General features: G+C 41.1%; 1 protein-coding gene and 2 pseudogenes across 3 annotated transcripts; 2 read left to right on the forward strand and 1 right to left on the reverse strand.

Moving 5' to 3' along the window:
• The first annotated feature begins 16,708 nt into the window (after positions 1-16,708).
• LOC308423737 (aspartate--tRNA ligase, cytoplasmic-like) lies at positions 16,709-18,087 on the forward strand (annotated as a pseudogene). Its single transcript has one exon. The product of its transcript is annotated as an aspartate--tRNA ligase, cytoplasmic-like (transcript).
• Positions 18,088-24,884: 6,797 nt separating this feature from the next.
• Positions 24,885-25,930, reverse strand: LOC308423060 (selenoprotein P-like; annotated as a pseudogene). The gene has a single exon. The product of its transcript is annotated as a selenoprotein P-like (transcript).
• A 543-nt stretch (positions 25,931-26,473) lies between these two features.
• On the forward strand, positions 26,474-54,820 carry DSG3 (desmoglein 3; the record flags this gene model as incomplete). The annotated part of the gene is made up of 17 exons (XM_080919679.1): positions 26,474-26,521; positions 34,860-34,895; positions 35,501-35,632; positions 36,492-36,647; positions 37,072-37,216; positions 37,835-38,001; positions 38,803-38,931; positions 39,366-39,551; positions 42,155-42,426; positions 43,240-43,379; positions 45,263-45,490; positions 47,668-47,922; positions 49,729-49,871; positions 50,150-50,213; positions 52,769-52,980; positions 54,008-54,309; positions 54,460-54,820. The coding sequence occupies 17 exons, from the start codon at positions 26,474-26,476 to the stop codon at positions 54,818-54,820; spliced, it is 2,976 nt and encodes a 991-aa protein (XP_080775805.1).
• Positions 54,821-68,929: the final 14,109 nt, after the last annotated feature.

The following is a 68,929-nucleotide window of genomic DNA, read 5'->3' on the forward strand; positions in this document are numbered from 1 at the left end:
CACCCCCACCAAAGAAATTAGCCTTGTATTTTTTTAATTCATCATGGCAAAATTGTCAGGGCAAGGGAAAGGCCAAATATCACAAGAACCGGGTCTCTCTCACTTGCCAGTGTTGCATCCTTGTGAATTCTCTTGAGGGCTGGACCTCAGCACCAGGATATTCCAACGTCCTACTTGGATGGCCCATTAAGTTCTGCTTACAGTGTTCGACCATTTTTTTTTTTTTTTTGGCCCAAAGTTCCCAAATCTTCTACATTGCTCAAAAATTATAAATAAATAAAACAGCATGGTCAAACCTATCACAGCATTAACCCATTTCCTGGTACCAACTTCTCTATTAGTTACTTCTCCAGCTCTGACAAAACATCTTGACAATGGCAACTCATCAAAGAAAAGTGTTCCATGGGCTTATGTTCTCGAAGCCTTAGAGTTCGTGATGCAGGAGCCAGGCACTGCTAAGAGCTCAGGCTGTGGTCTGTTCGCAGCTCTCAAAGAAAAGGAAGGCAAAAGTTCCAGGCCACACCTCCCCGTGCAAAGTGAGACTGTGAAGCTCCAAGGTGTGGCTGACAGGAAGGTTTAATTATAGATAGAAGGGAGAGAACAGCCCAGAGGCGTCTGGAAGAGTTCAAAGCAGGAAGAGAATGTACTAGACTGAATATGACTGTGAGAAGAAAGGAAGCAGGAAGACAGGAAGGGAGAAAAAGAGAGGAGAGAGAGAGAGAGAGAGAGAGAGAGAGAGAGAGAGAGAGAGAGAGAGAGAGAACCAAGAGAAGGGGGCAAGGCAGATGGGCTGGGGACAAAAGTCACACCACCAACCATGGGCTGAAGAAGTTTAGGGAAGGGTGAGAAAAGCCAGGATACCATCATGGGCTCTGCCTCAGGTATATGTGATCCAGGCCAGCATGTGCCTTGGTGTGCTAATAAGCACCACAGTTAGCAATTTGTCCTGACTTTCTTTTGAAGCTGACAGGTTTGGGGACCAAGTATCCGAATATAAGAGCCTTGGAGGGCATTCTTATTCAAACTACCACAGAAGTTAAGAGAAGACCCTGTTGAGATGTTGGGCTATTTTCCTCTCTGGCAATTGTTATTCTACTGGCACAACAGATGCTTACTATACATATTCTTCCATACATATGCTTATTAAAGAAAGCTGAGAAACTTAAGGAGAAAGTGGACATCATTGGGTAGCATCAAGAAATGTCTAAGTGCTTAAGAGAGCTTTCTCAGCTAATGCCAGCACAGTTCCGCCCCCTTCAGAAAACACGTAGTCCCTTATAAAATGCAACTTTGTCACTACATGTAATATGCACTTCACTGTGCTTTTTAAACTGGGATTCATGTATACAATCTCACTTACCTATTACATTAGCCTCTTTTGTAAAAAGCATTGTAAGATGTAGGCAATAAGGCTTCCCCAGCTCTTGCATATTATAATAATAATGACTGTTGCTTTCATATATACAGTTCCTATGTGGTTTACATTGTTTCTGTCAGAGCTAAATTTTCAACAACAAGGAATGCATCATCTATAACACATCTGCCTTACAATGTGAACATAACAAGACAGTCCCAGACGTTGTCCATAGCAGCTTACAGGCAGGCAGGAATGAGCTATGATTGTGGCATCGATGAATCAGAAATCCAAGTTTCCTTTTCGGTTCTAGACCAAGTCTGTGAGTTCAGTCTCATTCAGGGACCTTCCTACTGCATTTCTTGCTATGGGGAGCTCATTGAATGGACAACCCTGTATCAAGTCTGAGGCTGGTCCAGGCTGTATTGGCAGATGCAAAATTTACTCTGATGCTTGGTGAAGTTGACGCACAACCTGGGGCCCTGGATTCCATTCCCTGTACTGAGAAAAGACAGAGAGACCAGAGTATGGCTTGGTCTTCAAGTCCTGTTAGATCCCCAGAGTCAGTGGCACCCAGGTCACTGCTGAAGAGGAGTTGATGATTAGCCATTGGTGCACACAGATAGCAGCCATCAGAAAACACTTGCGAATCTTACCAGCTTGCCATATTTGTGTGATGAGGTTGGCTGTGGTTGTAATGAAAGTGATGGGTGTCTAGTCACATGTTCGAGCCTTCCATCTTCTTTATTAAGGGGTAAAACTTAACATTTAATGGCAGCTCTTCAGTCTTCCTGTCACGGCTGCTTTTCTCCTGCTGATGTGCTGGAGCAGAAGAGACAAAGAATTCAAGTGTCCAAAGGAAGGAGATGGAAATGACAGAGGATCAGATAGACCTGGGTAAGTTAACCAGGATCTGTTTGAACATGACATCCACAAGCTATGACAACCCTGTCTCAACATGCTGTAGTACAGATTAAGGATGAGGATGAGCAGAGCTAACATGGGATATAGTAAGGCTAACATGATCACGTCAGATTACATCCACCACCGCTAAGAATTTCACCCCATAAAGATCACCTTTAAATCCAAGGAACTTTAGCAAAAGGGGTTGTGACCCATGGGTTGAGAAACACTGCTTCTCCCTTCATAGTTTCTGATGGGAGTCCAGAAGCTGTGTTCTGCAAAGAAGTAGCGAGAGAGATATGGACAAGCGTGAGACCCAATGTTATGTTTTAGGTTTTCATTACTGTGCCTGAGAGATCAAAACACAAACAAACAAAAATGCCCAAAGACAGAAACTTCCTGAAATGCTGGAGGCTGTTGTTCTGGGAGATAGAGGCACATGGGCAAAAAATACATCAAGATGTTTACTGGCTCCTGATTGGATGGGGAAGGAGATACGCAGGCAGGAAATATATCAGGATACATGCTTGCCCCTGATTGGACTTAATGGGAAATAGGTGGCCATGGGGGATTACCTTTTTAAGTCTTTCAGAGCTATTTTCTGGAGACCCAGAGATGAATTTGGCCAGAGTCCATCAACCTGGCCAATAGTTAATTAAAGTTTGCTTCAAATTTGCTTGCTTTTAAATTGGAGTAGTGGTCTTATTCTCTTCCAGGGGCATTAACATAAAGAGTTTCTGCCAAAAAAAAAAAAAAAAAAGAAAAAGAAAAAGAAAAACAAGAACCTTATTCTTCTTGTTTCTCTTTATGATGGCTCCCGCAGGCTACCCCACACGTGATGCGGTACTCCAAAAGCCCAGGGATGAAGAAGAAACCAGCTTTCAGGTTCTTCTGCCTTCCTGAGGGAGGGCAAAGGGGGAGGAAGGTAGAAAAGTACGACCAGAAAATCCTGCTGGTTTAGGAAATGTGGTTTCTGTGGGTAAAGAGAAATATCCTCTTTCTGAAGGCCAGGGTGTGTTCACTTCACTGCAAGTCTCAGCAGAGTGCTTTTGAGGCACCCTTGTCTACAACAGAAGAGCGCAGAGACCACTGAGTTTCATGACAGACACACAGATCCACTGATGCACAGAGAGCTGGAAGAGAAAACAGCCTTCATTTTGTCAGCTAGAAAATATCTTATAAAAATAAGGAAGTGCTTTGTAGTAAGCCTGAAGCTGGGTTGAGCTGGTAATTTTGAGGTGGGATTGCATAACGAGTTCCCCTCTGTCCTTGTGTATCTAACACACCCAGATGCAAGGTTGTGACAAGGTCTCTGCCCTTGTATCTTTCGGTACAAGCTGTGTCCATGCCTTGAGATATTTGGAATGTTCTTGTGGAGTGAGTGTTTGATGGTTGAATTGGATTTCTGTAAGCAATTCTCAGTATTAAAGTTTTTTCTCTAAAAGAGAATACATGAAAATACATCCTATCAGGGATGAGGGAAGAGACCCCGAGATTGAAGTCCTGCCTGTACACTTTGAAGCTCTGGGAAACTGGGTGAAGAGTTCACACATGAATACAATTCTCCAGGAAGTCACTAGTGTTCCCCTGATTGTTTCTTTATGAAATTAAAGAGCTGCATGAAGTCATGGCATTCACACAGGTAAGATCATTGCAGAGAATTCCTCTTCCCAGGAAGCACTGGGGAAATTAAAAAGTACTAAACCCTGAGCTGCAAGAGAAGAATTTATAAAAATGAGTTTTCTGGGATCTGCATCCACCAGAGGCCTACAGTAATTGTTCCTCAGGAAAATGTTCATTTGCATGGAGAAGAGGCCATGAGCTGGAGGTACATATTTCTTCATCAATTTATATTCACACACACACACACACACACACACACACACACACACACACACACACACTTTTTTAGGCAAGATCTCACTACATAGCTTTGATCGACCTGGAGATCAGTATCTCCTCCTCTTGGCCTCCACGGTGCTGGGATTACAAGCATGGATGGACACAAGTTTACTTTGATTCCGTCATCTTCAGCTTCCTTTAGTATAAAGCACACTGCATTCTGTAAAGATGAAAGCTTAGTCCCATTATCCAGTGTCACACTGTCATCAGAATCTCCAAACCTAGGAGTGGGATTCTGGCCCCAGGTCAGCCCACAATGAGAAACTCAATGGTCAAGTAGTCTAGTATCTGGACTTCATACTCCTTGCCTGCAAAAATGTGTTTCTCCAACAACAGAGTCTCTAGGTATGAGATTGTTCAGTGCTAGGTTGTGGGAGGAGTGGGGGTGTGCATGTTTGTGGGTACGTGCACACTTGTGCTTGTGCATGTATAAATCAAAGAATAACCTTGACAGAGTCTTCCAAAGATACCAGCCACGTTTTATTTTTGGAGACATGGTCTCCCATTGGTCTGGAGCCCATGTTAATCCCATCAGTCAAGAATGAGACCAGTGCCTCAATTTTGATCCAAATTTGAAGCAAGCCTTAATTAAATACTGGTCAGAATAGACTCTGGCCAGGTCTATTTCTGAGTTCCAGACAATGGCAATGTCACATTTTGCAGAGCTGCATTTGCCATTGGGTACAATTAGGGCCAAGCATATATCCTAACTACCTCCCACCTACATGTGTTCAAGCACATCCCATGCAGTTGAATCAAACAAACTTGTTTAGAGGAGGCACAACATGTGACTTGTAATCTCCCACAAACAACAGCCTTCAGTATTTTAAGAAATATCTATCCTTGGGCAAGGAGCTTGCAAATTTGAGGCATTTGGGTTTTATGGTTCTCTTAGACACAGGAATGAAAAGGTAAAACCTAATTTTGTTTTTCACTCTCACCAATCTGTCTAGGATAATTGGCCATCAGCTGTCTCTGTCTCCCCAGTAAACATCATTATGTGTTTTTGTTGGAACTCATTCCCACCCAACCACACACAAACACACACACAGAGACATACACACACATATACATACATACACACACATAGACACATACATATACATACACACATATAGACATGTACACACACATACACACACATACATACACATACTTAGACACATACATATACACCCACACATTCACACATACACACACACACACATAAACATATAAACACACACCATTGGCTTTCTGAGGCTTGGACTCAAATCCTCACGCTCATGTGGCAAGGATTTCAGCAACTGAGCTATCTTCCCAGCCCCCATTCTGTTCTGTCTGGGAATGCAGTATGTTTTCTGTCACAAGTGATTGGAGTATCCCAGGCATTATATTTCAAAATAAGCCTATTCTGACAGACCACCCATGGTCCCCAGGATGTTGTGTCAGATAAAGTATGGAATGATGTTCTGAAAAGGCAAGGAACTGCTGACCCTTAAGGGTAACTTTTCTGGAAGGCTGTGGAATTTTTTGATGGGTGGGTGCTGTATTCCTTTCCCGGTCTGACACTTTTAAAAGAGATAGATCGCTTCAGCTCCTACTGAGGTCAGGCACAAAGTACCCCAACCTGCTCACACCCCTATCTCCAACAGCTTGTAAGTTTTAGTAGTTTATAAATGAGAGTCCAGGGTTGTAACTAACTGGTCTCTCAGAGATGGAGGTGGGGGAGAATTACTGAGGGCAATTATCTTTTCAAGGAAAAGCACAAAAGGCAAATTTTCCTCTGATCTATAGATGAATACAGATTTCAGATCTACCATGCTCCCAGTAAAAAATAATAAAAACAGAAAGAGAGAAAGGAAGGAGAGGAAGGAAGGGGAGAATGAAGCATCAGAAAGGATAAGAAGGAGGAATGACCCAGGAGAGACTCACCTACCTCAGAGTCACGCTTGAGGGTGTGGCTCACCTCCAGGCTCACTTCCCTGCTGGGGAGCCAAGCACACCCAGTTCTGCCCAGCCTTCTCCAGCTGTGCTGGGAAGCAAGCCACGCCCAGTTCTCAGCATGGGTGAAGTCCCTGTACTGAGAAAGTGGTTTCCTGCTTCGGAGTTTGAAGTCCTAATGGCTGCCTGCTCTGATTCCTGATAGAGTGCTCCTAATTTTTACTCCACAGTTCCAACAGGTTTGCGCACTTGTTTTTCTCTAGCTATTCTTAACGTCGTAATGCTCGACTTTTCTTTCTTTCAGGTTCCAAAGGCTGACCTGACAGAAGCTCTCAGACTCTGAACTTGGCCACATCTTTCAGTCTGACCTGGGGTCTCTCACGCTGATTTTAGATTAGCTCCCAAGACTCCAGACGTATAAATTCAAGTCATTCAGAGCTATGAGCCCTGGCCCATGTTTTGTGCAAGGTTTGCTGCTGTCCAACAAGTATTGATTGAAAGGCACTGAGACAGGCACCGAAGGTACAGACAGGAACAAAGTAAGGCTCTTACCACTGGGGAATACAGACTCGTAAAGAAATCGTCTTACTTTGTTTGTTTGTTTGTTTGTTTGTTTGTTTGTTTGTTTAAATTAGGATTTTACTATGTAGTCCTGGCTGCCAGGACATGGGTTGACTTCAAAGACATAGGTAGAACTTGCCTCGCCTCTGCCTCTCAAGTGTTAGGGCTTAAGAAATCAACTCTTAAGCAAACATTTTTGTATATCATTGAAGGAAGTTCTCCCAGAAGCTCTGGGCATGCAAACACCTGAAGAAGTTACATCTTGAGCTTAGTCTCTGGGGAGCAGCCAGCAAAGTAGTGGGAAGTACTAACTAGCTTCCGAGCCTGACCCATCTCTGGCCCATCTGAACCTAAGAAACACATTCAAGTCTCTGTATCACTTCTTCTCACCCAGTCTTCTGCTCATGTACTTAAAAACTCAATAGGTACACACTGAAAGGCAAGCAGGGACAGATGAGAGATCCAGACCCTTACCTTTCAGAGTTCGTGTTATGGCATTTGGAAAAGTCCTGCTCATTTGAACTGCATGGTGTTTCACATTCCATACTTTGTTCAAGACAACCTTCTTTTTAAAAGTAGTGACATGACTCAAGCCAGCACCTAGAATCCTTATCAGTCTCTCAGATTAGACCCAGCCGAGGCAGATGCTGGTACACTCCTCAGTAGACTTTCCACAGGCATCACCTTGAATTGATGATGAGGACAGCTGCCAACCATGTTCCCCTCTTGAGATCCACCCTTTAAACTGAGCTGTGTCCCCATCTCCAGATCCGGGATCTTCCTCCTCCTCCTTTTTTGTTTTTGGTAATGCCAAGAAATGAGCCCAGGATTTTAGCATGCTAAAGTGAGCACTCTGCCACAGAGCGGACATCTCAACCCTGGAAACCCCTTTTCAGATCTTTTGCACCCCTAGTCTCAGAATAACTATCAATGTTATATTTTATAAACGCCCATCCCCAGAACTGCAAGGCTTTTATCCTCCACAATAAGAATGTCAGTTCCGAATAATAAAAGATGCTACTTGGGTTTTTACTTCTGGCCACAAGTTAAAAGGCTATTCTTCCTCAGGCCCACTCCTGTCTCTCTCTTCAAAGTGCTCTGTCAGCCATAATAGGAGTCGGTCTGACAACACCTTCAACACAATGTGTGTAGCTGATGCCTGTCTCCAGACAACATTTTTATTCTCAATGAAAGATAAACATGTAGTTCAAAGAAACTGAATAGTTCAATTCAGTATGGTATGTTTTTATGAGCAGGTAAAGCCATAACATAACAATTATGTATAACTTTTTATATTAAGGCCAAGTTCCTTTTTTCCAGATGACTTTGAAAAGTAAAAATACATTTTAATCAAAGTATTTTATTTTTCAGACGCATATGTTACATACATAGGTGGATGAATGTGATGGGTTAGCACAGAAATTAAAACAGTAACATAAGAATAAAATAGTAATAAGAGGTCCCAGTGTATTCCTTTTTCATTTCATTTTTAGTCGAATGACACCCCTCATGGGTGACATTATTTTATGTAAAAACTCATCCTAAAAGCTTAGTATTTATTTTTTCATGCTTTCTTTGTATTCAAGCAATTGTTTGCAGCCATATAAATCATAAACAAATATAGTCACATACTAACAAATGTTAAGATATGTACTATTTTATACCTTGATCTTCTTATGCAAAAGAATAAAGAATGACATCACAGGAAGTCCACTGTGATATCTTGAGTTAATCCTTTTGAATGTCTGCACAGAACTCTACTTTCTGCACTGTGCTTATCTTATTTATGTACTTGCAGAGCAGTGCCACCCTCGCTGCGTGTTGGTGCACTAATAGTTTTCACCTATACATGGTGGGAGCAATTGTGGAACGATCAAAGGAGCAGACAAAAATAGTACTGTATGTAACCTCAGTGGTGACTGAGGTGGGTAACACAGGCAAACACAAGGTTCACTCCCATCTCAGAATATGACTTACCAAGTCATAGGTAACTCTCACTAGCTCTCCCAGTGTATAGCATGTGCCCTACTGAACTAACAGCCAGAATAAGCCTTAAATGTCCATCAGTATAGCTCCCTAAAGAAAGCCCTACATGGGAAACTGTAGAGACAAGGTTATGGTGGCTGAACCAGACAGGCTTGATACCATCTCCCAAGATTACAACCAGACAATTTCTTCTTCTACCCATAACAGAAACAACGGATTAGCAGCAAATTCAGCCTTGCTGTAGCCAAATTCTTCCTAGAGAGCCCTGAGTAAAGAAGAAATGATTCTTTAAAAAAAAAAAAAAAAGAATTGTTTTTATTTTCAATCGTGTGCATGTATGAGAGACAGGTGCTCATGAATACAGGTGCCTGTAGAGGCAGAGCATTCTCCTGAGGCTGGGGTTACAGGTAATCGTGAGCTGCCCACCGTAGATGGTAGGAATCAAACTCAGCACCACTCTACTGCCGAGCCATCTTTCTAGGCCTCTGGAAGCAAAAGCTCTATCTAATGGTTGCTTTGGGGATAACAGAGGCCCTAGTGTAAATTTCGATGCCTGATAAAGCGAGGCCCTTCAATAACCTTTTCAATTATGCTTTTGTTATTATTGGGTTTCCATAGGCAGAATGTGTAAAGGGTGAAGGCAGGACTTGGCACGTGGTAACTTCACACTCCACCACTCAGTATGATGGCAGCCTCAGTGGCCTTTATGAGCATTTTGGAACAATTTTTTCTTTCTTCCTTATGGTCTTCTAGGTCCCTAACTTTATACTCTGCCTACACTCCAAGTCAATCCTGAAAAAGGCATGTAGCTTTTTTTTAAAGAGTTGTTGCTTTGCAGAAGCAATTTGTTTCATCCATAAACATAATATCTTACTAGTCTTGCATTTTATATCCTTTTTTAGTGGTCTTCTGTGCATCTTAAAAAAATTACTTCCAAATATTTGATCATTCTTAACTAAGGTTCTAAATGAATTATTTTTTTCATGTCACTATCTAAATTCCATTACTGAAGAAAAGTTACTTGGGTTTTTTATGTTTATTTTATAGCCTTAAAAGACTCCAGGAATTAATTAACTTTTCTAAGAAAAGTACCATATACAATATGATGACAAATGTAAAAAAAAAAAAAAAAAAAAAAAAAAAAAAAAACAGAAGAAGGTATAACTTGATTCCTATGCAAGTACTAGCTATAAAAATGAATTTCTCTTCAAAAAATAAGAGAACATTGGTAGACTAATTGAAAATTGAGGAGATTTACAATAGCAACCCCCTTACCTAGACTTTAAATAAATAATCCTCCAACTGATGCCTGAGCAGCAGACACTGTGCCATTTCTACTTGTAAAGAGCTATGTGAAATTTCATCTGGAATAACAAAAGACCTAGAATAGTGAAATCCATCCTCACCAACAAGAAAACATCTGCAGGAGTCACTATCCCTAACCTCAAGCTATATTACATGCAATTGTGCTAAAAACTGCATGGTACTGGTACAGAGATAGGCATGTGGATCAATGGAATAGAGTAGAAGATCCAGAAATGAGCCCTCACGTATATGGTCACTTGATTTTTGACAGAGGATCTGTAAACATTCAATAGAAAAATGATAGCCTCTTCAACAAATGGTGTTGGTAAAACTGGCACTCAGCATACAGAAGAATGAAAATAGACCCTTTCTTATCTCCTTGTACAAAGCTCAAGTATAAGTGGATCAAAGATCTCCACATTAAACCAGGTACACTGAAACTATTAGATGAGAAAGAAGGAAAAACCTTAGAACACATAGGCAAAGGAGAAAATTTCCTGAACAGAACACCAATGGCTCGTGGTCTAAGGTCAAAGATTGATAAATGGGACTTAATGAGATTGCAAAGTATCTGTAAGACTAAGGACACTGTCAAGAAAACAAAACAGCAGCCAACAGATTGGGAAAAGCTCTTTACCAACCCCATATCTGATAAAGGCCTAATATCCAAGGTATACAAAGAACTCAAGAAGTTAGACACCAGAGAATCAAACAACCCTATTTAAAAATGGGGTACAGAGCTGAACATAAGGTTCTCAATTGAGGAATATTGAATGGCTAAAAAGCATCTAAGGAAGTGATAGACATCATTAGCCATCGGGGAAATGCAAATCAAAACAACCCTGAGATTCTACCTCACACCAGTCAGATTGGCCAAGATCCAAAACTCAGATGACAGCAGATGCTGTCGAGGTTGCAGAGAAAGAGGAACACTTCTCCACTGTTGGTGGGCTTGTAAACTGGTACAACCACTCTGGAAATCAGTCTGGTAATTCCTCAGAGAACTGGACATAGTACTACCTAAAGACCTAGTTGTTCTATTTCTGGCCATATACCCCAGAGAAGCTCCAACATACAACAAAGACACATGCACCACAATGTTCATAGAAGCCCTATTTATAATAGTCAGAAGCTGGAAAGAACCCAGATGTCCTTCAGTAGATGAATGGATACAAAAATTGTGGTATATTTACACAATGGAGTACTACTCAGCTATCAGAAACAATGACTTCATGAAATTCTTAAGAAAATGGATGCATCTAGAGAATATCATCCTGAGTGAGGTAACTGAGTCACAAAAGAAAAGACATAATATGCAGTCACTGATAATTGGATACTAACCCTAGAAAGCTCTGAACACCCCAGAAGTTTAAGAAAAACAAAGGTCAAAAAAAGAAAGAAAATGAAAAACCATAAGGCTTAATCTTTACACACCAAGAAAACTTTGACTATTTCCAGGTTACATCTTGTTTTACATGTACTTTATGCTCATTGTAACTAGTAAGATTTCAATACATACTATCAAACTTTTAAAAAAATCAAGTACTGACAAAAATGTCTTCATATACTTTTATGCAAAAATGCTTAAAATCTGTACATTTATCTTTGCTTTTTAAAATAAAGTTGTTCAATTTTTTTAAAAAAAGAAGCAGAGAGGTGTCTTGAGAATGTGTCAGCCTTATTCTGCACCACAGAACAGGTGATTAACACTAAGCCACTACATTGCACAAGATGAGGGATGAGAACAAACATCCATCACATTTGTCTTTTGTCTAATACATCAGAAACTCAGCCTTGCATGACTCATGGAGCAGCAGTCCTGTTGAGGGAGGAGAGAAAAGGAGCTTTCTCTACTTCCATCCTTCTTTTGATCTAATTTCCAGAAAGGGGCCATATATGCTGGACCTGTACCAGTCTTGAATCAAAAAAATATAAACCTCTACTATAAGAATTATTTTTTGAGAGACACACCTAATGTTTAGGCTAATCCTAGAGAAGTTTAAACACAGGAAGTAAATTGTAATCATGGTTCAAAACGAAGCAGTGTGAAATAATATAGACAATTTCTGTAGACCAACCAATATATGTCAATAAGATAGATTCATGAACAACCGAAGCAGACAGTGGGTTCCACACTTAACATTAATGGATAGAATAATGCTAATGATGTGACAGAAGGCCAAGGAGACATCCCAAACTATAGGGCAACGTTTTCCCAAAACAAGCTCTCATGAGGCAATATCATCTGTCCCCGAAAAGCAGAAGTGACAAACACACTTGAAAGTTATAAACCCACCAGTTAATCCTTCCAGGAAGAGTCTCATGACTTCTGGTTAGGGTACAATAGAGAAATCACAGAGCGCAGTGAGTTGCACAAGTTTTACGGGTTTTGCAAATGCACTAGGAACTTACTAATCACAGAAGCACAGATGCGCAATGCCTCACTGGGTACAAAGTCAGGAGTAATGAGTTTTGAGAAAAAAAAAAGAAGAAGAAGAGGCCTTGAAGAATTAAGCATGACACATCACTTACAGTTAGATATGTGCCCCTAACTTGCCATGTCAGAGCTGGTACTTCCCAATTACACTGAGAATGGAAATCTTTAGATTGCTCCTTCTCAATGTGCCATACTGCTTCCAGACACTGTCCTTCCATAGGTCAGCATCTGAGACATGGCAGAGAGCCCAGGTGCTGACCTGTGGTCACTGCATCTCCTGGCATGGAGTTAGGGAACCAACAGAATTCTCTACATGTTATTTCTTCCCTTGGAAGAAGAATTGGGCTGCAATTTCATTCAGGAAAAAAAAAAAAAAAAAAAAAAAAAAAAAAAAAAAAAAAAAAAACCTTAAAAACATCTCTCTGAGACTTGCTAGTGTGATACTAGTACAATTTAGCCAGTAGAAGGCAGAAGACAAGGATCCTGTGGTGTTTAAAGCTGCAACAGGCAGATTACATTATGTTCTAAATACACTGAAGATAGTAGCAATCTTGTTGTTTTAAGTGAAAATAGATTCTTCTTGACACACACGACTTCTCCCCTGGACTTATTAGTCTACTAATGGGAGGTCGTTGCCATCCACTCTTTCTCAGTTTTTACAAAGGATAAATATGCATGAGTACATCTCCAGGCTGGTGTGCAGGTAAGCAGTGTTTGTTAGAAGCTCTGCTGCTTGGAACATGATATCCAACCTGATGGCCAGATGCTAAGTAACAAGACCATTGAAGGAGGAAATGACTCCTTTAAAACCTTCTTCAGTGAGGCAGGTGCTGGCAAGTATATGCCCCAGGCAGTGTTTGTAAACCTGAAACTCACAGTAATAGATGAAGCTAGTAACTTCTGCCAGCTCTTCCACCCTGAGCAGCTCAACACAGGCAAAGAAGATGCTGTCATAACTATGCCCGTGACCACTACACCATTGACAAGGAGATCACTGGCCTTGTCTTGGTCCAAATTCACAAGGTAGCTGACAAGGGCGTGGGTCTTTAGGGTTTCTTGGTTTTCCACAGCTCTGGCAGGGCAACTGACTGGGTTCACCATCTTGCTGGTGGAGAAGCTCTCTGTTGATTGTGAAAAGAAATCCAAGCTGGAGTTGTCCATTTATTCAGCATGCAGATTTCCACTGCTGTAGCTGAGTCTTACAATTCCATCCTCACCACCAATGCCACCCTTTAGCACTCTGATTGTGCCTTCACATAGAGGCCATTTATGACATCTTTCATAGAAACCTCAACATTGGGAACCCAACCTACACTAACCTTAACTACCTTATTAATGAGAGTGTGTCTTCTATTACGATTTCCCTCAGATACAATGGAGCACTAAATTTTATCTGACAGAATTCCAAACCAGCCTGGTACCTTATCCTTGTATGTACTTCCCTTTGGCTATGTATGTCCCTGTCATCTCTGCTGAGAAAGCCGATCACTAGCAACTTAAAATAGCAGAGATCCCTAATGCCAACCAACCAGATGGTGAAATGTGACCCTCGACATAATAAATACATGGCTTGCTGGCTGCTGTACCATAATGATGTGGTCTCCAAAGATGTAAATGCTGCCAATGCCACCATCAAAACCAAATGCACCACCCATTTTGTAGACTGGTACCCCACTGGCTTCAAGGTTGGCATTAATTACCAGCCTCTCACTGTGGTACTTGGTAGAGATCTGACCAAGGACCGAAGAGCTGTATGCATGTGGAGCAATGCCACCACTGATTAGGTCTAGATCACATGTTTGATCTAATGTGTGCCAAGAAGCTTTTTGTGCACTGATATGTGGGTGAGGGCAAAGAGGAAGGGGAGTTTTCTGAAGCCCATGAAAACATGACTGACCTACAAAAAGAGTTATAAGGAGGTTGGAAATGCAATACACCCGGCTCCATTAGTTTTCGGAGAACAACCCTCTGTTCTAACATCAGCCTGGGATGTTTGGGAAACTCCACAGAAACTTCTTAGCCAACAACTCAACCAAATACAACCCAGGCCCACCACTGGAAACGTTGCTTGGTCTCAAAAGACATTGAAACTCTATATCTTCCATTACTAGGAATCTTCACTAGAGTCATCCTCATGTGTTCCAGGAAGTTTCCACTGCTCTAGGTTTTACCCTACCCCGCCCATTGCTTTCAGCCACCACTCCCTCCATTTCTTCCCTCCCTCACCTGATTTCTTGACTCCCCCTATCCCGGAAGATCCACGTGTCCCCCTGGATTATTTGTCATTCTGGGTCTGGGTTACCTCACTCGGGATTTATTTATTTATTTATTTATTTATTTACTTATTTATTTATTTATTTATTTATTTATTTATTTTAGTTACATCCAGTTACCATAAATTTCATGATGCCATTTGTGTGAATATAACACATTTTCATTATTTATTCTTCAGCTGAGGGACATGTAGGTTGCTTCCAACTTCGGACTTTTATGAATAAAGCCTCAGTGAACATGGCAGAGCAAATGTCCTTGTGGTGGGATAGAATGTCCTTTGGGTTTATGCTCAGGAGTGGTATAGATCAATTCCCAGTTTTCTGAGGAGCCCTCAAATTGATTTTTCACAGTGTCTGTGCAAGTTTGCACTCCCAACAGCAATGGAGGAATGTTCTTGCTCATTCACCAACATGAGCTGTCACTTAGCCACTGTGACAAATACAAGGTAGAATCCCAAAGTGGTTTAATTTTGCACTCCCATACTAGCTAAGAATGCTGGACAGTTTTTGAAGTTTTCTGAGCCATTTGAGATTCCTATTAAAAATTCTCTTTTTAGACCTGCACTCCATTTTTAATTAGATTGTTTAGTTTTTTGATATCTAGTGTCTTGAGCTCTTTATAGATTTTGGATATTAGATCCTGATCAGATGTGGAGTTGGTGAACGTCTTTTCCCATTCTGTATGCTCTCTCTTTGTCCTATTGACAATGCCTCTGGCCTTACAAAGGGTTTCCATTCCATTCAGTGGTACCATTTATTAACTGCCTATCTTAGTGCCTGCACTGTTGTTGCTCTGTTCAGAATGTTGTGCGTGAAGTTTGGGGTTTGGTTTGGTTGTTGCTGGTGGTGGTGGGGCTGATGGTGATTTGTTCGTTTGTTTGTTGGGAGATTGAGACAAAGTTTCTCTGTGTATTTATAACCATCCTGGACCAGGCTGGTCTTAAACTCAGATTACCAGCCTCTGCCTTCCAAATTGCTAGGATAAAAGGTGTGTATTACAACCATTCCGTGTGGAAGACGTTACCTCTTCAAGGAGATGTATAGCACGTTAGTGAGTGGTAATGGCTACCTGAGCAAGGACATAGCTGTCAGTCCTTGTCCCTGCCATGGGAGAGCGGCTATGAGTTTGGCCAGGGCAGCTGGCAGAAGAAAGAAACCCGTGATTTCAATATACATTATGTAAAAAGACTCAACTCTATCAGGTTTACCTCCAGCAAATCACTGGTACCAAGGACAAGTGTGTTCTGCAGTAGCAGTGAGAGTCATCTGGAAAACTTCCCACTCACACTCTGTACTATCTTACAAATCCATTTCCACAAGTAAGTTACCAAATCAGATTAGTTCAGAGGAAAGAGGGGTTGACCCCTGGTTCACGGCATACATTAATTTTTAATGTATATTTGCATTTTGGAAGTCTGGGCTGGAGTCAGCATAACAGTTAATCTGTACTTCAGTAGTAGACTTCTCAGCTGACATATGGAAAATCCTGGGTTTAATCCTTGATATCACAAGTGTACAAACACACACACACACACACACAAATATTATATAATGTTTTCCTTAAAAATATTCCAAAGAAAGCTGGACAGTGTTGGCACACAGCTTTAGTCCCAACACTTGGGAGGCATAGGAAGGTGGATCTCCAAGTTCAAGGCCATCCTTTTCTACAGAGTGAGTTTTAAGACATCCAGAACTACACAGAGAAAAAAAGAAAAACCAAAAAAAGAAAAAGTATATATTCTTAAGATAATTCAAAGCATGGAGAAACATTGTTGGGTCAGCAGCTTGGCTACCACCAATTAAAATACAAACAGTTGTCGGAAGCACAATCAGACCTCCAGGCACGTCTAGATGATCAGGATAGGTATACAGTTCTCACTAACTTGAATGGCAAAAGATGACAAATCCACACTTTTGCAAGCTATTTTAAAATACAGGTACGGTCTGGGGACTTAAAACAAGGATGGGGGGGGGCAACACTGTGGGAGGGAGATGCTTTTTTTAGCCTGCCCCATGGAAGCCTGTGAGGAAGGGTTATATCCACTGCCCAAATCCAGTGTCCTGATGCCCAGCGCCAATGCCAGCCATAAGGGTCAGGAGATGTTGTGGGAGATCGTGGACGAGGCAGAAAACTATGCTAAGGAGAGATATGGGATATCCTTTATGATACAATCACAGGAAAAACCAGAGTTTTGGTTCGAGTTAAGGATCTGACAGTGCAAAAAGCTGATGAGGTTGTTTGGGTCCGTGCAAGAGTTTATACGAGCAGAGCAAAAGGGAAGCGGTGCTTCGTAGTCCCGAGGCGGCAGCAGTTTAGTGGCCAGGCCCTTGTGGCGGTGGGAGACCACGCAAGCAAGCAGATGGTGAAACTTGCTGCCAGCGTCAACATAGAAAGGATTCTTGACGTAGAAGGCGTTGTGAGAAAAGTAAATCAGAAAACCGGAAGCTGCACACAGCAGGATGCTGAGTTACAAGGTCCAGAAGATTTATATGATTGGCTGGGCTGGCACCTCGCTTGCCCTTGCAGCTGGATGATGCTATTCGGCCTAAAGTGGAAGGAAAAGAGGATGGAAGGGCTTCTGTTACCACGATACAAGATTAGACAACAGAGTCACTGACTCAGGACATCCACGAGCCAGGCCGTCCTCTGCCTCCAGCCCGGGCATCTGGCATCTCCTCCGAGAAACATTAATTAACAAAGGTGTGGAAGGCCAAACTATACAAGCAGATGTGCGCTTGTGCTGCTTTTGAGAAGGTTTTCTGCACTGGACCAGTTTCCAGAGCCAAAGACTCCAATACCCACACACATTCTAACCGAGTGTGTTGGTTTAGATATTGAAATGGCCTTTAATTATCATTATCATGAAGTTGTAAAAGAGATTGCTGGCACTTTGGTGCAAATATTCAAAGGACTTCAAGGTTTCAGACTGAAATTCAAACTGTGAATAAACAGTTCCCTTGGGAGCCGTTCGATTTTTTGGAGCCATCTTTAGGGCTGGAGTATTGTGAGACTTCCGCCATGCTTAGAGAAGCAGGAGCTGAAATGGACGACGAGGAAGATCTGAGACCCCAAATGAGAAACTGTTGGATCGTTCAGTGAAGGAAAAGTATAATACAGACCTTTATGTTCTTGATAAATATTCATTGTCAGTAAGACCTTTCTATTCCATGTCTGACCCAGGAAATCCTAAACAATACAACTCTTCCAGTATGTTCATGAGAGAAGAAGAAATACTGTCTGGAGCACGGACGATACATGATCCTCAGTTGCTTACAGAGCTTTACACGGTGGGACTGGTTTGGATAAAAGCTTACATTGATTCCTTCTACCTGGAGCCCCTCCTCATGCTGGTGGTGACATTGGGTTGGAAAGGGTGACGATGCTGGTTTTAAGATTGTGTAATGTACGTCAGACCTCAATGTTCCCTCGTGACTCCAAATGACTCACACCTTAAAGCCACACTTTGTATTCTCCCCCAGTAACCTGCCATTGATTAGGATAAACCTGAGGTGCTTCAGATACGCAGTAGAACTAATGCCTTACTAAAGGGCCACAGTTATTTTTAAGTAGCTCAGCACAAATTAATTTAAGTAAAAACATTTTAGAACTTTACATATGCATAAATAGGAAATACTTGAACATTTTAATGAGAAATTTCTATGGTTGAAATGCATAGTCTATTGATATAGAAAAATCTTAAGGAAATTTTAAACAATTTTAGATTGTATAATTTTTTTTCTATCTTGTGTTGGCCACAGTATTAATATTCTAAATTTTCAATATTTAAACTTTTAACTCTTGACATTGAGAAAAAGAATTGGAGAAAATACCAAGATTTTTCAGAAATCGTATGAAGTATCTAAAAACACTGGCTAGAAACAGTAACACTGCAACATGGTTTTCAGTTCTGAGGCTGAAATTCAGTAAAAAACGTAAAGCTAAAATAAGTAAATAAATAATACAAGTACACTTTTTGACTGGTAGCACTAACTTCAGTTTGCGAGTCTGTGACCACTCAAGCACAATGAGACATGCAAACATCAGTAAATGTGACACAGACTACATACATGTTCCCAGTCATGTTTCCAATGAAAGCAATGAGAGCCAGCCGAGGCTTGCCAGGGAAGGTGGAGCCTAAGGAGCCTTCTGCTCCTGATGGATAAGGGAACTGCTGTAGACAATGGACTTCCAAAGCAGCATGGAAACTTCTGGAGTCTCTGCCCATTTGAATAAATATTCACTTCGATTGCTTGGCTTCTGAGACACAGTATGACATGGTTCAGTTTCCAGCAAAGAGGGGAGGAGTTCTTCATCTTGTGTTGAATCTGCTTTCAAACTCTCCTGTTTTCCCTGGTATGTTAGTTGGGGCACAACCAAAACATAGGGCGGAGCTCCCCTTCAACTGTTATTTTTATTATTCTCATTCTGATATGTCTCTTGATCAAGAGCCAGTTCAGGATAGGCTTGGGTTTGCAAACCATTATTCCAAGAATAATAACACCGCTGCTCAGAAAGCACTGGAAAACACTGAATGGTTAAGAGCGCTATCTGTTCTTCCAGAGGACCCGTGTTCTATTTCCAGCACCACATGGCGGTTCACAACCTCTTTAACTCCAAACACAAATGAATAGCAAGTAAAAGCATCACTAAGTGTAGAATGCACTGCATAAAGTCACTTTTGGGCTGCTTTCCTACATCCACATGAACAGGGCTATACCAGGCACCTACCTGAGTAAGAGGCCCATCTTTCTAAGATGATGATGAGTGGGGTTAGAGTCACTGTGGAACTCGGGATGAAGGGTCCTTAAAACGTTGAAAATAGATCTACCCTATAGCAAAGCTCTGGACATTTACCAAAAGAATTTAAAATCAAGATATCACATCTATTCTTGAATACCCATGTTTACTGAAGCTCTTTTCACAATAGCTTAGTTATGGAACCAACCTACATCTCAACAGAAGAATAGGTAAGAAAAATATAGTCTATACACACAATGGAATGTTTTTCAGTCAGAGAGAAAGATCAAGGTACATCACTTGCCATGATACTGATTCATCTAGAGGTAAACATATTAGCTCAGTTACACAAATCTCAGAAAGTCAAAGATCATAGGTTTTCCTTCGTTTGGGGGCCATAGACTTAACAGAGATGCATAAAATTATATATGCTGAGATGACATTAAAGTAGAAATGAAACTGTCTGTGGAAGTTGTGAAGAATGGGGATGGAATGGCGTGGGGAGACATGCCCCAAGTATTTCATAATCTGGCATACTAGAGTCAAATTTGCCTTATGTGACCCAGAATGGTAAATAAAACAAAAGGAAACTGTTAAGGACACTGAGACAAAAAAAGAAAAAAAGAAGAGAAGATTAGAGAGCCCCATTTGCCTGTGGATCCCTTTGCCAGTAGCTCAAGAATAATATAAAGAATTGCAAGATACTAAATTATAGGAGAAAAATGAAAGCACTTGGTTCATCTTTTCCTTCCTCCCTATATGTTTAGAATATTACCCATAAAATCTTACTTTCTTCACATTATTTTTAAATAATTTTTTAAATTGCAAAACTAATACAATCTCAAGCTGGATATGGTAAACAGGAGGCAGAGGCAGGAATATCTTGAGTTCAAGGCCAGTCTAGACTACTTAGTGAGACCCTGTCTCAAATACATCCAAACAGGGTTTTCATCACAGAAACAAAATCATAAAATAAGTCAGAATGTAATAAAAATAAGTATAATGCAATTATACTCTTGAAAATAAGCTTGGGTCTTATGGTATTTCTATTGCTTTATTATTCTTCTGTATTTCTCTTTTGTAGAGGGTAATTTCAAAAACTAATGGCACACTAGGCTCTGAAACTAGTTCCCATGACTAGCTAATGTTTTTCCCTCAAGTGCCCGGCTCAGCGATCTCTCTACACTGGACATCCACCCCCGTGGCTGGCTCTGCCGACCACCGATGACCACCCCCACAGCTGCGTTCTCTCTTGCTCACTTGGGTCTTCACAGATGGAAAACATCGGACAATCGTAATATTTAAAATTAACCAAACGTTCCAACTGCTGGGCACAGAATCTATTGTCCTAAACTCATCAGCAATCCTGTGTTAGAATTCATCTGGTGACAGACACCGCCACCAGGGTCTAATAACCTTTATGACTACATGGTGTCCATCTTCTCCACTCCACAGCCTGGCTGAAAAGCCCTTTGACTCTCCTGTCTCCTCTTCTTCCTGGGACCCAGAAAACCCACCTCTATATCTTCACCCAGTGATTGGCTCCTGCCATCTTTATTTAGATAAACAAACAAGTAGGAAACCTCCACCTACATCTTATCTTATCTGTCCAATAAAACAAAAAACAAAACTCTTCTTTCAGATATAATTTGGAAAAAATATGACAAGTAAATTACACAGTATGAGATACAAACAACATCTATTCTATCAATCTGTCAATTTAGATAAAGTGCTCTACCATCTATCCTAACTTAAAAGGCTTACAGTTCTACACCTGAGTTGTGCCCTGGTGTTAGCCTGTAAACCATCTGAAAACCATCCTCTAAAATCTATCTCCTCTCTCTCAATGCTAAACAGCTTGGGATGGCTATGAGACTTCAACCAGTCTTCAAACTTGTCAGAAATCTGAGGATGACTTAAATATTACCTGAAAAAAAAATATAGGAAGTACTAACATAGCTGCCAAAACTAAAGCAAGCTGTAGAGACAGCTGTCTGCCTTCACAGTCCCCTGTTCCTCAAAATGGTGGTGCAATTGTCTTCAGCGTACTGCCCCAGAATATCTGGCAGACCTTAAGTGAAACAGGAATCAGCATGAAGAACTAGCTTATTCTGTCTCCACAGAACTGAGCTGTCAACTCTCCTGCACTTTGTGTCCTTTCCTGGACAGTAAGTTTTGTCTATAGATGAATTAGGGCAACTTCTGCCCAGCGACTGCCCTGCCAGGGAAACAACCTCCTGAAGATAATGATGTTCAACGTTCTCGCTAAACTGTAAAGGGGGTACTAACAGTAATAGACAAGTGTCTAGACAAATGATTTTTTATAATGAAATGGCCATGAATATTGTATTTTGTGGACTTCTGATGCTTTTGATGACTATCTATGTAAAGAATACCTGAACTGTTGCCCTTTGACTACTCAGCTATTTCTAATTGAAATATTTCAAAAAACACCCCTTTATAGTTAACTCGGAACCATGAGTTTGCTATCTGGCCTTAAATTTGTATCTTTGGGAGAGTTATATAGGCACAATGCTTGTTAAGATTAACAATACTAATCCCAATTTTTGTATCAATATAATAAATTCATACTAATAATAACCTTAATTTTGTTTCAAAAATAATTTCTGTATCCATGTAAGAAATTGTAACTTCAACTTTGTAACAATTATAAAGATTTCTACCAACTAAGATTATGGTTACACAATCAATTCTATTTCGATAGTTTTTTTTACAATTTACAATATCAAAGCTATTTTTTTCTGTTCAAATTAAGACCATTTCCCAATTATTCCTTAAAATGACAAACTAAACACAAATTATAAAATAACCAGAGTCATCTACCCCAACATAGGGCCTGGGACGACCATCTCCACAGCTTCTTCCTGCTGAATGGGGGCAAAGAAATATCTTTAAAGGAAAGGGGGGGATAGGAGAGTTGGTTAGGCCTTAAGAAAGCCAAGCCAACAATTGCCTCATTATTTTTCTGTTGAAGACTCAAATGCCCAACAGATTTTTGTCACAAATATTGTTCAAAGACATAATGGGGCCAGGGAGATGACTTAGTTCACAAATAGTTGCCTTGTGAACTCAAGGGACAGAGTCCAATCACCAGAACCCAAAATCCAGATATGGTGGTATGTTTGCCGTCTCAGAGCACAAGAAGCAAACACATATAGATCCCGGGGGCTTGATGACAATCTGGCCTAGCCTACCTGATGAATTTTAAACCAGGGAGAAAAATGGCACATACTTTTAATTCCAATAATCTAGAGTCTAAGGTGAATCTGCATGAGTTCAAGACCATCCTGGTCCTCATAGTGAGTTTCAGGCCAGACAAGGGCTACATAGTGCGAGTCTATCTAAAATAAATAAACAAATAATGTCAAAGGAGAATTGTTGCTCTCTACCCTACTACACATACACACAGATACACACACACACACACACACACACACATACTCACACATACATTTATGGCATCACCCAAGGATCAGCAAATTAACAGGACAGTCAGTTTGTCTTTGCAGCAATACAGTCTCTTGTATAACTACTCAACCCTGCGTAGGAATCCCATGCTAGCACTGAAACAGCCATTCACAATAAAGCATTGTTAATGGCTATGGTCATTAGCCTTTGATCCTCAAAAACTCTTTATGTGTAAAACAATAGCTTTCAGAAGATAGGTGGCAACAGTGATCACAGCCACACAACTCTGTGAATGTGCTGGATGACACTGGGCCGTACCTTAGCTATGGTTGGCATGAGGGTTGGAAAGATGGTTCAGCCGTGAAGAGAGGTATGGCCAAGGCTGGTCTGAGTTCTATCACCATGACCCACATGATAGAAGGAGAGAGCTGTAAGTTGTCTTCTGATTTACACACACACACACACACACACACACACACACACAAATGTAATTTTAAAAATTCTGATAGCATTCCTCTGTATTTCACCAATATTTAAAAAGAAACAAAGGCAAAATATTTCCTATGAGGCTTTTTTTTTTTATCTTCTGTCTCATATAACATTTTTCTGCTAAATACTCTGGGATTTGATGAACTCTTTGGAACTAAAACTCTTCTAAAACAGTGCATCAATACTTCTAAAATAAAATTGCTCTTCTGAAAATCCTTCCTTGAATATTGTGAAACCAACAAAGATCTTGCTCTAGCCCTCACTCAATAACACAAGGTACAGTGCAAGTGACTCTAAGCAGGCAGGGGTGTGCAGGCTGACTGCCTGGGGAAATAAAGGTGTAATTAATAGAGCACCATGATAACCTATCTCATAGTCAATCTACTTTCTCTAAGTTACGAGTGAACAGAGGTACAATAGGATGTCACTGGCATCAACACAGTCTGCCTCTGCAGTGCATGAGTCATAGACCTCAAACACCAGCACACCCATTTAGCTGCGTGTTTCTGTTTATTTCTGGTTGATTTTATTCAGACTTTGTATTCATAGTGGCTAGCTATGATGCTGTTCTTTTTTTCTTTGTTTTTTTTTTAAATAGTCCTTTCAGTAAAATACAGTTAATTAAGACACATCACTCACCCATAAACAGCCTGAAAGCAAGTGTTTTATTCACAAGTAGATTTGAGGGAACTTTTTCTTTCTTTCTTTCTTTTTAAGCTTTTTAAATTGCATTTATTTTGATACTCTGTACAGTAGCCAATTAATTCTGTGCTCCATTCTTGCTTAATTGCATTAGCCATAAAAGAGTTCAGGTTCATAGGACTTAGTTTCTCTATTAAACCATCACTGACTATGAAAATATTGTATTAAACAAATTGCACATTAACACCACACTTTTCTTCAATTACATCTTTCAAGACAGCCATTCACAACTCAGAATAAAAATACAGAATTAGATGAAGAAATCAAGATTCACAGATACAGGTAGTGAAACTCAAGCTTAGAGATAAAAACGATAAGTAGATATTTAAAATGTAATCTGTTAAAGATTTAATCTGTTTAAAATGTAAGATTAGAAAGACAAAGTTTCTATCGTTTTGAGAATTTAAGTAAAGGAAAAAAAACGGAAAATATATCTTTGTTGTTCTTTCTCTGTTCTTAATTACAAGCTACCCAACAGAAACCCCTAGGCCATAGTTTATGTTTCTGTTCTCGTTAATGTAACTAGAACATTGGAAAAAGGAAAAAGAAAGACACATTAACCGAAGGCTGCAATCACTTTTCATTGCCCCATAGTACACATCTAATTTGGATGAAATGTTTTGTGGGATAAAAATTTTTTATTTTAAAAGCCAATATGGTAGATTTCTCCATGTTTTCACAAACCCAATTCCAACTACTTTTAGTTCACTAATTAGTTAAATGGGTTGTAAACATTCTAGAAAGAAAATTGTGTCTTTAGATGGATTTGGGGAGAGTATATCTTATTTTAAATATTAAGTTCAACTGTCATTTTCACTTCTTGGTCTTACTATTTCAGCTTTAGTCGGGGTTGGCTTCTGTGGGGCTCACATGCTGACTGTGTCAGGCAGCTGAAGGAGATCTACACTGACAGGATTCAATGACTTTCTCCTCCGAGAAAAGCCCCTGTCAGCTACATAAGAATGGGAAGGTTTCGGCACACTGTCAAGTGACTGCAGACCCTGACTTCTCAAATATGAGGTGGCGGCAGTGGCAGCAGCAGCTACTGGTAGCTGCCCCAGACTCCTTAGACAACTCACACAGGAGCTGGTTTATGCATCCCCTTCAGCAGAGCTTTTTTTGGGCAAATGAAAGCTGCAAGCCTTCACTCGCCCCCATGTCTCAGCTCTCTTAAGTGGCCCTGCCTGTGCTGGCCCTTGTGCTTATGGTGGTGGTGCAAGCCTGAGGGAGGGGGAGCTGTGTCAACACCTAGTGCCCCTGGTTGCTGATTCTCTGATGCTCGTGCCCATGTTTGCCGTGGTGTTTGTGGTGGTTGTGTGTCTCCGAGGGCTCTGAGGTTTTACTCCCAGTAGCTGAGGACACATTTTTACAGAAGTCTTCATCTTCAAGACTCATGAGAGAGCAGTTTCTATACCTCTTCTCACAGTAAGCGATCTTAATGACTTTCTCAACGTAGGGGAAAGTGAGGAAGGAATAACGCAAACCAAGGTGATACACAAGACGGCCGCACATGTCATATGTGAGGAGATCATCTTTGTTTCCATTTAAGAGAGTCCACACATCTGTTTGATGTTCTTCTTGTCTGTAAACAGCAATGTGATCTGACACCTGCTTTTTAAGATGTGCGTGTTTTAATTGGGAAGGAGATCCTTGATGATTGACAACAACATAAGAGATGTTAAAGTATCCTCGGTTCTCTAGCTTTATTCTCAGGTCTTCCAATCTGGATGCCTGCAGAAGGCACAGGTATCAGCTGGCTTGAAGAAGAGCAACCACTGTCACTGTGCCCTCGGAGCTCAGCACTGGATTTTGATCTCCTATGTGCCAGGCTGGAGCTCGCTTACAAGCAGGGCTTTGGCCTTGGCTCTCTGTCCCTCCATAGGGAAGAAGACAGAGAGAGCCAGGGCAAGTCCTAGGCTTCTCCACATTGCTGGGGTTGTCACAACCCCTTCAGACTAGCTCGGGTCCTCTGTCTCTTTGCTCTAGTTAGGGCAGTTCCCCTTTCTTTCCTTTCTATTATCCAGTTTTCAGCTGTGGTCTTAAGAAGGCAACTAGAATTTTTTTTTTTTTTTTTTTTTTTTTTTTTTTTTTTTTTTTTTTTTTGTCGGCGTGGCCAGGGCCAGCTCTTGTACCTCCATGCCATGATTAATGTGTTATTCATCGGATACCGTCCCATTCAGCTCTTGTCTTTAGCCTGTGAACCTCTCATTTACCTTCCAACAAAGGATTCCATTGCTGCAGGAGCTGAGGTGTGTCTGTTTTTACCTGGGAGGTAGTGATGCAAGCGTTTCTGGTGAGACCAATCCTTGGCTTGGGGTGGGAAGGAACAGACTAACAGGCCACCAGGAGAGTCCTGGGGCAGACAGCAGAGCCACCTCTGTCAGAGGGGAGCGTCAGACACAGGATACAGACACCCAGACGAGGAGCTGCAGCAAGAAGCTTGGATTTATTCACCAGAGACACCAGCGACAATGGTCTGCCTAGTTCCCAGAGGCCTGGGGCCTCTGGCCCTCCTGATGGTAAGTCTCATCTTTTTCTAAATTCAGGACCCTCTGCTTCCTTGCTTACCGCAGAAGTTTCGATATGCTTGCTGAATCTGTTCTAAAAAGGATGAAACAGAACTAACTGTGAAAATGTTAAACTCCTTCCTCTTTCGTTTTTCTTAATTTTGAAAAGAAATGTGAAACAGAAAAAGAGTTTAATTTAATGTAGTTTTTTTTTTTTTAATATGTCTTCCATGATCAGACTGACCCATCCCAATCCAAGGTTTTATTTTGCACAATCCTTGTTTTCTCCAAGGCAATAAGAGTTTTCTAACACAGAGATGGGAACAGCACGCGTGGTGCCAGCACATAGGTTCTCCAGGATTATAAACTTCTCGTTAAGCATACGGCTAGGAACTCTGCATGTCTGATCTTGATAACCAGAATGTTTTTTAGAATAGTCACCAACGGTTGAACTAAAATCAAAGTCATTTTGACTCTAGATGAGTTGGGAGGATTATTGAGAAAACCGGTTTTACATTTAGCCAGTGTGTGCAAAGTAGATGGAGTTTTGGGGGAATGGGGGTGACAAGACCTCTGAGGAGACTAATGTCAGAAGAGTATCTCTTCTGCTGACTGAGAGGCTTTATGTTTTACAAAAGACAAGAAGAATCTGAAGAGAAAGCATTATCTTAGAAGCTACAAGCTAGTGTGTGCCTTAATCGTGGATCAGCGAGGCAAAAATATGTCATAGCTTGTCTCAAACGTGAAGATCCCCAAGACATGAATATAAATAAGTATAGGAAACTTTTCCAAGGCTAATGGCCACATTGTGGATGGAAAATTTGGCCTCAGCATCCCTTCCTGCCATTGCCTCATTTAAAAACACAGAGAACGGAGACTTCTAAACCTTATGAGGAGATAGATCTCAAGAGCAGTCTAAAGATTAAAGTTGTCTGCCATCACAACACACACCTTGCGTGAAAGAATGTCTGAACTCTCCCTCATACCAACAGAAACGGGCATCACACAACTTTTCAAAGAAGGGACAAGTGACTGAACAAGGTTTTTAACTGTGGGGTGACATATCCAGTGGTGAAAAAGCTAGAACATGTTTTCCTACACTCAGGAAAGTTGTGCCCATGCAGGGGAGAGGAAGAGAAGGGAACAGAGGAGAGGGGGACAGAGGCAGAGACAGAGAGAGTAAAACAAAATGAGGGGTCTAGATCTGACCTGTGCATACACGGATGTTCATCACTTTAAATACAGCTGTTCTGAGATGGAATATGCTGACAAATGTAAAATGTACAATGAAGTATTTAGTCATAACAAAAGAGTGTAAAAGATACTCTTAGTTTTTATTTTGACTGCATATTGAAACTAGAGTAGTTTCAGTAGATTAAATTAAGTACACCACTAATTATCAAACATTTTAACAGGCCTTTGAAAGCCAACATAAGAAAATTTAAAACTGTTCTTATGAGTGGCATCTGCGCTTCACGTTAGGCTAAGCTGTATCCTTCTGCCTACGTTCAGAAGGCGGCGTTAGGCAGATAAGACTCAGTGGATCTAATGGGAGTTGACTTTCCATAGGCTGAGACCGAACGGTTCCATTGTCAAACTGATACAAGCAAAGAGGACAATTGTGCCCTCATCCAGGGACTGTGGAGCCACCGGTTTGGCTGGAATGAAAGCTAGAGAGTCAGGGAAGCATTTAGACAGGGTGGATGAGTGTGACATTGAACAGTTCATTCTGTGACGGTAAATGGAATCCTTTTACCAAACAGGAGCCACCCAGACTCTTGACATAATGTGGTTACCCGTGAAATGCACTGTTCTCAGAGGAAGAGCACCGTTTGTTGTTGAAGGGTGGGGTCTGAAAGTTGAAAGACATGCCTGGAAAAGATTTCTAAGTCCCTTTCCCTTCACACACACACACACACACACACACACACCATACAAGGATATTGGATGCCATTGCAGTGTGAGATGTAACAGCAAGACTTGAGTGTGTAGGTCCTCCATTGACTCACCCAAGTCTTACGTTCTCTAGTGTCAGATAAGAATCATCTTAGGCTGGGAATGGTGGTACACGCCTTTAATCCCATCACTCAGGAGGCAGAGTAGGCAGATCTGTGGCTTCAAGGTCAGTCTGGTCTACATAGTTAGATCAATACAGCCTGGACTCTGTAGAGAAGGGGAGAGGGAGAGGGAGAAAGAGAAGGAGAGGGAAAGAAGAGGGAGAGAGAAAGAGAGAGAGGGAGAGAGGAGGGAGGGAGAGGGAGAGAGGAGGGAGAAAGAAAGGGGAGGTGAAGAGAAGAAACAATAATGGGGACAGAGTGAGGGGGAGAGAGAGAAAGAGAAAGAAGAAACAGTAATGAAGACAGAGAGATAGTGAAACAGATAGACAAAGACAAACAGAGAGAGAGAGAGAGAGAGAGAGAGAGAGAGAGAGAGAGAGAGAGAGAGAGAGAGAGAGAGTCTTCTTAACTGTGCCCCTGCCTCCCTAAAATGTCCATAGTAAGAAGAAAGCATCCTGTGGTCACAGATGTACATTGGGAAGCAGGAAGTGCTCTAAAGACACAATCCAGTTGTAGTGCTTCAGTATTGGGGATGGTTCTTGATGACACAGTATTGTGCTTTAATGTCTTAACTACTGACATCACTTAGGTCAGGAAGACCCTACATGTTTCTTCAGTTATAGTATATTAGGAACAGTTGTGTGGGGTGGCAAAGATGGCCCAGTAGAGTAAGAGAGCGTGTTTCACAAACAAGAAGACCTGAGTTTGAATCCTCAGTACCCACATTGAAAAAGTCAGGCATAGCCACACGATCTGAAGCTCCAGCACTGTAGGAAATGGAGACAGGAGGATCCTGGGGCTTTCTGGCCACTATGACATGTTCAGTGAGAGAACCTGTCTCAAGAGAATAAGGTAAGTAAGAGTGATACAGAACATCCAGTGTCCTCTGATGTTTGTGCACATACACATGTAAATACATCACACATGCAGACACATACACACATACACATCCCTATACATGTACATACACAAATAAAAATTTAACAATAATATTTCTGAAACTAATGTTTCAAAAATGACAAGAAAAGGGGGGCTAAATACATATACTGTAAATGTGGAAAACTACATGTTTTCAAATTTAGAGATTTTTGTCAGAAAAAAATCTTAGTTATTTTAGAATTCAGGATTAATTATTTGGAAGATATGGGCACAAAGTCCTTCTGAATATACTTTTAAAGGTATAAGATTTATCAGTTCTCTATATTTATCCTAATTATTTCATATAATACAAACCTAACACTTAACTTTCAAGAAAGACTTATAGTTGAAAATGCTCACCTTCAGAGATGTCCTTATAAAAATAAAACTCGTCTTCAAAGAAAACAGTTATTCCAAGTCTAATAGCTGACAAAATCTAAAACACATTTTGAGCCAGAACTTCCTTATCTGAGGAATGAGCTAGTCAATGTTACGATGCTAGCTAAAGCTTTACTTAGGAAATCAGTGGAGATGTTTAAAACTCAAAAGTTTTCTATGGTTTGTAGTAAACAGGGCAAAGGGAAGGTCACTGAAATGTTGTCATGAGTAGAATGTGTTCTAGAAATAGTCATTTCATCCATCTTTCCTATATTTCCTGTACAATCCCAAAGTATATAGAAATTGGATTGAAGCTAAACATCCCATTTTAATAAATGGACAATGTCTGAGTTGTCTTTTCCAGTCTTGGCTAGTGAGATGGTTGTTCCCACTGTTAGTGAATACATAAAGATGTGTGTCCCACTGAACGTCTTCAAAGTTCACGATCCTAACGACAGACGAAGCTTGCCAGAAACACTGCCTTTGGCAGCTGTCAGGAGATGCAATTATTTCTAGCAATTAGCATTCCCCCTTGCTTAATACCAGAAACCAGTTCTCATCCTTAACTAGAGCATTCCGTGTCCCAGAGGTTTCTCGTAAACCTCTAGTCCTTGGTGCTTCCTTTCCTGTAAAAAGTCAATCGATAGCCTAAGGTGAGGTCTTGCTTGGGGAAATGCCTCGTGATGAAATTACATAGGTGATGGGTTAGCCATAATTACATGATGAATAATTGAATCTGCCTAATGACACTTTTTTCTTAATGGAGTGCAGCCGGCCACGCTGTGCATTGCCCAACTTCAGTAGCACATTCATGGGAACTGCAGCGGGAGCAGCACCCCTGGAGCTTGTATAGGGCACCCTCGAAGGATACAGGGGAGCACTGCCCCTTTGCTCAGAGGAGAAAGAAGTCACACACACACAACAGCTAAGGGGGTCTCTGCATACTTGTCAAAGGGCTTTGTGATAACACGTTTATTTATTGTTATTCTAACTGAAATTACAACTAGTTACTAAGCACTTGAGCTCACCTGTGGAGTTTACATCTGTTAATGGTTCAACCCTGGAAATGAACCTACATATAAATATGTAGTGCCATCCTACTATGGCAGATGAGAGGAAAGATTAGGTCATGGTCCCAAGTCCTGCAGTGGTACGTGCCTGGGAGTGGGAATGTAAATCTGTCTGGAGGCTAAGAGGATGGCTGGAAAGGCTGCCAAGCAGGTGTGAGGAGCTGAATCAGAGCCCTAGAACACATCTGAAAACAGATGCAATGATATACATATGGAATCAAAACCCTCCTATGGGAAGATAGGAGGAAAACTCAGGGGAATTTAGGTTCTTTATATAAAACAGAACTATTAGGTTTTTTTTCATGTAAAATCCAATAAATTACATAAGGTGTTCATGCTTCGTTATAGAAATAGCATTTGTGTTAGAAAATAATCCAAGCATAGATTGAAATAAGTATTCTGGGGACAGCAAGCCAAACTATGATGTTCAGAGTGTTGTTGGTTTTAAATGTGTGTTCAGATTAGCATTCTCAGCTTACAGTGGGATTATCAGGACATCATACATAAGTGAAGGAGTTTCCCCGTAGATGTGGGAAGGACAAGTCACTTGTTTTTCTGAACTGTGCATTGTAACTCCTTCAGCAATGTGTCTTGAAGTACCGCTATGACCTGCCATGTTTGCAGTCACTGCTTCTGATCAGCTGATCAGCTGCAGCTGTGAAATGCCAAGTGTGTGCATTATATGACATTTCTTCTCCAAAATGTATACACTTAAAAGTCATACTTAAAACATAATGGGTTTTTGTTTTAATTGCCTGAATTGTTCTCTGGGTTCCCCGGGGTGGCGGGGGGGGGGGGGGTGAGCGCCCTCTTTGGTGCATCTAGAAATGGACAGTGTGAGTGTGTAAGCTGCTTTTCTCGCGGCCGCTGCTAAGCATCTGACAGAAACTTTAAAGGAGAAGAGCTTCGTTTGGCTTCCTTTGGCTCACATTCCCGGTCACTGGAAAGCAGGAAGGGAAAGGCATGCCAATAGCTGCTCACACCGGAGGCAAAGAGGGCTTGCTGGGACTAGAGAGGGGTGCAGCTGAGCCCCGCCCTCATTGGCCTGTTTCTCCAGCCAGGGTCTGCTCCTGAGGTTCCACAGCCTCAGCTAGGAGCTACAATCCTAGCCAGCTGAAGAGTGGATCTGCTCTCAGAACTGTTTCCTGTCAAGTCGTCATGTTAAACGGCATCGTCCCACAACACTAAAATAAGCGGTTATTCTTTGAGATCAGCATTAAAAGAAAAGAGTTTAAAATTAAAAATGAGTAAGTGATCTGAGAGAGCACTGGACCCAGACACACAGGCACATACACACTCACACGTGTGCGCACATACACTAGCTCATGGTATTCTCTGTTGACTCTTCATGGACTAGGCTTTGCCTTCCTGGGAAGGTAGGAACAGGCTTTAATGTCTATTAGAAGGCTCATTCTCCTCAGAGCCAGTACAGACATGACTCACGTTTTCTGGATGACTCCATCTTTCCTGTAAAGAGGAGTATGCCTGGCCCATCCTTACCCTCAGAATCAGCCAAGAATGATCAGTGGTTCCTTCTTTCCTAATAGACGGTATGACATTGGGGCATCATCTTGAGACACAACTTAAAAATCAGAATTTCAGTTAAAACGTTTACATTGGAGGGGTTAATTATCCTATGTCTGGTGCACGTGCTCCTTTGGTTCAGACTTGGACCTGCCTATTCATTATAATCTTTATAAATAAATGATGTGACCAATCTACACTGTTTCAGAATCAACCAGAGCCTTTGACCAGATAAAAATCTAAAGTGACTGCCATGTAACTTTCTTCTGTGTATATATGTTAGCTTAGGGTTAGATCTGGTGTCATGGTGAGGCATACACCCTGGAGATAAAGTGGTGAGTTTCAAACCCTTACACGTCAAGGACTATCAACTGGGACAAAGTATTTGTGATCTTGCTTCTCTATGCCCATAAAAACAGGGACGGTGTAGTAGACTGTTCTTCGGGTGTTTGCAATAAATAAGAACAATATTAAGTACAACGTTATATAAATAAAAAGTAATCAAGTCGCCCCCCCCCCACTATCACACTTCAAATTCATCCTGTAACTTGTTTTCCATGGTCTTTGCTCATCAGATCGCACACTCAGTAGATCAGCCTGTACTTATGTCAAACACTTGAACAGGAAGCAATGATAGGATAGGACCCAGAATTTGAAAAGTTTACGGGTAAATTCCTTAATACACACAGAACAGTCAGATGCAGGGTGTTGTGAGCTGACAAACTCAGAGAGGGAGGCATGAGAAAAGACAGCTTCGTGCAGCTTGTCGGCACTTGACTGGACAGATCACATGCAGGTAGTTAGTAAGGAGACAGGAATGCATTCCAGGCAGAAAACAATGTAGATGCTAGGCCTGTGGGCTCCGGAGAAAGCAAACCTTCCAGCTTCCCAGCCTCCTCTATCCTCGTTTAATTTTTTTATATCAGTAATATACAATGAAGACCTTGTTTGTTTATTGGTTGGTTCATTGTTTGTTGTTTGTGACAGGGTCTCAATTATGTAGTCTTGCCTAGCCTAGAACTCGCTTTGTAAGCCAGGATGCTTTCAAATTCTTAAGAGATCTGCCGACCACTGCCTCCTGAGTTCTAGGATTAAAGAGGAGCACCACCACATCTAGAATTATAAATGAAGTTCAACGTTTCAGTTGCAGCAGGAAAAAGAAGAGCAGACCTATACCACATAGCAAGCTGCGCCTGAGGCTGGTATAGAATAACTCCTGATTCTATAAAACATGTCAATTCCATAAACCAGAAAAGTTCCATTCTGTTCTCCTTACTCTAGTTCAGCTTTTAAAAGAGTAGAAGAAGAGAAAAACACAGAACACACACACACACACACACACACACACACACACACACAATCTGTCTTGAAAGGAGTTAAGCTTTTTATATAAGAGTTATATATATAAGCTTTTATGTAAGCACATATTATAGAAAACAGGGGCTTGATTTTGTTGTTGCTTTTCTTTTCCGTAGGGTTTTGAGACAAGGTCTTACTATGTCACTCTGGCTGCCCTCCAACTCTCTACAGTCCTCCTGCCTTAGCTTCCCACATGCTGGGACTGTAGGCATGTGCCACTGTGCCCAGCATGACCTCAGCTTCACACATGCTAAGATTGGAGGCATGTGTCACCATGCCCAGCATGACAGTTTTGAGTAATTCCATGACCACTTTCAGAAGTTCACAACAGTTCCTAAAGCTCTAGGAGCTGTTAGTATGATAACCATGTAAGAAACATGTAGTGGTTGCATCCGACTGAAGGATCATTTTACAGTCAGAGATGGCCATAACGATGGTGATGCTGAAAATGGTGGCTCTGAATCTTCTCTGGCTTTGTTTTGCTTTTGTTCTTTTTGGTCTTGAGACAGTTTTACTGTGTAGTTCAAGCAGATCTAAATTTACCATATAGCCCAGGTTTGTCTCAAACTACAATCCTCCAGCCTCAGCCTCTAACTGCTGGTAGGTTCCTCTTTCGTGACACAAAAATCTGAAGTTGTAGTGCTGGTGTTATATTGTAGGAGTTAATAGTACGGGGTGCTCTTACAGAGGACCTAGGTTCAATTTCCAGCACTAACATGACAGCTTACAATCATCCTTAACCTGATTGCAGGGGGTCCAACAAATACACACATGGTGCACATACATGCTTGCAGACAAATATTCACACACATAAAATAAAACACATGATCTATAAAAGTCTGATGTCAGATTGAAGAGCCAGAGAGGAGTGTTCCTTTTCCTGGTAGGATTTTCCACTTTGGGATGTTTCTGCACACCAAAATATTTAAGACTAGAAACAAACTATAATCTGAAGAACAAAATACAATGATAAGGATTATTAGCTTTATGTAGTCGTGTGTTTGAAGAACTCACAAGGTGTTTGGTTCTATCTGCTGTCTACAGGTGGTGCTGCTGGTACACGGGGAACTGCGTATAGAGGTAAGGACACAGTTTTTATTATTGAAATCAGTTTACTTTTAAAACTTAAAACCATTTAATCAAACTATTTGAAAATTCAACTGTGAAAACATATAAAACTAAAATTCTAGCAAATAACCCAAAAAATTTTAAGGGTATCTATAAATATTACAATTATTGCATTCATATTGTCTTTCTTATTTTGTTTTTATTCTTTATTTTATTGGATTCTATTGGTTGGTTGGTTGGTTCATGATCTTTTGAGAACAGGTCTTCTGTGTAGTCCAGCCTCTTGAACTCCTTGCAATTCTCCTGCCTCAGCTTCACCAGTCCTTGATTTCAGACTTGCACTACTATAACTGACTCTTTTCTTCTTATCTTAAACAAACAACAAGTCAAAGTCAGTTGTGGAATATACAGGGGGAAATCAAATATGATCAAATGTTAATATTAATCACATCACTTAGTAATGACCAGTTTAATGCTGCTTTTTGACAGCATGAGCAAATGGTGGTCAAAGTAGAAAGAAAAGGTTCCTCAGCATAGTTATCTATCTAGAACAACGTCCGAAGCAACATTAGACAGTCTACTATGTGTGTGATAAAGTGGGATCTCTTTCTATGCAGCCAGGAGCACAGCACGGAGAAGACAGGACAGCACTGCAACTGACCAAAAGAAGGTACAAACGTGAATGGGTGAAATTTGCAAAGCCCTGCAGAGAAAGAGAAGACAACTCGAAACGGAACCCAATTGCCAAGGTGAGTCATATTGACAGAAGCCATGTGAACCTTAGAATTAAAGATGATATAGAAATTCCATCTAGCAATATGTAGCCTAAAAAGCCCGTAGAACAAAAACATGTTGTCTCCAACAAAACTACAGTAATAGTAATGTTTTCTTAAAAAAGGAATTAAAAGATAGAGCAATGATAGCCTCTAGAGTTATAAAATGGGATTAAGAAATATATTGGTTCATTTTAATGTATAAACTGATGTAAGTCCAGACTCTAATAAACAAGGATAAAAGCAGAGAAAGATGACAGGTAGGTGCCTGGATTGACCATGGTTGGGAAAGATACTGAGGCATGATGATGAGTTATCTCATGAGCAATGTACTAGTCTCTCTGTTAAATAGCTTTAAAATTCCAAAAATAAAAACCAGTTCATATTCATACATACTTTGAACATCTGTTGCCTTCTTCTTTTCCTTCCCCCTTCATTGTCACTCCTTCCAGCTTACAGAAGCATCCTTTTGAAAAGTTAAGTACGAGTTTTGGATCAAGAAGAAGTGTTCTCAAGACTAAGCCCACATTTTTTTCCTAACAACTTTTTAACATTCCCACCATGGTACTACCACCCAAATGAGCATCCAAAAGCCATAATGACTAGCCATGCTTGGTTGTGCTGGTGAGCAGAGCAACCATACTTACTCTAATTTCTGCTCTCCAGTAAATAAGTAAAGCCAGAAGGAAATGGCATTGTGATGGAAAGGAGGTAAAGTAAAAGCAGATATCTTTAGACTATGGTGGTAGAAGAGGCAGGAGAAGCCTTGTCAATGGCCAGCCTGACATTGAAACCATTTTTTTGTTTATTTGTTTGTTTTTTCTTTATCTTACAGATCACTTCAGATTTCCAACAAAACCAAAAAATTACTTACCGCATTTCTGGAATGGGAATTGATCAGCCTCCTTTCGGGATCTTTGTCGTTGACCCAAACAATGGTGATATCAACATAACAGCCATAGTTGATCGTGAGGAAACCCCAAGCTTCCTGGTAAGTTATCAGTCAAGTTCTTCTTCATGTGCTTTGTGAGGTCAGAATGTCTGGTAGGTTTATTAAGAAAAGAGAATGCATGAATTAGTCTATCAAAAAATATTATTGGTCCCTCTATCAACAATCTTCTGCAATGGTTCATGTTTCTGACATAATATATCCAGGGAGTGCCCAGAGAGGGCTACGATTTAGGACACAGCTTTTCAGAACTTTATCTTGCCAAAATACAGCAGCCTTAGGGAAGGGGCAACTGGACCAATGATGAAAATGAGAACCTTTGCCCTTGCCCATAGTTTGAAGAGTGCTTTTTTTATTTCTTTCCTCACTAAGCTCTGTATATGCCTATCTTGGTCTAATTTCAAAGTGTTTGATAATATGCAAACTAACTCTGTATAGTGATGATGTATGTTCTCCATATTTCTAGATCACATGCCGAGCACTGAATGCCCTGGGACAGGATGTAGAGAGACCACTTTTATTAACAGTGAAAATTTTAGATGTCAATGATAATGCTCCAATATTTTCACAAACCATATTCAAGGGTGAAATTGAAGAAAACAGTGCTTCAAGTAAGTCCTTTGCAGCGCCAACCACCTCCAGTTCATCTATAGCCTTCAATCACGCAGCTCCTTAGACCATTTTTACCAACTGTTTCATTAGTTTGCTCAGTGATTTGGTAGCAAAAAATAAAGAAATCATGATAGCCTGAGATTTTCTTTCCAAAATTTGTAGTCAACTCTTAATTAGCAGTTAGTTACCTCAGAATTCTATTTGCAGATTATGGTTCAGTCACCAATTTAGTGCATAGGTACAGAGCCTTTATGTGAGCTGCAACGCTGAGGAAGCCTGTTATCCTAGATGCACAGGCATCATGTTTTTACATAATAAGGAACAAATGTTCGCATTATTTGGTTCATTTAAAAAGGAAACATACAGGCACATCTATGTGGAGAGGAACTCCAAACAGAAGACAGGCTCAACTTCAACAAAGCCAGGCTGTGAAAGATTTTTCTGAAAACCAGTAATGTCTAGAAAGACCACAAGCCTAGAATACCTTCCTTTTAAGCACATGAAATGTTTTAAAGTGTTTTATTTTTAATGGGAATCAGTGCTAAGCTATGTTGACTATTTAACGAGAATGTAATCTAGGACTTTGTATAGTGTTTGATGTTCTCCTATTCTCCCAGATTCCCTGGTAATGATTCTAAATGCCACAGACGCGGATGAGCCAAACCATATAAACTCTAAAATCGCCTTCAAAATTGTCTCCCAGGAGCCCTCAGGCATGCCCATGTTCCTCATAAGCAGAAACACCGGAGAAGTCCGTACTTTGACCAGTTCTCTAGATCGAGAGGTAAAACAAGCTACTTGAAAGGACCCAAAACCTAAAGGGCTTGATGGCAAGCAAGCCAAGAAGATGGGTGCCTCCATCTTCTCTGGGAATACAAACAGAAATGGGGATGGCTCTTCACTGAGCCCACCTAGGGGAAACTGCCTCCAGGGTGTGAGTCTGCTGTGGTAGGATGTGCTCCTGGGACACACAACCTTTCACACAATAGCTCTCATGGGAAAATTAAGGGGACACTGGTGGGCAGAAGCTAAGACTGCACTGTGATTAGTTCCTAAAGATTTGGGGAAAACAATTAAGAGATTCCTATCTGTCATAAAACTGATAGCACACCTTACCTAGATGTCTCTCTACTTAATTTTCTCTCTGTCTACAAATCACCAAGGAATCTCTTCCTGTCTTCTCTCTTCAGTTCCCTCTCCACCTGTATCTCCACCACAATGACCTCCTCAGATCAGTTACTTTCACACATTTTTTTCCCAATAGACTGGCAAGGAAACTCCACAGGTGAGCTTCTCTCAGACAATAACCCCCCCATTAGTGTAGCCTCTTCTCACACCGCCCCCCCCCCCCGTTTCCCTCTCTGAGTCCACAACACTACCCTCAGAAGCTCACTAAGGAGTAAGCCTCTTGTAACCACTTCCACCCAGCCATCTGGAGCCCTACTCGTCAATCTCTGCCACGGACAACTAACTGTGTGTAGGAGCCATGAGTCATGAACTTGAATACTTTTATTATCTTGTCCAACAAAAGCAACCAACTCTTAGTCTTTTACAATTAACCTTTGTCCTTTTTCTTCAAATTTAGCAAATTAGTAGCTACCATCTGGTTGTGAGCGGTGCAGACAACGATGGAACAGGACTGTCAACTCAGTGTGAATGTAATATTAAAGTTACAGATGTCAACGACAACTTCCCAGTGCTTACAGACTCGCAGGTACACCCACTTGTCCTTGAAGAGCCATGTTTATATATGCTTTGTAGTTCAAAATCCCAGAGCATTAAATGCCCATTTGGTGGCTTTTTAATTTTTTGTGCTTTGCTGTTTAAAAAAAAAAATAACCTTAAATGTAAGAATCAAAACATCAGTGTGAATTAACACAAACTTTGAGAAGCAAGGATTAATACTATTTAAAAAAATATTATCTTTTAGGTAAGCCCTAGAGTTGAGTCTTGAGCAAGTGTCTAGGGTTCTAGTAGGGGACCAAAGCTACTCATTTACCCCTGACTGAAGAGTGCCCTTCTGTTGGAAGGTTGATTCAGGGAGGGAGAAGCGTACACTTGCCTAGCCACCTAGAACAGCCACACGACCCTGCCATTTGCCTTCACCACTTCTAGCACTGAATCTGGAGGACTATCTCTGTGTTTCAGTATTCGGCACGTATTGAGGAGAACACTTTGAATGTAGAGTTACTCCGATTTCAAGTAACAGACTGGGATGAAGAATACACGGATAATTGGTTGGCTGTGTATTACTTTACCTCCGGGAATGAGGGGAATTGGTTTGAAATCGAAACAGATCCTAGAACCAATGAAGGCATCCTGAAGGTCGTTAAGGTAAGGTGTGAGTTTCCTTAGTGGATAAAAATTTTCTATAGTAACTCAAACAACTAGTTGTACAAACAAATTATACTAATAATGTTACCACTTTATTATCTAAAAAAAAATCATACCAAAGTAGATAGCATTTGTTTTACTAGTATCATGGTTGTACTCTCTAAAAACAACTTCTCTTGATATACTAATTTTTTATTTCCAAGCTACTATACTTTCATAGAGCACACACACACACACACACACACACACACACACACACACATATACACACACAGGTGGTTTTGCATGTTCTCAGGACAGGCAAGCAAAGACACTTCATATATTCAGCAAATTCTTTTCACTTGGATTGGAGTTAGGGTTAGATGAGAATGCACAGGCTTGGGGCTTGGGAACTCGTCAATGTGTTTTAAATGCATTAGCTATTGTCTTCACAAAAATAACTCACAGTTTCTCCAGAAAATGGGAACTACTAACAAATTCTGCTAGGTAAAAAGCAAAAAAGCAAAAAGAAAAAAAAAAACTGAGCAAAGCCTTGGTTCAACCTGATAAACTCCATATTTGAAAATCATGTCAGGACAGTTATGCCTTGAAATAGTGTAGATCAGAACAGATAACCAGTCTCTGCTGTCATTCTTTGCGTCCAGTTTTGGAACATTCTGGAGCGTCTTTAACACTTTGGATCTGGTGTGTTGATGAAGTGATAGCACTCCCTTAACAAAGAGACTTCTAGAAGATTTACAAACACTTCCTTATTATTCCACATTTCATAGAGAGTGTTATGGCTTCTGGACCTGCAAGGGCGAGCAATAAACCACTAACATCTTACTCTCTACTTCCTGCACTGGGGTCATTCTGTCTCACAAGCTTGACACCCAGCTGTTATCCTTGAACCATGACATATCCTCACAGCGTTCAGACAGCCATCAAGCTCTACCTAGAAGCTGCCTTTAAAAGATGGCCTTCCTCTGCCTTCTGCCCCATCCTCTGCCTGGCTTTGCTCCATCCCTTTTGTACACCTGCAGTGTCATCTAGCGAGTGTCCCTCCTGCCTGTCCACACTTGACCTTGTTGTCACTGCTGCTACCTCTCTAGGAAACAAGTTAGATGACTTCCTCTTCTCTTTAACCCTTCCCCGGCTCTCATTAGCTGAATGGTGGGCGGCAACACTGATGGAACTTTCAAATGATCTGCAACATTTTCTGACTGGAACACAGAAAAGATTTGTGTGATGAATCTGTGGGGAAAACCCTCATCTTATTGAGTATTAAATTAACCAGCATGATTCTAACATGCCATCCAGGTGTGTAACCACCTAATGTCAAATGAAATAGGTCTTTCTCTCAATGGTGCCCAAGGCCCTACAACATCACCAGCCTGCTCATATCACCTTCTGCAATGTGGGGTCTTCACTTTTTCCAGAATAACTTCATAGCATCCTTCAATGCTCAGCTCTGATCCAAACCTCTCAGATGCCTTTCCTAACACTTCCCCTGCTTAACTCTTTGTCTCTCTATCTATGCCTTCCCTTTCTCTGGAAAACTCTGAGCACCCAGAAGTACTCATCGCAGCTGCTCAAATCCAGATCTTACCTTAGAAAATATTCTACTCGTAAAAAGATAAAACAGAAATTATTGTTTTCTTATCTCTCATCCTGAGAAGGAAGAGGAGAAGGAGGAGGATGGGGGAGGGGAAAGAGGAAGAGGAAGAAGAAGAGAAAGACAAGGAAAAGGGAAGAAGAGGAAGAGGAGAAAGAGAAGGAGGAGGATGACAACTAATAAATAAAAAATGCTAACCTAAACCTAGGATTCCTTGGGATTTGACTTAGTTTTAAAAAATCAAGCAGCTATAAGTAAAAATACTTAAACTTGGTTCTATGAAGAGTTGGGTCAATTGCTCACTGCTAGAAAAAAAAAAAAAAAAAAAGACTTGGTTGGGTCTTTTTGTTAACCAAAATGAGGCAATTTGTTTTTTAAACTTTGGAATTTTATTTGTCAGAAAAGACATTGCTATTTATCCAATGAATATTTTATTAACAGCCAGCATTGCTCTTTATAACAATGTATTATAAGACTTCATTTGTTCAGTTTTACAAAAACCTGATGAAGTTAGGTTTGCTTTCATAAGAAAAGTTAAGGCCTGGGGTGAGGCACAATGGGAAGGCACTTGCCTGCCATGGGTAACACCCTGGGTTCAAGTCTCAGCGCTGGGAAGAATACATTTTAAACAAATGAAATGCACATAACATCTAGAAGTGAAAAGCTGAGGCTCAAAGCAAGCAAATCCTGCTATTTACAACAAACGGCTCAGACATAACAGAATCAAGGCTCGAGCCATGTTACCACCACAAATTAGGAATTCTTTAAGTTCCACCTTACAACATAAAAAGGTTTTATGATGGTTTGATGGTCTAGAAAAGAGACATTGTGTTTTATAAACACGTCTATCTGACACCACAATGGCTTTTTAAACCATTTCTGCTCTGTAGAAGCTTCTATTCACCACTTCTTACAACGATGGTTGTATCTGTCTCCTGGTCTTCCAGACTGTTTTTGTTTGGTCTGTCTTTTGTGACACTTCCTTCTGTCTAATTTGGTTTTACTCCAGGCTCTGGATTATGAACAAGTGCAAAGTATGCAATTTAGTATTGCCGTCAGAAACAAGGCTGAGTTCCACCAGTCAGTGATCTCTCAGTACCGAGTGCAGCCAACTCCAGTCACAATTCAAATCATCGATGTCCGAGAGGGAATTTCATTCCGTCCTCCCTCCAGGACATTTACTGTGCAAAGGGGTGTAAGCACTAACAAATTAGCTGGTTACATTCTGGGCACATACCAAGCTACTGATGAGGACACTGGCAAAGCTGCCTCCTCTGTCAGGTAAGACAAGATTTTATATCCTATGAGTTGCTGCTGTGGTTTTCATCTGTATGCGATTACAACATAATGCTCAGCCAACAAGTTGCCACAAAGTGAGATATAAAAGGGGTGAAATTAAGGAACTAGATAACCCAAGAAGAGATATACAGATAATCTATTAGAATATATTGTGCCATGAACAAAAATATGCTTATAAACTAGTGGAAACTAAGAAAACGGGATGCTTTAGTTTGTTTAGAAATCAGGAAAGAACTTCACTGCTGAGTCTTACAAAAAGATAAAGATTTATAACAGGAGTGCATTCCAATTAGATAAGACTCTGTATAGCACAGACAAAATCAGTAATGGCCAAGACATAAAGCAGAGGTCATAAAAGCAAGACATTTGCAGAGCAATGGCCAGAGTAGAAAAATTAAAAATTAAAAATTAAAAAAACAGAGGCTCATTGTTTACTTGCTCTGTTTTATTGTTTTTTCACAGCCAAAGAGTGAGTAACCAGAATAATACACATGTAAGGATTATGAAGTGTTGATTTTTATAAAATTAATCCATGTTAATTTTATGTGTCTGTGCACTCAAGGTGCAAGAAAAGGGCATCAGATACTCTGGAATTGAGCTGTAGTGTGGGTGCTGAGAACCAAACACAAGTCCTTTGTAAGAGCAACAAGTTCTTTTGAGTACCTAGCCATCTCTTCAACACCCTGATATTTTTTAATAAGTATATATATATAAAACATTTAAGATCATGCATAAATATGTTGACTGCATAAGAAATATTTATTAAATAAATAACATTTTTCTATGATAAAACAGATATGTCCTAGGTCGTAATGATGGTGGTTTGCTTGTTATTGATTCAAAAACTGCTCAGATCAAATTTGTCAAAAACATCGACCGAGATTCTACTTTCATAGTTAACAAGACAATCTCTGCTGAGGTTCTGGCCATAGACGGTAAGAAAGTTATTTCCATGGCTTTGAATGAAATATTATTTCAAATAGTATTTCCTCCAAAGTAGATGGGTCATAACTGTTTTAAATATTTCATTAACTAAAGATTATTATTTAGGGGCTTTGAGCCCTGAGTCTGAGATACCAGTCCTGAACCTAAAAGAACTTGCACTTCTCAGCTTAGTTGGTAGCACCCATAACCCTTATCCCTTTGTTTCACTACGGGTGAGGGAGAAAGTGTGTGTGTGTGTGTGTGTGTGTGTGTGTGTGTGTGTGTGTGTGTGTGTGTGTGTGTGATGCATATTCATCTATATGTGTATGAGGGTATATGTGCCAGTGCATTGGTAGAAGCCAGAGAAAGATGTCAAGTGTCCAGTTTCATCAGTGTCTGCCTTAGTCACTTGAGACAGGCTGTCTTACTTCACCAGAAGCAATGCAGGCCACCAACAAGCCTTAGAGACAGGGCTATGGGTAAACATACAGCAGCCACAGCTTCTTACATGGTGCTAAGAATTCAAACTTAGGACCTCATGCTTGGACATCAAGTGTTCTCATTGACTAAACCATATCTCTAGCTCCAGGAGAACTTTTTTGACTCACAAAAGTATTTGAGTTTTAGAGGACCAGTAAAAGCTTCTGTAAGATACCAACAGAGCCACTGCAAATATAGGCTTACCTTGTGAGTTTTCTATATAGAACCTGTGTACTTGTACCATTAAACAATAACATTTTCTCTCCTGCGATATTTTAAAATAACATTCATAGAATGTATATGTTTCCCCCTCTGTAAAATTAATTTGGCTCAGCATAGTAAACACCAAGAAATAAACATCACAAATTTGGGAATTTTACACATCACAAATTTAACATTTGGGAAAACTGCCCTAACTCTAAAAATAATAGAACTCACTATCTCCCCACTAGGAGAGTTTTATTTTAGTGTTTATTGTCAACATTTTTAAATTTTCTTCTCTAAACTGATTTTTTGAAGTAAGTAGGGGTTCACTATATAGATCTGACTCTGTGCCTCACTACATAGACCAGGCTGGTCTCAAACTCATAGAAATCCACCTACCTCTGGCTTCTGGGTGTTGGGTTTAAAAGGACAAATACCATTACACCTGGCTCCAGAAAGTTTTTAATTCTTAAGCAATAAATATAATTACTTATTTCCAATGTTTGGACTCAAGTTGCAGGAGCAAGAATCTTTTGTCTCTTGATTACAGATATAGCCACAACGTTACAAGTTGTTGTTTTTATAATGATGTCATTTTAATCAGTGAACTTTTATTTCAAGAATATTTGACTAAGACTAATGCTGCTTGTCAGAAGCACCAGGCAACTTGGCAAATTTAAATTGGTTTTATTAGTTATGGAAGTAGGATAACATCTTTTTACTCTTGAGAGTAAAAATATAATTTTTCATGAGACGTTATCTTGGAAGCAAAAAAGAAATGCAAAACATTCCTTTTTTATGTTGAATGCAGTGGTAAACCTACTTCCAGCTATTCAAGAAGCTGAGTCCACAGCTAGACTGAGAAACCTAGAGCAACTTTCAAGGGGGAGAGAGGATGTCTGATGCTAGGTTCACAATGAGAGAGAGAGAGAGAGAGAGAGAGAGAGAGAGAGAGAGAGAGAGAGAGAGAGAGAAGGGAAAAAGAGAAGGAGAGAGAGAAAAAAGGAAGGCAGAAACAAAGAGATAAACAGACACCTGAGCAAAGAGAGTGAGGAAAACAGAAAAAAAAAGAAGCTAAAGAGACAGAAAGACAAGAGAGGAGAGCTGAGCAGTAAGGAAGACGGCAAGGACAGGAGTCAGAGCAAAAGGAAGGCAATTTTCTGTGCTTTACCCTTTGTATTTCTCTAATGTTCAATCATTTTTCTTGCAGAAAACACTGGTAAGACCTCCACAGGCACAGTATATGTGCAAGTGCCCAGTTTTAAAGATAACTGTCCATCAGTTGTCCTCGAGAAAAAAGAAATGTGTACTTCCTCACCATCTATGACCCTTTCGGTGAGAACCCTGGACAGGGGGAAGTACACTGGCCCCTACACAGTGTCGCTGGAGGAGCAACCACTGAAACTGCCAGTCATGTGGACCATCAAGACACTGAATGGTGAGTTAGACTTGCCTTCATAGACAAAAACTGCTGCTGGTTTATGTTTTCGGAAGAATCTAAATCCCTTTGACAGAGGTCCTTTCTAAGAAAGACTGTGAACATTTTTTTTGAAACTAAGATGTTAATCTGTTCTTTTCTGGAGAGAAGAGAAATGATAAATTCATCACCATTTGCTGGTAGATGGTTTGTGAGTATCACGGCTGAGCCCAGCCTAGACTGGAGCCTAGTGCGTGCCATGGAGCTTGTCATGCAAGAGGAAGCACAACAGACTGATATCTACAAACCCCCTAGCCAGTGAAGAAGAGTCAGTTCTAGCCTCCTAAAGTGCACTGTGCTTATTACTTTCTATGGTTTTCAAAAGTCTCATAGATTTAATTAAAATCTCACTTTCTGAACTGTACAGGGTCAATCAAGACACTTTTAACCCTCCATATATGCTTTTTTTTTTTTTTTTTGACTTTGTTGGTTTTTGGTTTTTTTTTTTTTTGTTTTATTTTGTTGTTTTGTTTTGTTTCGTATAGATCTTTGTTTTTCTCATGAATGCATTCAATGGTATCCTGCGCTATATGTTATCCATGGCCACAGACACCAAAGATTTTGCTCTTCATGACCTTCCACCCTTGGCAGTTCTGATCCTATTTAAAGAAATAGCTCCAAACTGTACATGTACCACTGGTCCCCAAATGGGTTTACAGGATAGATAAATTGTCAATGACTTGTCAATGAGCTGGGAATATAGCTCAGTGGTCCTGCACACAGCTATCATTCGCAAGGTCCCTGGGTCATTTCCTGGGAGTGGCAGAATTAGGGGGCTGATTAAATTGAATTTGGCTTAGCATTACAAACTGGGTAGCCATGGCTCAATGTCAGGGTCACTGTGGGTTCCAGAATAGTGCAAACAACACAGCACTGCCAGGGTCCCTACTTAGAAAGAGGTGATATAGAGATGGAGAATCAGCAAGTGACACAGAGTTGTTAGGCAGTGGGCCCCAGAAATAGGAACCCCGTCACCTAGACCCTCAGCACAGTGCATGAGAGACAAGATGAGCAGATGGGAGAGCATCCTCAAAGTTGAGAGTGTATTTCAATGAGTCATACATGGGGACAGAGTTAAAGGCATGTACCTGTAAGTACATACATACATATTTCAATGAGTCATATATTGGTAGACATACATAAGAGTTGGTGTGATGCCACATTTTCTCCTTAGTGGAAAAGTCCTTGTGGAAGAGACTCATGGACCTGCTAGACTATAAAAATGAGTGACAAAAGGGGGATACAAGAGGCACTCAACCTTTAGGCTTCTCTGGCAACCATTAGATGAAGAAGAGTTGTCTTGGGGCGCATGGGGATGTCCAACCCACAACCTTGGAAATGCAAAAGTCTGGGGGCCACTAAAGTATAGATATGTTTCTTTTTTTCATGACAGTGTTTCATGATACAACACTATGGAGTTATCTTCTAATGACTTCAGGAACCTAGCAATCAGACTAAAACAAATTAGCAAAAACAATCTCCTAGTGTTTTAATTAACTTACAATTTTGTGTTAGGCTGCATCTGGGCTGCTTGTGGTTCCACATGCTACAGGACATTTATGATAGACAGACTGACTCACTGTCTCAGTCAGGGTTTCTATACCTTCACAAACATCATGACCAAGAAGCAAGTTGGGGAGAAAAGGGTTTATTCAACTTATACTTCCACATTGCTGTTCATCACCAAAGGAAGTCAGGACTGGAATACAAGCAGGTCAGGAAGCAGGAGATGATGCAGAGGCCATGGAGGGATGTTGCTTACTGGCTTGCTTCCCCTGGCTTGCTCATCTTGCCTCCCTATAGAACCCAGGTCTACCAGCCCAGGGATGGCTCCACCCACAGTGGGCTGGGCCCTCCCCACTTCATCAATAGTTGAGAAAATGCCTTACAGCTGGATCTCATGGAGGCATTTCCCCAACTGAGGCTCCTTCCTCTCTGAGAGCTCCAGCCTGTGTCAAGTTGACTCAAAACCAGTCAGTACACTCACCCAAACCTCTGTACCACTCAGCATTGCTCCACTCACTCCCACTCTGCTATGTGTGACCAGGATGTCAAGATAATTCTATCACCATTATGACAAACAAGAAGTTTTAAGACCAAATGATAACTCATTTTACTTTTGATTTGTACTTTTATAGCTACCTCAGCACTTCTACAAGCCCAGCAGCATGTGTCTCCAGGAGTGTATACTGTCCCAGTCATCGTGAAGGACAATCAGGATGAGCAGTGTGACACACCAGAGAGCTTGACCCTGACAGTGTGTCAGTGTGATGACCGAAGCATGTGCAGAGCTCCTGGCCCAAGCAAAGAGCCCTTCACATATGGGGAGTCATCCTGGAGGCTGGGGCCTGATGCTATTGGCTTGATCCTGCTAGGACTGCTGATGTTGCTATGTGAGTAAGCAGATATGTCCTTCAGAGACCATGACTGTGATGTCATTTACAAAAGCCATAGTGCTCATCTGTACAATGTGAGAAGCATCATTTGCTAGCCCCTTGTCTAGCAAAGCTGAGGGAAATTGCAGGAAGTGACTGAAATATGTTTAGCATGTCATTTAGCAACAATTTAAATATAGCAAAATAGGTCATATATGCAAACATTTTAAAGATAAAAACAGGGCTGGGGAGCCGGCTCAGTCAATAAAGTGTTTTCCCACAAGCATGAGGACATGAGTTCGAACTCCAGAACCCACCTAAAATGCCAGGTGCAATGGAGGTTGAGCAAGCTAAAGCTAGCATAGTTTACTTAGCAAAGCTCTGGGCGTTGTGAGAGCCTGCCAAACAAAAAGTGGACAACACCTAAGGGATGATACTCATGCCCTCTGGCCTCCATAAGATGAGCATAAAGTAACAATTATTGTGAATTTGTTAAGAATTCCATTTGTTCAACTCCTTCCAAAGTTCTCTTAACTAAACTACTGGGCATAATGATGTCCTTCATACTAGCAGCTCTTCCATAGCATCCATTGCTGTCTTTTCCATCTCTCAGACAACCATGATGAACCATGTTCCTTTTTGAACAGATGAGTTAGCTGAGCAAAGAAAGACCACATAACACACTTGGGGTTACAGAGCTGGAGAATGGTGCATTCAAAACTCAAACCTTAGATGTCTGATTTAGAGACTGTGCTCCCTAAAACTCTGCAGTGAGCTAATTGACTTTTAAGTGGAAAGGTTCGTGTGGCCTTCACAGCGCAGAAAAGGTTGGTTAAAAAGGACAATAAACACCTGCTTTCAAAAATTAGTATTTCTGGAGCTAGAGATATAGACCAGGAGCTCAGAGCTCTGATTGCTATTCCAGAGGACCCAGATTTGAATCACTGCACCCACATGGTAGTTAACAACTGCCAATAACTCCAGGTTTGGAGAATCTAACACCTTCTTCTGGCATCTGCATACACAGGGCATGCACATGGTACACAGAGATAGGTGCAGGCAAAACACCCCTGCATACTAAATAAATATAAATATTTCAAATAAATATTTCTTAGCCCATTAGCCAAAAGAGTGATGTAAGAGCTGGAAAATCTTCTAAGCTGGGAGTTCTCACTTCACAATTAAATGTGCACAGATAAGGTCTCTGATCTCAGGAGCACAGACTCTGCAAGCAACCCAAGTTTCAGTTTTCAGCACCTCGTATCCCAATCCTCACATGCATCACACACACAAGCACACACACACACACACACACACACACACACGGGGGGGGGGGGGCAGGAAGGATACTGACAACCATTGACTAAACCATCTCTAGTTGTTCTTGTACTTTGCTGGTCAATTTTCATTTACTAAGAAGTTACTAATGACCAGATTGCTGAAGTATTGTCATAATTACCTAAAATCTTGGCTATGAAGGTATCATAACTATGTGCATATTCACAGGACACAATAGATACACTTGATATATGTAAAAATACAACAATAATTGTAATGATAATTTTAATTTGTGTTATGGAAAGAGATTGAGAAACTGTACAAATCCTCCAAGAAGTGTCCTGCCTCCTCCTTTAGGTCATGGTCATTGGAAAATTACTGTGTTTCAATTACTAAATTGTATGCTGTAAACACTAATTTTGCTCTTATTAAATATATCCCATTAATGTTTGAACTGTTGTGTTGCCTTTGTGATATTTTGACAATTGTAATGTCAAATAGCTTCCAATGGACTCAGCCATTCTCTCTCTCCTTGTTTCTGCCCAGTGGCCCCACTTCTGCTCCTGACCTGTGACTGTGGATCAGGTCCCATTGGAGGAGCAGCAACAGGTGGCTTTATCCCAGTGCCAGATGGTTCAGAAGGAACAATTCATCAGTGGGGAATCGAAGGAGCTCAGCCTGAAGACAAGGTGAGGACTGGGTTTGTAAAGTAGTTCCTGCAATCATGTAGCAGAAGGAAGATTTCTCTGGAAAAAGTGAAGAGAAGCAGAAGGCTGCCAAAGTCCATCTCGGTCCTCAGTGGGGAGCTGAGACTCACAGATGAGAACTTTTAGGATGTTTGCTTTACAGATGTCACCTCCAAAAAATAGCCACTCCTGAGATAATTGTAACATTATCATCTACAAGGGGCCATACTTTACCTATATTGCTCTAAAATATATGTTTATCTTTTTAACATAATTTGCAGGAAATCACAAATATTTGTGTTCCTCCAGTCACAACCAATGGAGCAGATTTTATGGAAAGTTCTGGTGAGTGATTGTCAAATTTGTTTACTTATTTGTGCTGGGATTTGAACTCAGAGCTTCATGTACACTATAGCAAGTGTTCCCCCACTGAGCTACAGACCCTGTTCTTTCTTATGCTCTCTATTTTTGAAACAGGCTCTCACTAATTTTACCAGAAAAGCCTTGAAATTAAAGTCCTCCTGCCTCAGCCTCCCAAGTAACTGAAATTGGTTTTTGAAATTTGCCTTTGAAAGCAAGGGTGGATTAAAGAAAAACTAGTCAAAATTAAGGAGATATCAATAATTGCACATGTGTGTGCACAACAGGAGTTATCACCACCAAAGTTAGAAGCTGGTCTAATATTTCTATTAATTAATCTTAATATTTCTGTTCTGATTCTCTCAGCATTAGTCTGCCCTCCATTAGTTAATTCACTTGATGATGTCACTGTTCTGAAAATCTAAAGACTTCTTTTTTTTTTTTTTTTTTTGCTTTTTTCAACCTTTTACAAATTGGAGCAAACATAGCTCTCAAGCAACTAATTATTAACTTTAAAATATTTTTAAGTTATTATTTTATTTTATAGGTATTTTTCCTTCATTATGTCTGTGCATCATGTGCATGCCTGGGGTTACACACAGCTGTGAGCTGTTTTAAGATTACTGAACCTGGGTCTATTAAAAGAGCAGCCAGCATCCTTAGCCACTGAGTTATCTCTCAACCTATAATTAATAATTTTTAATTAAGATATATTTTACAACATTATAAAACCCTAAATAAAAAATGTGAGCAGTAACTGTGCCCACCACCAACTCTGTCTATGGTAGCTCATGTCTGGTCGTGTTTGCCTGTCAAGTCTCACATTAACATATCTGAGTTTCACAGGCATGCATCCCTACTGGTGTGTGTGTGTATGTGTGTGTGTGTGTGTGTGTGTGTGTGTGTGTGTGTGTTGTATAGTATGTGCAGGTGTGTGTGTGTGTGTGGTGTGTAGTGTATTTATGTGTGTGTATGGTGTGGTGTTTGTGTGTGTGTGGTGTATAGTATGTGCAGGTGTGTGTGTGTGTGTGTGTGTGTGTGTGTGTGTGTGTGGTGTATAGTATGTGCAGGTGTGTGTGTGTGTGGTGTCTGCAATTCTGTCCCCCTTTCTCATGTAACAGCATGAACTATGTCTGATTTGAATTCCGTTGGTAGTCCTACACAGTCACTATTGGACATAACAGCTGAAGCAGGCATTTAAGAGAATTTGTCATTTCTTTGCATTTACCAAGTGACCATTTTAATCATGTTGTTTCACTGTCAGAAGTACACCATAATCTAGTGAGCAATAAGATCTTTAACCGTATTGGATTTGATTGTCAACTCTATAGTTAACAAAAATCTCCAGTTGACAGCCTTTAGCAACTTCTCCCATTATAGAGCAAAGACTAAACTCAGTTGCCTGGAAAAGAGAACAGGTACTGAGCTGGAGAGCCGGGTCAGAGGTTAAAAGTGCTGGCTCATCTTCCAGAGGCCTGGTGTTTAGTTACTGGTACCCACACTGGGTATTAACAAACTCTTTATTCCCATTCCAGGATGTTTGATATCTTGTTCTGATGTTTGTGGACACCCATACACATGTGCCCATACTCACACACACCACACACACACACACACACACACACACACACACACACACATACACACATACACACATACACACATACACACATACACATAAATAAAAAGCAAAAATAAAGTTAAGTAATCTAGGAAAGCATATTGTGAAAGGAATGGGAAGGACAACCAAACTGCACATTTTCCTTGGACATCATCTTTTTCATTGATGGACATCATAGAGGACCTCACACTCTTCAGTTTCTGACCTGAAACCCTATGATGGGCTTGACTGCAGCGTTCCTGTTCCTGAGAACACAGGAGTTCTGAAGTTGTCCGTGGCTATTCATTGACTATTGTATCTTTTCACTTTCTTTGTTTCTATTGCCACTGAAGATCTATCTCCCCTACACTCTTGTCTAATTAACATCTGTTTTCAGGGCTTTCCACCTGCCCATGCCCCCCAACCTCTGTTACTTTCACTTAAGCCTATAGAATGTCATGGCCCCAGCCGTATCACAGTGCTTGTTTTACGTTGGTGTTTTGCATGGTAACTGCTCATGAGCATCAAAAGTGAAAGGACGGTAGGACTGAAAAGACCACTGTCAAGAGCTTACTGAGCAAGCATGAGGTCCTGGGTTCATGAAAAACTAAACGTGGTGGCACATGCTTATACTCACAGCACTGTTGAGGTGGAAGAGGCAAATTCCTGGGCTCACGGGTCAGAGAGCCCGGCTAAATCAGCAAGTTTCAGAGCAGTGAGAGACCTTGACTCAAAAAAGATAGCGTCCTAAGGAACAACACCCAGGATTAAATTTTTCCTTCCATGTGTATACAAGTTTACACATACCCACATGAACATGCACATACTTATGAACATGTATGCAAATATACACACAAATGCATGCATAGTAGCTTTAACAAAAACATCATAGCATAAAATATTAGAGCTCGCTCACTTTCTCTCTACCCCCTCTCTTTAGAAGCTCATACAAATACATATGCTGGAGGGACCCTGGTAGAAGGTGCTTCCGGAATGGAAATGACTACCAAGGTGGGAGGGGCTACTGGATCAGGAGCTGCCATGGCGCTTGGCCATTCGGGAACAATGAGAACAAGGCATTCCACTGGAGGAACCTTGAAGGACTATGCTGCACCAGTGAACATGACTTTTCTAGGCTCCTACTTCTCTCAGGTAACTGGGTAACAAATCCTTGGGCTTGGTTATCTCACACAGGACATCTGGTCACTTAATTGCATATGTTAGTTTTCATTTTTCAAGGCTTTTTTCAGATGTAAGGAAATAAAAGCTTCCTCTTGTCAAAATAAATCAGGTAATTTTGGTGGCTGTCAAAAGTGAGTCACTAGTAGAAACTCTTAAGATAAGCTGACAAGGACGACGACGATAATAGAGTCCTCGGGGAGTGAAAACGTTCTCAGTGCATGTTGGAAAAGCTGTCCCTACCCCAGTACAAAGTCCAGTGATAAATTCCAGGCATCATATGCAGTTCCTATGGAGACTGGAATCTAGATAAAATCAAGAACTAAAACATAAACTAGGCTAGACTCTTTGATGGAATGTCAGCCACACTGGAAAATCCCCCAACAAGAATGTTCACTGAAGAGTATTCCCCGAAGCCAGACTCAGAAAGACACAGATCTTGCTTTCTCTAACATGTGGAATCTAGATTTAATTTTATCTATGACATGAAACTAAGAGGGGACTGCTCAGAAGGAAAAGGGGAGGATAGCAGGGAGAAGGGGGAACACGGGACGATAATGGGAAAAAACTATCACGTTTTTTTCTCATTTGCAAAAACAAACATTTAACTGTATATTCATATATAGAGAATGAAAGCTAAGGAGAAACGCTGAGGAAAGAAAAGGGGCTGGCAGGAGAGAGATGGGAGAGCAAGAAAGATAAGGCCAGTCTAGAAATGAGCAAAGATCAAGGATATATGTGTATGAAGATGTCATCTATTTCTATTGATCACCCATTTTTATTGTCAATCCATTCTATTGATCACTAACTTAAAAAAAACATGCTAACAATAAAAATGAAAACATTTAACTAGCCAGGGGGGGGGGGGAATAACCAAACAGATAAAAAGGAGATTTTCATCACTCGTGTGGAATACCCAATGTATGTGTTCTTACTCCAGCCTCGGGTTTTATGAACAGGGTCTTTATGAGGTCCATTTCTCCTTCTTCTCCATCTTCAGAAATCATTCGCCTACGCTGAGGAAGAGAGTGAGCGCGAAGTGAATGACTGTTTGCTGATCTACGATGACGAAGGTGCAGATGGTCCTCCGCATTCTCCCACCCTCAGCTCCTGCAGCTTTATTGCCGACGACCTAGACGACAACTTCTTGGACTCCCTCGGCCCCAAATTTAAAAAGCTTGCAGAGATATGTCTCGGTATTGATGACGAAGCCAAGCAAGCAAAGCCAGGCCCTAAAGACACTGGCTCTGGAGCTGACGCCTGTGCTCGCTCTGTGGACGCCCCTCAGGCAGGTTCTAACAGGTACCAGACTTTGCCTGGCGGTCTGGAAGTCAACCAATCAGGTTCTACCAGGTACCAGACTTTGCCTGGCGGTGTGGAAGTCAACCAATCAGGTTCTACCAGGTACCAAACTTTGCCTGGCGGTCTGGAAGTCACCAAATCAGGTTCTAGCAAGTATCAGACTTTGCCTGGGGGTCTGGAAGTCACCCAAACGGGCTCTAAAATATGCCACACATTGCCTGGCAACCTAGATACTACTGTTCTGTCCACTTCTGGGTCTGTCCACCCTGCTATTCCCATCCCTGACCCTCTACAGCTTGGTAACTACTTACTCACAGAAACTTACTCAACTTCAGGTTCCTTTGTGCAACCCACCACTGCCACCTTTGACCCACACGTCACCCAAAATGTCACTGTAACAGAAAGGGTCATTTGCCCCCTTCCTAGTGCCTCTGGTAGCATAGTGGCTCCCACAGAGCTGCGAGGTTCGTACAGCATGCTCTATACCAAAGAAGCCTGTTCCCATCTATGACCAAAGCACGCTAGCAAAACATACCAGCACAACTGGATATTTGTACCTACATGTTCTTTTTTTTATTCTAGCAATGCTAGCACTGTTGGACTAATTTGGCTCTTAGTGGATAATCTCTAATCATAAGTATAATTTAAATATTCTGATTCATATACCAGAGCTGGATATGTTGTCATTTCTGATTATTTGATTTTTTTTTCAATCAAAGCAAACCTGTATATATATATATTTTTTATTATCTAAGATGTTAGACAGAGATATTTCCGAAGCATCTTTACATTTCTATATGATCAACACCAAAGGAAGATGCTGTTGCTTTAATATGCAGTGTGAGTTAGTAGATTGGCTTCTCTCTTTCTGTTCTGGTGTCATTAACATGAGAGTATTATTAATAAAATGGGAATTTGAGGTGCTTGACTTAGCTTACAGGGTAGCTTAGAATAAAGGCAATAAACGCAGATGGGTGTTTTGGGGTTTTAGTTTTTGTTTTTGTTTTGTCTTCTTGGTGAGGGTACTCAAAGCATAGTTTTTGCCAAGGGCTATGAGTAATCCTGTTTAGCTAATCTGTAAGCCGTATCTATATGCTGTGTCTCTTCAAAATAAGACAATTTTGAAACACAAATATCATACAGCATGTAAGAAAATTTAGTTTGGTGTAAATAATATTTTGTGCATACTTTGATATAGCCCAAGAAAAATACAGTGAACCTCCTCATCAATACTCCTCAGAATCTGATCCTGTGTCAGTCTTTAGCAAAGAAGTCCTTATTTCGTACGTGCCCAGGAGTAGAAATGACTCGAAAGATGTGCAGTGGGGTTCGAAGAGTTAACAACATCTAGCGAGGTTTGTGAAACTAGAAAGCATGATTTCTTCTCTAAGCAACAAGAGCTGTGGCCTAAAGTAGTGTGGAGTGAAGTGTGTGGGTGTACACCATTCTAGCATGGAGTGAAGTGTGTGGGTGTATACCATTCTAGCATGGGGGGAAGTGTGTGCATGTACACCATTCTAGGAAAACAATGAGGGACGTTTCGAGTGAAAAGAGGAATTGGTCACTTAACACTGTGTGTCATGAAGATGGTGTGTGTGTATGCATGTAGAACAGGGGTCCCCAGCCCTCCTATGCTACAACCCTTTAATACAGTTCTTCATGCTGTTGTGGCCCCAGCCAGAAAGGTAATATGGATTATAATGTAAATATATGATATGCAGGATTCCTGATATGCAACCCCTGTAAAAGGGCCACTGGACTCCGTCAAAGGTGTCTCTACCCACAGGTTGAGAAGCACTGGTTTAAACCATATCACATGAAAGTCACCCTAACAGAAATGCAGTTCTTGTCCTTTCCTGTTATTCATGACCCCGCCCTTCAAGCCATAAAAAATACCCTCCCTCACGGATACTATTATCGTGGTCCAATTTCTCCACGGCTCAGTTTGTCCAGCTCAATTATTTCTAATGGTATAAATAGATCTTTTAATTTTTTTTCTTTCTGGGTTTTTGTTTTTATTGTTGCTATTGGTATTGGTTGGTTGGTTGGTTGGTTGGTTGGTTGGTTGGTTGGTTGGTTGGTTGTTGGTTGGCTTTGGTTTGGTTGTTTGAGGCAGAGTTTTGCTGCAGCTGAGGCTGTCCCGGAACCTATGTAACCATGCTGAGCCTTGAAGTTGTGATTCTCTTGATAGTCTCCTGAGTGCTAAGTTTATAGGCACGGGAACACAACATGCACTAAACTTTCTTTTATAATAAAAGCTTTAAAGTGTTTTCTAGACACTGAGTAGTAATCAACTGTGTTTTAACTCTAAAGTTAAATACAGTCTAAAGATACTGATGTGGAAGCAGACACCTAGTGTCACTAGAAACATAAAGCAGATACAAAGCATCTAAAGATAGGTGGAAGAAACACCTAATGCCCCTAGTCATACTAGCTGTCCCTGTATGGCGACTACCAGGAAGGCATGTATCAGGAGAAACATGCTGGGAGGCTTACGCAGTCATGTCTAACACAAGCTTTGGTGCTTGCACTGGAGTAAGAGGGGTCTGACCTGTGGTGCTGTCTGCCCTTTACTTCTGCGCAGCAATGTGCTCTGACCCCAAGCCCAGACACTGCTCTGAGCTCCTGTTGTGAGTTGGTTTGTACTGCCATGTACTCAAAGGCTAAATACTGGACCCCAACATCTTCACATACACCAAGTGATGCTATCCAAACCTTGTTCCCGATTTTAAAGTATTGGTTGAATAAAACTGACCACAGGCCAGTTACTGGGGAGACTAGAGAGAAGTGGAGTTTGAATTACCCAGCTGGGGGTCACAGGCAGGCACCATACGGTGAAGGAGCAGGAAGGAGGGAGAAAGGAGAAATCTGGAGAACAGAGGGTCTCCAGGAGTTATGCCGAACCAACAGACTCCTGGAGCAGAAGTGACCCAAGGAGTTTCAAACAGCGGGTATTTGGGGAGCTTGATTGAGGCAGTATCCAGACTGGTATTTAGAGACTTAGATAGATTAGAGTTAATCCCTCAGTAACTGCAGAGCTTATTAAATAAATACCATAGTTTGAGTCTCGTTCATTTAAAGTTAGACAGGGTAAGTTTAATAGGTATTTTTTATACATGCTTCTGCTTTTTTGTGAGTGTTAGATTAACAGTAAGAATGACCTTATTCAGTGTGCAAAGGTAGACTCAGGTTTCCCAAAGCATTTTAACATCCTCTCCTAAAACACATCTTAGCAAATAGAAACTTGGAGTAAGGAATGGCAGCCACATGGCAACCATAGCACTTGGGAGACAGAAGCAAGAGGATCCAAAGTTCAAAGTCATCCTCAGCCACACACCTAGCCTGGCTACATGTGACCTTGTATCCAAAAGAAGTTCTAAAAAGTAACTTCAAAGCTGGAGATTTGGATGCATTATTAAAAGGCAGACAAAACTGGGCCACGGAGGTAAAGCTCATATAGAGGAAAATCTAAATGTTTTCTCAGTTTGAAAATGTATTGATCTTTGGAATGACCTACAATTCTCTTTGTTTGTAACAATGTATGTATCTGTATTTTTTATTAAATATAAACTTTGCTTTAAGCAGAAAATTTAAGTGTTTTTTTTTTACTTCAGTTTTTTAACCAGTACATATTACAACCCAAGGCACAGCTGGGTCAGGGCTGAGTGAGCAGAAGGCTTGAAGCCTGGGACAACCTGAGCTTGATCCAGGGCACCCCCATAGTGAAATGAGAAAGAAACAACTCCCAAAAGTTTTCCTCTGATTTCTACAAACACACCAAGAAACATGCATGCCCCCCACAATAGATAGACAAATAGACAGACAGATAAATAGATAGATGGATGGATGGATGGATGGATGGATGGATGGATGGATGGATGGATGGACGGACGGGTGGGTAGGTAGATAGATAGATAGATAGATAGATAGATAGATAGATAGATAGATACATACATACATACATACATACATACATACATACATACATACATACATATATACATACATAGGGCAAGTAGATAGTGTAACAATTGTTTCAATAAAATGGTCAATAAACATTAATCACTCTGTGAAAGTGAGACTCTCCTGTGTTGTAAAAGTGTATCTGTTTCTTTTAACAGTATGTCACTTTTTGTTTCTAGACAGTACCTCTCCCTCCTTCTCCCAACCAAGGAGGAAGCACACAGGTGTTCAGGATTGCATCAGTTGGATGTGGTACCCAATCAGTTCAAAGCAGAAGGATATTAGAAACTGGATGTTTTTAACCACCCATATTGTGTTTGGACAACAAGAGTAACCTCACAGGCAAAAGTCCAACCTGCCATAATGATGTAGAAAGAGAAGCTGGAGAAAAGAGGTGACAAGGTTTATGTGCTGTGACAGATATTTGTAACTGTGACACAGCTGAGAGCCTTTACCTTAATGGTGGCTTTGTCACTAAATAATGCTATTATGTCTCCTTCTAAGAGGTGCAAATACATTGGCTGTTGCTTCTGGATAGATCTTGCCTTTTTGCTTTGTAAATTTGGACAATGGGGTTCAGATGAAGATAATGGAGAGAAAAAAATCAAAATAAAGATAAGTGTGAAATAAAGACTCTTGAAGAACGACAGACAACTTGCCCAGAACACTCGGAATCAATGCAGAAGAGTGAAAGTCACTTAGGCCAATTACACAACTATTACCAGATTCTATGATAGAAAGTTCATGACACAGAAATGACAAAATCGGAGATAGGGAGATGACTCAGTTGATAAAGCTTTGTAATACTTTCTCCCCCTAACATTCAGTCTCCAAAGGCTTCATAATAACTAGAACCAGTAGAAAGACTGGTCCAGGCAGGTCCCGGGTTCACTGGCCAGTCAGCTTACCCTTATCAGTGAGCTCTAGGCAAATGCACAAATCCTGTGTCAAACAGTGTGAATGCACCTGAGAAGCTACATCTGCATTTGACTTCTAGCCTACACAGGGGGAGAGAGAGAAAGGAAAGGAGAAAGGGAGGGGGAGAGTGGGAGAGGGAGGGTGAAGGACGGAGAGAGAGAGAGAGAGAGAGAGAGAGAGAGAGAGAGAGAGTCACTCCAAAGCAAAACAAGGCTAAATTGATTTGGTTTAATTTTGGGGACTTCAAAGGCAAAGTCAGAGTGTGTCGGACACATGTGCAGCTGTCTAGCTTCATGGACATTAACAGGAAACAAAGAAACAAAGACAAGTAGACTCCTGGTCAGTCTGGGTTGTTTGGTTTTGTTTAGTTTTGTTTCACATCTTCTACTTGGTGTACAAAAAGGAATTCCAAATCAGAAATTACATGGCTTAGCAATTACTCATTAGCACAGTCTGAGAAGCTTTTATGGAAGAGGGACAACTGAGAAGTAAAGAAAAACAGTCATTTAAATTCCAGGAGCCAGAATCCACAGAGCTCCCTCCACAAATCCGAGGCTCCTTTTCCTTTGCCTGGTCCACAGCAAACTGAGGTTTGTCCACAGCCAGTACGTTAGCCGTGCTAAGCATCTTTCTTTCTCTTGAAACTTTGTGCTACAAATATAAAGCAAAGAAATATAGATAAAGTGGTGATATGAATTAGAATCAGGACAACAGCACTGGGGGAAATGTACCAGTATCGCAGTCACCAGAACTGGATCTGATGACACTGCTGAGAGTCACCTGTGACTGTGGGAGCCTCATGCTCTAACTAACGTCTTAGAGTGAACCTGGGCGTGTAGTCACAGATTAATAGACTTGGGAAGCAGACTCTCCCAGGTGACACAACAAAGTGTAATACATATAAAAGTGTATCTATAGTACCCTTCCTCTCGTCACTGCTTGGAACACACTCTTCACTGTCCACTCTATGACGTGAGCAACACCTGAGTGTCGAGTGTAGAGGAATTAGTGAGCATAGTGAGAAGGATTCGAAATCCACACACACAGCCTAGAGCTGAAGGTGTCTGGGACTGCTGTCACAGCTCAGTGATCATACTCCCGAGGTTAAGGCAAGATGACTGCAAGTTCAAACCCAGCCTGAACAACTTAGTGACAGCCTGTCTGCTGGTATATCTCAGTGAGAGAGTAGTGGCTTCGCCTGGGAAACGTCCTAGGGTTAAGTGCAATTTAAAAAAAAAAAAATTTAAGGTGTGAGCCAGAATGGCTCACATCATAATCTCAGCACTCAGAAGACTGAGGCCAGAAAATGGGCATGATATTTTTAGGCCAATCTGGGCTATATAACAAAACCGTATATTAAACACACACACACACACATGCATAATATAACATAACCGTAGATATACAGGTAGATATCTACATGGATGATAGTTTGATAGATGATAGACATACAGGAGGCAGACAGACACACAGAGAAAAGCAGATAGTACAAAATGATAAGGGACAGAGAACTGATAGATAAATGATGGATGGATGGATGGATGGATGGATGGACGGATGGATGGACGGATGGATGGATGATAAATTAATAAAAGTAGAAAGATAGGCAGTCAGATAAAGCAGATAGGGGTCTTTAAATTGCACAGCTGTGTCTTTAAGCTAAACTTAATCATAGTCCCTGTTGATAAATATCATAAGCACCAAAACGAGCTACTTGGAAGTCAGACTCTTTTCCAGTAAACCTTTAAGAATCATCTAGATAACTAGTGACCACCCACATGGAGGAGCCAGAGTGTAATGTGCTCTGTGTGAAGACAACATTCTCAAAAGAGTCCTTTCAGTCTAAGTCCATTGTGTGAAACTGTCCACGGCCCATGAGAAACAGCACATTGAACAGCTATGCCTGCCTTACTCCCTGAAGCCACTTCCGTTTTACTTCTATTCCAGGCAAATATTCTCAGCATATTCTCTGTCTTACACCCACAAAACTGTGGCCTAAAGGTGCCCTGAATTCATCATTATTATCTCAGTAAACATGCACTGTCTGTTTACACACACTGTATAAAAATACAACATGAATACAAGATTATCCCTGCCAAGCTGATTAGATTTAGAATCATCACAAAAATGTCTGCCACTGTTTCTAGAAAGTTTTAATTAAGTAAGAAAAACACACCCCAAATGGGTGTCATCATCTCATGGGCTGGGACCCCAGACTGAGGCAAATGAAGAAGAGTAAGCTAAGAACAGGACTCATCTCTACTGGACTCCTGATTAGAGACGCGCTATGCACAGCCACCACCAGATCCTGCTGCTGTGATTTGCCGTGGTGATAGATGTACTTTTGGGGGGGTTATTTGGCTTATACTTCCACAGCACTGTTCATCACAGAAGGAAGCTGGAACAGGAGCTCAAGCGGTGCTGAACCTGCGGTAGGAGCTGAGGCAGAGGCCATAGAGGGATGCTGCTTACTTGCTTCCCATGGCTTGCTCATCCTGCTTTCTTATAGAACCCAGGACCATCAGCCCAGAGATGGCACCACCCATCATAGACTGGGCCCTCCCCCACTGATTACAGATGAGGAAATGTCTTAGAGCTGTATCTCATGGAGGCATTTCCTCAGCTGGGGTTCTTTCCTCCCTGATGACTCTAACTTGTGCCACGTTAACACATGGAATCGGCCAGTACACACTCTACGACTTAAAGAGTGAACCTGACTTTGGGGTGTATGGCCATGTCAAAGGTTGTTATTGCCTCCTGAGTAAATTTGTAATAAAATGTTCTCTCTCCTTTATTCTGTATAACCGTACTTTTAAACAGTGGGGGAAATATACTCTTTTCTCCTTAACTTGCTGTTATCGAGAACTTTGTCTCAGCAGTGGGAAAGGCACTCATGAAAACAGGATCAAATAAGAACATAACAAACACTGACACTGAACGACTTGCCAAAGCCTCAAGACTTATCAAAGAGGACTTCCAAAGCTTCCTAATTGATAAAGTCCTAAAGAACCAAACAATTTTATATTCACTTTAATGGCGCAATGGCATAGTTTCTGCTCCTGTTTCTAAGCTAAAACTGAAAAGACACAAAATACAAGGGAGGGGTAAAAAAATAAAAACAAAGCACAGGCTTATACACACACAAGCACATGTACACACATGCATACTCCTCCCTCAAACAATCTCATATCTTCAGGTATCTGAAATGAGTCTTTTCACTGTCAAATCCCTGGGCCAGACAGCAATGCTCAGCATGTTCCCACTGTTTCTAAATTCAAGGAGATTGCTTTCTAGCTTTGATAATGAAAAATAAGAATGATTTAGATTTTTCCATACAACTCCATTTAGATAGTTATAATCAATAGTCTGTGTTTGGTAAAACTTCATATTTAACAATGAAGACATTCCCCAGTTCCTTCAAAATTATCAATTTTGCTCGTGCTCTTGCCTTCCTGCTCCTGCTCTGTCTTTTTGTCTCCCCCCACCTCTCTCTCCATGCGCTCATGATCAGCCTCTACTTCTCTGCTCCTCTCTCCCCCACCTCTCTCTCCATGCGCTCATGATCGGCCTCTACTTCTCTGCTCCTCTCTCTCTCTCTCTCTCTCTCTCTCTCTCTCTCTCTCTCTCTCTCTCTCTCTCTCCCTCCCTCCCTCTCCCTCGCTCCCTCTCTCCCTCTCTCTCTCTCTCTCTCTCCCTCTCCCTCTCTCCCTCTCTCCCTCTTTCTGCCTTTCTTTGCCTCTGAATAAACCAAAAATAAAATCAATTTTAATCTATCAGATTCTAAAATATATTCCTCATTATATCTTCCTTCATTACAACTTCTATAAACTCATATTTTTCCTCAGAACTACTCCATGATCATAAGGCAATACCTAAGTTATTTTTAAGGTTTTATTTTTTTAATAATGTATCTGTGTGTGCATATGTGCACATGAGTACTGTTCCACCAGCAGCCAGAAGATGGCGGTTAATTCCCTGGAACTGAGATTACAGGGAGTCATTATTGTAGGTGCTGGGAACTAGACTGGGGTCCTCTGCAAGAGCAGCAAGTGCTTCTCGGCACAGAGCAATTTTTACAGTCCCTAAGTTGACTTTAAAAACAAAACAAAAAAAAATCCTTGCAGCTCTTAGTAGATAGACAATCTTAGATCCCTGGAACTGCACTCTTTTATGCTAGTCTCTCTGTGAAGGAAACAATGATTGTGTTGCTAAGGAAACAGCAGGCCTCATCAGCCAAAGCTCTCTCAGGGCTTCCCCAGTGTGCCAAAGCCTGTACTGACCATCTTTACCAATAGCCAAAGATCTCTACACTGTAAAAGCCCGGAGATGTAAGGATAGGAGACAGTGAGTTGGGAAGCAAAGAAAACACACTAAAATTTTCAGAAAATCAAATTGCTATGGGAAGAATTAAAAGAACAATCTGAAATCTTATTTCATCTACAAATCAATCAGAAATAACTATGTTTTAATGATTAACAAAAGTTAAACTTAAAAAACTTTCATTCTGTTTCTGTCTGTGTGTGTTCTGGGTTTCTCATTAACAAATGGTTCAGACTCCAGAGACAAACTACTAGAACTCAGAATCACAGCAAGTTGTCTAACCTCTGTGGATACAATATTATATTGTTTGTTATATTTGCATATTCAATCTTTTAAATGAACTCAAAATTAGTCATGTAGACTGCCTATCTTACAGATCTCAAACCACTGATCCACAGCTTTTGGTTTTGTTGGTTAGTTGTTTTTTAAGACAGGGTTTTTATGTGTAACCCTGGCTGTCCTGGAACTCTGTATAGACCAGGCTGGCCTTGATGTCATCAAGATCCACTTGCCTCTGCTGCCCAAGTGCTGGGATTATAGCCAAGAGCCATATCACCACCCAGCCACAGATTATATATACATATGTGTGTATATATATATTTATATGTATATATGTGTGTGTGTGTGTGTGTGTGTGTGTGTGTGTATGTGTGTGTGTGTTCAAACTAAGTCTGAGGAACAACTTGCTGGTCAATGGCTGATTTAAGAACTGGTCATCCAGGGCTAGAGAGATGGCTTACCCATTAAAGGCTAGGCTCACAAACAAAAATATAAGAACTGGTCATCCGCAGATATATATATTGAACTTGAGGCCAGTCTAAGCTACAAAAGACTCTGCCTGAAGATTAAATCCTATGTTGAGAGTAATGGCATACACCTTTGATCCCAGAGCTCAGAAGGCAGAGACAGGTGATCTCTATGAGTTGGAGACTAAACTGGTCTACAGAGTCTACATAGTGAGTTTCAAGACAGCCAGAGCTATATAATAGAGAGTATTTCAAAAAACAAATAAATCATATATTTCATTTTTGTCCATGTAGGATCACCTCTATATAAATAAATCCCTAGAACTTAGATCTCACAGTTTGACAAATTGGTTGAATGCTGCCAGGGTCTTGGATATAAAGGCAGCAGACTTCACTGTCTTCTATTGGGAGAAGCAGGTCATTTTTGATGTCTTACCCAAATTCTAAAGTGAAATCCCAAGGTGTGTATTCTAGGACAGCTATTGTCCTCTGGTGCACACCCTTACCTTGTTCTCAAGACGGCATCTATGGAAAACTCTGAGACAGGCTGGTTGTCTCACAGCGATAACCAATGAAAACGCACCTTGCTACTCTTAGCAACCTGAGAGAAATCCTTCACAGCCTCAAGTGAATTTCAGTCCTTCAACTCCACAGCTTCCCTGGAATTGCTCTGCCTCACCTGCTCACTTGACATCAATTCATTTAGATGGCAGTTCTAATCCCAATGTTAAGAAATAAGAAACAATGGTAGATTTTCTTCCTCCCGCATAACCACTGGAAAATTAATCACAAGAGGGTTTTGCTGATGGCCTTAGGTGTATTGTGGCTGAGTTTGTAAGCAACTGCTGCCTCTCAGTCCAAAGGTCTGCTATCACTTAGATAATTCCTCAGCGGAAGTTAGGAGAGATAAAGGCAAGCGTTGAAAATTATGCAGAAAATTAACTGACAATTACCCAGCTAAATGACCGGGCACATTTCAAGGTACACAGTCATGTTTGGAGTAAACATTACAATTTGGATTGAAAACAACCACAATATCCTCACAGAAGCTAGTAGGTGTCATTGTGATTGTTAAGTGCAAATTACTAAAAGCAAGCTATCCCATTTTTTTCTTTTGTACCAGAATTTTTTAGAAAGATTTTGTGTATCCGAGGCTAGCATAGGACCCACTATGTAGCCAAGAATGACCTTGAACTTCTGGTCCTCCTAATTCTATCACTGAAGTGCATGCCAAGACACAGGGTTTGTGTGGTTCCAGAGAGAAAACTCAGGGCTCTGTGCATGTTAGGCAAATGGTCTCCAACCAAGCTACATCCCCTGGCCCCAAATCAAAGTTTTCTTTCTCTGGTTGCTTTACATTTGAACATATTTCCTTTTAATAAAATCTCTACCTTGGAAAGAAGTAGATATGATGAAACTAAATTATAGCTCAGAAAAATAAAGCCATAACAGTGCAAACAAAACATGTTTATAAACACTCTCTTGAAATGCTAAACAGGTTCTGATGTCCTCCTAAATGGCACACGAAATTAAATTACTTTTCCCTGCTCTGAGGTTTTCAAATATTTCTGCTACAATAGTAGACTTTCTGAATCAGGATAGTTTGCCATTCACAACATCTAACTGGAATCAAGGCTATCATTTCTGTCAGAGCAGCTTATGCATATGACCTCTGTAACAGTGGTTTTCACCACCTTCTCTATAGAAACACAAGCTCTTGCCCTCACAAGGACAAGCTCATAGGAGGCTTCTCTCATATTTCCTCATGGAATCCACCTCATACCTCCACCACAGAATGCAAGCTAGTGACATTTTTGTTTCCAGCACCTAGACTCAAAACAGAGGCCTACAAGGCACACACCCCAGTAATTTTAGGCTCTCAGAAAAAGCAGCAGTATTGCATGACCTTAGCTACGCTCCAGACATCTTAGCAAGGTCAGCCACTCTCCCTGTTCCGAACTTGAGAGTCAACAAATCATTATATCAATCAACTCAGACGGCACTGAAATTATTAAACGATTATATTCATATTTACATACTGTTTAACTGTCTTTAAAGTGGATTAAAATAAGCATTTTCTTTAAGTCCTTGGATAGGTTACTTTTGAGATTTTGCATGTACTGTTTTGGTTTCTTGTTTTTGTTCTTTGTGGTGAGAGGGTGATTGGTAACTTTGAGTTTTGTTATACTTGTCTATGTGTAAGTAAATGAAATAGCCAAGAAAAGTCTGTTCTGTCCTCTGGGGGGTTCTCCGTGTATTTACCAGCCCATTAGTCACCTTTGGTCAGCAATGCTTTCTGTTTGATGCTTTCTATAAACACTGCAGTTGGCTTCGCATGAAACCCTGCATACCCTGTCACTTCACAGATAGATTCCAGACTCCTGTCAGCAGCCAAGGACACCCTCCTCCCATCTCATTCCTGACCATGGCTGGACCTTTACCTTTCTAAGAATTCCCATAAACAATCCCAGGGCAAAATGAAAGCCTCAGATTCCCCAAAAGTGGATAAAACCAACCTTCCTAGTACTGAATTTTTGTAATGAATGTTCTGCCTGTTACCATTCTCTTTGCTGTGAAAACTATCAGACAGAAACAACTTAAGGGATGGTTTGTTTCGGCTCACAGCATAAGAGCATGGTGTATCCTGGTGGGGAATGCCTTGGTGAGGCAGATGCCCCGGACTGCATCCCCAGGCAGGAAGCAGAGAGTTGAAGGTTGGTGTTCTGGAAACACTCGTATGCACACACAGAGGTGTGTTTCCATGGTGATACTAAGTCCTGTTAGGTGGGCAGTGCCAATTAACTGTCACACTCGGGTGGACTCAGAGATGCTCTCTGGTGGCCTCTAAGCTTTCCAGTATCATAGCCATCTTTGAAAAGAAATGGGAACATGAGAGAATTTTGACAAAGTGAACTAGATTCAACCACAACCCCTCCCCCATTTGAAGAGTTTATCCCTAAGCTTCAGGAAGCTGATACCCTCCTACTCTTTCTCACTTTTTCCTTATTACACACACACACACACACACACACACTCATCTGCACATTTAACTAAATATTTACTAGATGAGTTGGCTTATTTAGTTTTTTATTAAATTGGTTATTTTTCATTTTCGTGAATGCATACTGTTGGGATCAGGAACTGCCTTTACGGTTGGTTGCAGATCACCTCCGAACCCAGCGATGACAGTGATGTCACCCATAGGAGACAGGTACCCAGGCATGTGTTGCCATGGCAACCGCCATACATTCCCAGTGCCCATTTGGTTTACCTCCCACCTTTACCTGCAAGTGGTTACGTCACAGCCTAAATAAAAGGTAGACCCTTCTTGTCTCCCCTTCTTTCTTCCTTTGCCTCCATTGCCCCGTTTTGCTTCCTTCCTCCATAATAAACCTCTCACGTGGAACTGCATTGGCCTGCTGTGGTCTGTCCCGACACCAGCCGGGATTCTATAACAACACATACAATGGCTCTGATCACTCTCGAGCCCTCCCTTCACTGTCTCCCACCCACTCCTAGGACCCTCTCCTTCCACAAGTCCCCTTTCCATACAGTCTGTTAGATGTGATGACCACAGAGAAACGAGACTCGGGCAGCATGAGGAGGGGCAGTGACAACTGTACAGCCATGGGAGAAGATAAAGTGTGAGAAGAGAGAACGTCAAGAACGAAGAAATAAACTACCCAGAGCCACATGCAGACCATGGACAATGGATCAACATGACATAACACTCCCATAACACTCACTGGACGTCAAGGGAACCTTCATCCAAATGCTTTGCTTTATGACTCAGTGGGAGGGAGTGCCGGACTGGGAGGGCGCAGACACCTTGCTGGGCTTTCCCAGGCCTTTTCTGAATACACCTCAAAATAGCATGGGCACTTTCTGACCACACTGGGAACTCTGACCCAAGAGGAAACTCTGCCCCACCCCCACCCCAGCACTGCACAAATCCTTCTTTGCCTTTTTTGTAGCATTTTCTATTTTTTTTCTCTACTTCAAGACCAACATTAACAATTTTCTTAAACCATCTAAGCTCAAGGACTCTGTACCCACAGTCATGGGTCCTAGATAGTGCAGTGACTCACACAGAAGAACGTGTGGGAAATTGTCCGGTGAGACACTGACTCACAGGCTGTATCGCTCTTCTCAAATATTGGTGCCCTCAGCAGCATTTGAGGCTGCACCTGCTTCCAGGACACAGGGACTGTTCTCAGGCGTGTGCCGGTTCCTCTGAGAGCCTTCTGAGCGCATGCGCCCTGCTGGCTTTGCCACTCTGGCTCAGAAAGGCAACAGTACTTGTCCAGCAGGCCATTCCCTTAGCCTACCAGTGTTTTCTTCTCGATTCCTAGCCTGCATTTGGCAGTTGTTCAACAAGCTAGAAAATCCAGACACTTGAAGATCCAGCTATCAACGTCTGACACTCAAACCATGGCCTTCAGTGAACAAGACATGGCTCCTTCACCATGATTGAAGGGAAGGGAAATTCTGTCTAATTTCTCTACCTTCAGGGTGATGAACTCTGTTCTCAGTTGGCTCCTGGTCTCTTCCAGCTTCACCCTACCCCTCCCTTCCTAGCCACACTCAGTTCCATATATATACTGGATACTTAAATCTCTTAACCATCAGCCAGGATGTTCCACAGCCTGACTCACACCTGCTATCTCTGTTTG

The sequence above is a fragment of the Micromys minutus genome (assembly GCF_963924665.1).
Source record: "Micromys minutus genome assembly, chromosome: 8".
Taxonomy (NCBI): domain Eukaryota; kingdom Metazoa; phylum Chordata; class Mammalia; order Rodentia; family Muridae; genus Micromys; species Micromys minutus.